The sequence below is a fragment of the Homo sapiens genome, chromosome 21 (assembly GCF_000001405.40).
Source record: "Homo sapiens chromosome 21, GRCh38.p14 Primary Assembly".
Taxonomy (NCBI): Eukaryota; Metazoa; Chordata; class Mammalia; order Primates; family Hominidae; genus Homo; species Homo sapiens.
Window position 1 is genome coordinate 9,779,493 of NC_000021.9, and position 72,089 is coordinate 9,851,581.

The 72,089-nt window shown below is 48.9% G+C and overlaps 1 long non-coding RNA gene across 1 annotated transcript; it reads right to left on the bottom strand.

The window, feature by feature from the left end:
- Positions 1-2,355: 2,355 nt before the first annotated feature.
- LINC01667 (long intergenic non-protein coding RNA 1667) lies at positions 2,356-41,569 on the bottom strand. The gene is made up of 6 exons (NR_038377.1): positions 41,394-41,569; positions 28,682-28,869; positions 28,243-28,482; positions 13,063-13,150; positions 3,756-3,813; positions 2,356-2,812 (listed from the first exon to the last, which is right to left on the bottom strand). It is a non-coding gene; the product is annotated as a long intergenic non-protein coding RNA 1667 (long non-coding RNA).
- Between the last annotated feature and the right edge of the window lie 30,520 nt (positions 41,570-72,089).

The following is a 72,089-nucleotide window of genomic DNA, read 5'->3' on the forward strand; positions in this document are numbered from 1 at the left end:
TACATTTCAATCCCATGTTCACATCCTTTCATCACCAGTGCCACTTCAGAGACTGATCTTAGGGGAAATCTCTTTGATATTTACAAAAGCGTATTCATGTAAGGGTGCTCATGGTGGTGCTATTTGTAATGGAGAAAAATTTGAAATTATATAAAAGATTAAACCTAAGGATGCAATAAGTAATTTGATATATCTGTTAGGCAACTTTAGACTTGTTATTTATACAAATATTTGATGTCATTGGAAGTGATCACAGTACAAAGGAGAGACTCTAAAGCAGTGTGCACAGTATGACCTCACACTGGTAGAAAGAATACTCCAATATTAATAGAGAACAATTCTGTATAATATGCTTTTAGGTAACCCACTCCCATGCATACCAAAAGTTTATCAAGTTACATATATATGTAAAATATTGTACAGAAATAATATATATTTGTTAATATATACGTGTGTAATGTATTTATGTAAATATATATATATTTATTTATTTATTTATAAGTACAGGCTAAGACTTTGCCCTCTCACCAACCCACACACCCCCAAAACCAGCCTTTCAGCCAAACTCAAGCTGATAAAAATTTCATTGATCTGAGCCCTTGCGGCAAACTAACCTTTAGCAAAAATGCCTTCTCTAGGCTCCAATTTGAGATCCAGGGAAAACAGGTTTGGAAGAGTTAACGATCTTGGGGAAATTACCATTGCTGTAGAATGAAGATTATTACTTGTTCTTTCTTCATAGGCTAGACACACTATTTTTTAAAGCTAGTTGTTTATACTGTTTATAAAGAAATAAATATTCCTCATAGGAAATTTAGAAAACAAAAGTTTTTAATGATAAAAAGAATATATGATCTCATCCCATCTCTTAGACAATAACACTTTTTAATCTTTTTTAAGACAAGATGTAGCTCTGTTGCCCAGGCTAGAGTGCACTGGCATTATCATAGCTCACTGTAACCTCCAACTTTTGGGCTCAAGCAATCCTCCCTCCTCAGCCTCCCAAGTCACTAGGACTGCAGGTGCACACCACTGTACCAGGCTAAATTTTTTATTTTTTATTTCTTGTAGAGACGAGGGCTTACTATTACTATGTTGCCCAGGCTGGTCTTGAACTCCTGCATAAGGGATTCTTCCACCTCAGCCTCACAAATTGCTGGGGTTACAGGCATGAGCCACTGTGACCTGCCTCTAACATCTGAATTGACATCCTGCATGTAGAGATATGCACATATAGATGACAGCTGTACACCCATGCATATCTATATCCATGCATGCATGCACATGCTTTATCAGGCCTTCCACTCCTTAACAGCCTACAGATAGAAAACTTAGAGGAGCAGCAGGGACGTACTTTCATGTACTAAGCTACCTAGCATACAACTTTTAATGGTTTTTGATTTTAAATGGAAAGAATCTTTCAGCGGGAGACATCAAAGGGCCTAAGAAAAAAATGGTTTTGGTATTAAGTGGCTAGTATGCTTGTCAAAAAATGACAAGAAATAATTAAAACTAAACTGAAACAACCACCACCCCTACAAAATCCAGAACAATGCACCTCATTTAAATGTTTGTGAGGAAGTAGAATTGAGTATCTTTCTCACAAGTAAGTTCTTCTTGAGGCAGAACAGACAAGAAACAAGAACTAGAAGTATTTACAAATCTATGTCAGTGGTAGAAATTTCTCCAGCAGGAAAACAGAGCCTCAGGCTGTGTAATGAAAGTTGTACTGTGAGAGCTAACATTTATTTAGTGGATATTATGTAAAGTCAGCATTCCCCTATGCAAAGCATATTTTGGGGCCATGTTGTAAACAGCAATTTCTGCATTGAGTTGGCCAAATGTGTTCACTAAGGTGCCCACAAGCATTGGATTGCTCCAGATCGGGTGTTTCTTCTCCTATTGAAAGGCTGTTTCCTACCTTAATGTCATCTGTTGAGCTCTTTCTGTTTTATAAACGTATGGCTTATTGGATGATCCTAAAGTCATTGAGCCCTTATTATTGTAATTAAGATGGTAATATTAAGATTATTTTTACCTCAGGACTGAAATTACTTTCAATGAACAATTTAGGTCACTGTTACATAGACAAGAATTTAACTTAAAGAGTGAATAGGTAATAAATGATCTCTAGAATGCTTACAAATATCTACTAACTTTTTAATACAATGCTAAAGCCAAATAACAAGGCAAGGTGCTTCTGTAAGTGTTCTCGGGACCAACCCATTTACCAGTCTGAGTGCAGGCAACCACCATCTCATTTAAATCACAGAAGTTTAGGGAAAATCTTATCCAGTATTATGGGGCTGTACTAGTAAACTGCACACAAAGGAGGCCACACGAATTTGACAAAGATTTAGAGATGGGATTCTGACAGTCACGTTTTATATTAACCAGAAAAAGAGCCACCAAATTCAACCAGAGATGCAATTTTTTTGTTCTTTTCAACAAAGTTGAATAAAAGTTGTTGATCAAAGAGTGAAGAAATTTGAAGATAGAATTTGCCTTAATTTACAGATGAGCCACCAGAGGCTCAGAGGGATGAAGTGTTTTGTTGAAATTACACAGTGGGTGCCATTCCAATGACTTGTGACTCCACACATTGCCTTCTGATATTCATTAGGAAGTCATTTGAAGGAGGAATTCTAAACTTTTTGGAAACATCACTGCTCTCTACTCTTCACCCTTATTGGAAATGCTTTTATTTGGAGAACCTTCACCACCTTCATGGAAACCAAAATGAGGGTCTTCAGAGTTCATGTTCCATGTAGCATTAACCCTACCATGTGCTTCCCTTGCACAGGGAACTCCTCTGTAAGGAAATGGGGAAAAAGAAAAGTATTAAGAAACAATCATTATTCTCAAGGGAAAATGAGAGGCTCTGTTTCTCTTGCCTGAAGTAAAATCGGTGTTATTAGTAGCTGCATTCACAGTGTGAAGAATCACACAGAAAGCCAGTCATTTTGTTTGCTGATGGAGAATTCATGTGGTCCTGCTTCTGACTGATCGTGTCACAGATAATCAATGTGCTGTATCTCCAGCCACCTCACTCTCTGAACTTAAGGAAAATGAAAGTCATGGTTTCAGACCACTTCAGTTTCTTTTCATTTTTCCTGTCTTTGACAATGAAAAAGTGGGCAACTTTATAAAAAATGTCCTAAGTGAGTAGTTGAAATCACTGATTATTTTTCAGGTATCTAGTTTCATTCTCTCAGTAAAGAACACATGAGTGATAGGAATGTGACTCATATATAATTCCCTCTTTTTTCTGTTATGTAAACATTCCAAAAAGAGAAACATTAAAAATTGAACCCAGGGAAGATGCATCTATCATTATGAATCATGATTTCGTGGCAGTCACTGCAGGAGAGAACCTGTCTCTCTTATCCTGATGGTACTTGCGATAAAATACAAGAATATGTGGCACCACTGTCCTTGATAAATTGAGCACTAGAAAAGCCATGAATGTGAAATTATCTAGCACATGATAAATCTGCTGTAATAAATAAAAAACGAATAGTCAGAAGAAGTAGGAACTGCGTGAAGTAAACTTTGCTTCAAATGCTGCCTATCTAACTTTGGGCAGGAATCCTGGCTCTCTGAAGACTGTAGAATTGGGCTCTTTAGGTCATGATTACCACCACAGAAGCCCTTGCCTAAAAAGAAAACGTTATGGAGTCACAAGTTTCACCTTAAAAATGTGCCAAAGGGATGTGTCAGGATGAATGTGGAGTTGGTTGAAAATTCGTTATTACCTTCTCATTGTCAGGAGTGGCATGATCTTCCAGTTGACATCCTGGGAGGCTGTTAAACCTAGGCACAAGATGAATCTTTTAAACGTGCTCTCAATTTGCCTCTGCAAAACCTACTTTGGTCTTCAGGCAGAAATGAATGTCATATTTTAAAGTATGTCGAAAATTTCTAGAAAGCATCATCAGAAAGCCCTAATGCTCCCCTTCATCATTAAGCTTATCAACAAAGATCTAGTAAACACCCCAAAACTAGCAGGTCTCTAAATGCTGTTATGGCAACAAATGGAAAATTTAAATTTATTTAAAATAATTATAATAATTCTCAGATAAACCACAGGATTCAGAAGTCTGTTCATAATATTTTCCAGTTGTTGAGAATGTAACCCTCTTGTAGATTGAGTAAGAGTTAAATTAAGTGATAGCCCATCCTGTTCTAACAGGACCTCCAGCGCCTCCATAGGCCATAACTGGGCAGATCAATACTGAGGTGCTTCCCGCTCAGCTTGGGCTTTTCAAAGGTTGAGCTGGCAGGAATGGCTAAGCCCTCAGGGAAGGCACACCAGACACAGGAATGGGGTGTGGAAGGTCAGCAAAGAAGAAGGAGAAATAAAATGATTCTCTGATATTAAAGGTAAGCTGCTTATATTTGTTTAAAATCTTGACTGGGCACAGTTCCTCACACCTATAATCCCAGCACTTTGGGAGGGTGACACAGGCAGATCACCTGAGGTCAGGAGTTTGAGACCAGCCTGGCCAACATGGCAAAACCCCGTCTCTACTAAAAATACAAAAATTAGCCAGGCACGGTGGCGGGCACCTGTAATCCCAGCTACTTGGGAGGCTGAGGCAGGATAATCGCTTGAACCCAGGAGGCCGAGGTTGCAGTGAGCCGAGATTGTGCCACTGCACTCCAGCCTGGGAGACAGAGCCAGACTCTGTCTCAAACAAAAACAAAAACAAAAACAAGAAAATCTTTCTCTCCATCATGTTATTCAATATGTTTTTAAAAGCACCATTTCTTATAGCCTGATACATTTCAAATGGCCCCCCTCCCCCAGGGATCTCTGTTGCTCTCTCCTCATTTTCCATTGGCTTTGGTGTTTGTGATAAACCACAGCAGAAGTGAGTACATGGAATCATTTATTTGTAGCCCTTCTGCTCCCCCCTAATCCAAGCCTGCTGAATCCAAGCCTGTGGACCATTCTGTGGTCCTTGCTTCAGTGGCAAGATACAACAGTGTGGAAAATCTAGAAAAGTCTGGCTTCCTTGAGTTTATTATAAACATCAATGCTGTTAGGGAATCAGAAGAGGACTCCAGGAAGCAAAGAGAAGAAAAGGGTTCCTTCTCTCCCGTTTCCAAGACTGGAAGAGCCCCTCTGTGTGGAGCAGGGCACGCTAGTGTTAGGTAGGGGTTCCTAGAGAGGAAAGGCCTGCTTTTTGTCTATCAGCCACAGCTCTGGGTTGTCTGCAAATCCTGAGAAAGCTTTGTGAGATCTGAGAGCAGAGATGACCTCTGTCTGGAAAGAGTGGTGAGGAGGTGGAGGGAGAGGGCTGCAGAGAGCCTGGGCATAAATGCCATAGAAACAGTCATGAAGTCTCCCATAATGTTGGGTGGCACAGAAATGTAAGGCCAGATCCTGTGTCTCCATCTATGGTATAGAAGCAGTCAAGATATCCACCAACCAGAAAGAGAACACATGTACAGAAGTGTGTGACCATAGGTGGCATGTGTGTGTGTGTGGATGAGGGAACACCCCAAGAGGATGGCAGCATCTCATTGGATGCTGAAGTGAACAGATGACATCTAGGACCAGGTGCTCCCCCAAACCATGGTGCCCTGGAACTTAGATACAACTTCTAGAAAGGTAGGGAGGAAATACTGACATTGATTTTTCTTTATTCCAATAGAATCACAAGCTAACTATTTAAAAAAAATAAGAAACACAACTTATTCACATTAATTTCTGGACTGAGGCTTATATCCACAAATGCATTTTAACTTTAAAGAGCTTAATGAAGAGCTTACTTTCTTAGGGTCTAGTGACGTACATATCTGATTGCTCATGTGGGAGGCTGCATGGTGCATTGGAAAGACGTTAAGTCAGAGAAGCACAAGAAGACATTGAGTTCTGTTCTGCTACTTATCTTCTCTTAGTCTCAGGTTTTTCCTTTTTTTTTTTTTTTTTTTTTTTTGAGATGGAGTCTTGCTCTTTCACTGGGCTGGAGTGCTGTGACGTGATCTCGGCTCACTGCAACATCTGCCTCCCGGGTTCAAAAGATTCTCCTGCCTCAGCCTCCTGAGTAGCTGGGATGCCCAGCTAATTTTTGTGTTTTTAGGAAAGATGGGGTTTCACCACATTGGTCAGGCTGGTCTCGAACTCCTGACCTCATGATCCGCCCTCCTTGCCTCCCAAAGTGCTGGGATTACAGGTGTGAGCCACTGTGTCCTGCCATGGTCTCAGGTTTTTCACATGCAAATGAACAGTTTGGACCTGATAATCTCTGAGGACCCTTCCAGCTCTGACAATGTGATTCCTTGAGCTGAATTGTTGGTAGTGTTACCAACAGATGAGATGAGATGTTGGATACAAAGCACATAGCTCGAAGCTTGGCACTTATGTGGTCAAAAAAATACTAATTCCTGATATCCTCCCAGTGGTATTATCTAGTGAGCCTTCTTTCAAATTCAAAGGTTTTATTTCTCAGATATAATTTACGTGAAAGGCTGTGATTTTCTCCTTTCTCTGAGTTCCAAGTGCAGGTTTTGTTCTGAAGAAGTCACACAATGGACTGATTTGTCAGTGTATTTGTTTCCAAGGATTTCCCTTCTACAGTTCTTTTCATAAAAGTGGCACTGGTTGACCTGAATTCATGACCAGGCTGAGACAGGGCTTTCTGCAACCCTGTTGAGGCCAATCTCGCTGTCTGCTTCTATTGCATTCTTCAATAGGACACTTAGTCCATTGGGCCAGTGCACCATGCCAAAAGGAGTTACTAAATTGTTAAAGGGGGCCTCAGCGAGTTCACGTAGATAGAGGGAAATGCCAGGTCATCCCAGAGGCTGAGGGTCTATCGAAGTTAGTGCTTGAAGGTGCTGTTGCATTGGCAGTGCATCACATGATACAGGGTTTTCACGTCTGCTTTGAATACAACTGTTTCCTGCAGGGCTGCTAGTGTCCGAGCCTTGTCTTTTTCTGTTAGAAACCTTCAACAAACTACTCTCTAAGGGGACAGCGTTTCTAATAGGGGATACTTTTGACAGAGCTGGCTGAAGAAAGCAAATCGTGTGATGGCTGAGAGAGGATCCTATCACCCTTTATTGCACCATGCTCTTTATCTCTTCATTTACAACCACCTTCTCATTGGCCTCTTCATCACTGTATTTTGAACACATAACTAGTCTTTTACCCACATACAGCGTCCTGCACCTGCTGGGGCTGAGCTGCAGTATGTAGGGGCTCACAACGATGGTGTTTTGCTTTGCTTTTCAGACTCAAAATACCTCAGCCAGGAGCCGCAGCTGGTTTCTTTCAAAGTGGTTTGCAGATCCCCTGCATCCTAATATGCCTGGGGTGCCCAGTGAATGCAGGTTTTGAAGATCCCATTCCAGATCCCCTGATTCTCCAGATCCCCTGATTCAGAATCTCTGCACTTTCACCTAACACCTTGATGCTGGAGACACCACTCACACATTCCCTTCTACACCTCTGTCTCACTGCTAGGAGCCACCTCAGCTAACTCATGCATCTCTTTGTAGATGGCTCTTTTAGTTGTTTTCTTTGCCAGCAGAAGCTGGGATAGATTTTCTGAGAAGTTCACACGTCTTATTTCAGTAGGCTCATACCTCTAGCACACTGTGGTTTTACCATAAGCACTTAGACAATGGCCACGGATTTAACATAACCGAGCGTGCAGTTCTAGTTCTCATCATACATACGCTTCCACCAAAGTTGTAATCTGTGTAACCATAGCGTTTCTTGTGCTTTTTCACCTGTTACTTTCTATTACTTAACAGCCCAATGTGAGGAAATGATTGTCAATGAGTGCTGGGAGTACCACACTGTTGTACTTTTTGACAGAGTAGGCGGCTCTGGAACCTGTATCGGTCTGGCTGCCTGGTGCATTTGCTGGCCGAGCATTTCTGTTTTTGTTTTCTTTTTTTCTTTCTTTTTTGTTTCTGAGATGGAGTCTCACTCTGTGGCCCAGGCTGGAGTGCAGTGGCATGATCTCAGCTCACTGCAACCTCTGCCTCCCGGGTTCAACTTTTGTATGTTTAGTAGAGATGGAGTTTGACCATATTGGCCAGGCTGGTCTTGAACTCCTGACCTCAAATGATCCACATGCCTCGACGTCCCAAAGTGCTGGGATTACAGGCATGAGCCACCACACCTGGCCCTGGCCAGGCATTTCTTACTGATGATCTGAGTTGTTCCATCTTACTCTGTTCCCTCTTAGTATTTCCTAGTTACTAACATGCCCTGAGGCTGCATTTGGATCAATTTAATACCACTGTTGTTTCCAGTTGTCACCTCCCACCATATGGCAGTTACTCCAGTCTCCTGCTCTTGCTTATCCTTGAAATGCATCCCAGCCAGTTAGGCATCTCTGCTTCTGAGACAGGAGGCTGAGAATTCCACCATGTTCAAGGAAATGGCCCTTAGGCACTGTCTAAGGGGACCATATAGGCAGTCTGATAAAGTCACATCTAAGAAAAACATTTCAGAAAGCGTCAGCTAGCACACCTTTGATTATAGAGGAAGCCAATTATGCTCAAACACTAATGAATTCATTTTTAAGGATGTTATGATGCAGTTATGCATGTGCTTCTTTCCCAATGCATTAAGTAAAGGGAAACAGCTGTGACTGAGATGATCTTTGTAAATTTGAAGAGCTAGTGATCATAAATGATATTTTGAGATAACTAAAAATTATATTAATGTGAAAATATCTGTAATTTGTATTGGAACAATATCACATGTACGGTTAGTAGTATTGTGGGTTATGACTTACATTCATAATTGGAGGAAGTGCTATACATTTTAGTTAAAGATTATAGGAAATAAAGATTCATTCTTTCATTAAGTTCACGGTCCCCTCAACTGATTTCTAAGAACCCCTGATCTAGCTCAGTCTCCCAGTTCTACCTGGGAACAAAGACTCTGAGATATAAACTGGATGCCAGGATCACACTCCTGTTTGCCAGGTAGGATTGACTCTCGGATCCCTTCACCCATGCTTCTTTCTGCTGTGCTCCCCTGCTCCTGCTGCTGAATCATGAGATGGACTTTAGTGGTGATTGTGCTTCGTGATCCTATTATAGTTCCGATGTTTTTGTGTTACATTTGATCCCAGCAATTCTATACAATTCCTTTTCTCTGACGTGCTTTCATTCTGATTGAAGGTCAGTGCTGGGTGCATGCCATACTCCATTTCTCCTGGAATATGATGGCAAGTTCCCTAATAATTTTTTTCATTCTTATTGATCAAAGTACCATGCTCCTACTTATTTAGAGGGAAATAAAAAAAAATGATAGCAGGAAGCGTGTTTTTCTTTTGGGTAGTGTGGATCTGAAGATTGTATTACAAAATTTGATCAATATATGAAATATAGAGAAAAACCAGAAGCGATCAACCAAATTAACAGAGCCTTCTGAGGCAAGAGTCACTGGGAGACTATGGAAGAGCTAGAATACACTTCGCAGAATGGATTTCAGTCTCTCAGAGGCTCCAATTAGGAAAAGTATTTCCTGAAGCAGACTGGATTCTGTGGGATCAACCACATTTTATAGCACTCCAATTGTTTGCATTTGGAATTCTCCCAAACATTTCACCATTTTTGGAATATTTTTAGATTGGAGTCAAAGATACTATATTAATCTTCAGATCTTGTGTTGTTACTTAATTTTTCTTATATGTAATTTTATCTCCTTAACTAGGCTACCTGCATTTTGAGATTAGGAAACTAATAAGAAGTGTTGCATTTCTCTGCATCTTTCACAGCCTTTATAATGGTGTTTGGCTGCAAGTTTACGTACACAGTGCACTGCGGAAAGAGCCTTTGCTTTCCACCCACACACACAAGGAGCAAATCCCATCTTCACTTCCTATTTCTTGCCAGGTATTAATCCAGCTAGCTATGCCCCAGTTTCCTTACTAAGTAATACCTACTTATGCAGGTGCTTTAGTAGAATGATACAGAGCAGAAGGTGGTTAAGACAATACATGGCTCACAGCAGGGGTTTGAAGAGACAACTATTATTAATTAGGTTTCCATAAATATGTGTGATTTGGTGCTCTTACTAGCTAGTGTCCAGGGGGCCTCTCTTGTACATTTTTTTGTAGTAGTCTTAGAAAATTGGAGCTAAATAAGGTGAAAGCCTGCAGAGAGGTGCAGCACGGAGCATTCCCATACATTTTAGCGACTGTTTATTGTGGATGTGTCATGTCTATTTGCCTCCTTCCTCTTTCAAAGAATTGATGCCATCCAGCATTGGCGTGTTTTCTCTTCAGTTCTTAGAGCCCTGCTTACTAAGTCAGTGAAATTGTTTATATTGCTTTCAAAGGGCCAAGAAGTGAAACCATTTGAAAAGAGATAGGATTATGTTGGGGTTTTAGAAAGCTGACATGTAACACTAATTTTTTCCATCTCGCATTCACAATATATTGAGAGAGTACCCAGAAGACAGATAAATGGAGATCAAAATTTTAAAATATTTGTTATGTATTTTGAAAATTCTAATCATGCCAAAGAAGATGACTTTAGCTCTATGGTCTAATACTTCCCCTAGGTCTATGCTAAGGCTTCTCAAAGCAAAGAAGAGCAAAGCAAAACAAAACAAAGGAAAACAGAACAAAATTGGAGGTTGTCCCCCCGCACATGCAGACAGAGCTTGCCCTGAAAAGCCATCCTCACAGTGGATAAAAAAGCATCCTCTCTCCAGGCTCACACATTGAAGAGAACTCTCTCCAGGCTCACACATTGAAGAGAACTCTCTCCAGGCTCACACATTGAAGAGAACTCTCTCCAGGCTCACACATTTGAAAAGAGAGAGGGGATGGCATTCTGCTAATCATGTTGTTTCTTCTCCCACACTCAATAGTAAGATCAGTCTCTCTTCCCAGAAGAAGGAATTTTAAAAAGAGGCAGAGAAGTGCTAAGCATCTTCTAGCTGAGTGGTCCTCGATGTGTGGTCCCAGGCCAGCAGCATCACCTCAGCTGGGGATTCATCTGTGGCCTCATCCTGGATCTGTGACTGCTATGATGGTCCAGAGTCCAGGGATCTGAGTTCCACCAAGCCTTCTGGGCATTCTCCCTCAGTGGCCCTTAACCCAGGGTCCAGGGATCTGAGTTCCGCCAAGCCTTCTGGGCATTCTCGCTCTGTGGTCCTTAACCCAGGGCCCAAGGATCTGAGTTCCGCCAAGCCTTCTGGGCATTCTCGCTCTGTGGTCCTTAACCCTGGTTGCACATCAGCATTTCTTAAGAAGATTTTAAAATTATCCATGTTCGAGACCCACAGGCAGAAATAATTTATAAATTGAAATTCCTTAGGCTAAGGGCAAGGGATTCACACATTTTGCAAGTGCTTTGGATAATTCTCAGGTGCAGGCAGCGCCCAGGGCTACAGCATGGTCCAGCCCAGTCCATGGAAACAGGAGTCCTGGGCACAGTGCAATGGGCAGACGCTGGCGGTGACTTCAAACTCACAGTCCTGCCTCTGGGGTGTGTCCTTTCCTCCTGCCTCAGCACCTGGCCTTGAGAACATTATGAAGTCACCTGAGACACAATTAGATCTGGTGACAATGAACAGTGTGAGATGGTGAGTTTTTGAGGCACAGAAAGCTCAAATACCACTGACACCTCTAAACTTGTCAGTTAAAATGTGGACTGCATTGTTTCAAGCCGTCACAAAATCCAAAGTAGGCAGACATTACCTAATGTATTTTGAAGAGATAATTTCACATCCTTGAAAGGAATCCAGACTGAAGACTGCCTTCGTTGGCACCTGAGATGACCCCTCAGAGAGCCAGTGAAAATGTAGAAAAGACACAGAAGCCTTAAAGTTTTTACATAAGTTATACTTAAAAAAAAAAAAGATGGAAAGATAAGCTGTGTAGCCAAAGAGAAGAATGTTCTTTAGAAAGAGTGAATTACAAAAGGGACATGAACGCATGGGGTATTAAAGTAAGTGCTGACAATATTCTGATGACGGGAAAATTGAGACTAAGATTAGTGATATGGTTTGGCTCTGTGTCCCCATCCAAATCTCATCTTGAATTGTAGTTCCCACAATCCCCAGGTGTTGTGGAAGTGACCTGGTTGGAGGTAATTGAATCATGGGCGTTGTTACCCCCATGCTACTCTTCTTGTGACAGTGAGTACGTTTTCATGAGATCTGATGGTTTTGTAAGGGGCTTTTCCCCTTTTGCTCAGCACTTCCCCTTCCTGCCACCATGTGAAGAAGGAAGTGTTTGCTTCCCCTTTTGTCATGATAGTAAGTTTCCAGAATCCTCCCCAGTCCTGAGGAACTATGAGTCTATTAAATCTCTTTACTTTCTAAATTACCCTGTCTCTAGTACATGTTTATTAGCAGCATGAGAATGGACTAATACAACTAGTCTTGACTTTCTTGGGGCCCTGAATGAAAAGCAGCTTTGTATTTGTGCTTCCTCATAAAGTGCCCATTGACTGTAAAGAAAAGCATCATGGGCCACATGAAAAACTGCTTAATTTTTCAGACATGGGCAAACCTTTTCGTTTGCTCCAATTTTCAGAAGAGTAGGACACTAAAACATGATGAATACAACATCTAGACTTAATTCTATATTATGTGAAAAGTAGTAAAAAGAATGAAGGATAGAAAAAAAGAAGTGCTAAGGGCCAAAGAAATGGAAGAAAAGAGAAAAGGAGAGAGAAAAAAGAATAGAGCATGATAACAGATCAATAGAGAAAAACACAAAGACAGAAGAAGAGAAAAAGGAAGGTACAAGACAGATGTGGGAATTGGTATAAGAAGATGATGAGTAGTCAATATGAGGTGTTAGGAAATGGCCTCTTGGGTTGACTTGGTCCCTGGCCTTCAGTCCATTACAAATCCTCCCAACAGACATTGAAATGAATAACTCTTTGGCTTGTATTCAGAGATATTTCACTCTTCTTCATTTTTAGCTTTCAGAGATGCTGCACTGAAAGGGATGTCATAATAACCCCACAGAGTATAAATTACTCCATGAACTGCAGTGTCAGTGATGAGAGCAATATTAATTTCAGGTCCAAATGAAATCAAACAAAGGGTTAGGTCTACCTATGTACTGAAAGTTTCCTTGTCTGACTCCAAGACTCTGGTGTTGAAATTCATTGATCATTTGGAAAAGAGGCCTTCTGCAAATTCAATACACATCTGAAAAGCAAAAATGACATGGTATTCCTGCAGACTGCTGCCAGTAAAATGCTGAGTGAACACTGATAAAATTAATGTGCCTTCAAACTTGCACAGTGCACCTCTCACTGTCTTGGGGATCAGCCCAAAATAGGGGTTATTTTAGCAGCATGTCTGCTGGTTGTGGAACTTGAGTCATGGCTCCTTGCTAAGCCCCTGCCACTGGAGATTATTCCAGCAGCATGCTTTGGAGTGGCAGGTGGAATCCAACCCATTCATCATGCAGCTAGGCCCAATTTTCTTTTCTGATTTCCTTGGCCGACTTTGGGGATTCCTTAAGGAAACTGTGTGGCACTTGCTATACTTGGGAGATTATTAGAGGCCGATTATCAATCTAGGTATCTCAGAGAAATCTGATTTATGTACTTGAAATTTTCTATTTCCTGGATTTGGTGAAATAAGATCAAAGTGACAAGTCAGTCGGGAGATAACTTTTAAATCAGTGGTAATTTTTAGTGTTCCTGTGTTTACTTTATGACATTAGGTAAATAAATTCTAAACATCCTTAGTTTACCATTTGAATCCCCTGTCGTATACTGTGCTTCCAGTAATCACAGGGTCATGTACTGGCCTTGGGGTTGCCTACATAAATAACAGAGCCTGGGCAACCTGTTCACAGGTGTAGTTCTCGGGAGCAACACAGCCGTGATTTTTAACCAGAGATGTCTGTGTTCAAAGCTGGTACTTTAAAACAATTTACCAGCTGGGCATGGTGGCTCACTCCTGTAATCCCAGCACTTTGGGAGGCCGATGCAGGTGGATCGCAAGGTCAAGAGATCAAGACCATCCTGGCCAACATGGTAAAACCCCGTCTCTACTAAAAATACAAAAATTAGCTGGGCATGGTGGTGTTCACCTGTAGTCCCAGCTACTTGGGAGGTTGAGGCAGGAGAATCGCTTGAACCAGGAAGGTGGAGGTTGCAGTGAGCTGAGATCATGCCGCTACACTCCAGCCTGGTGGCAGAGCGAGACTCCATCTCAAAAAACAAAAAAAGAAAAAAAAAGCACTTTATCATTCTGTCTCTTTATATACACATTATATACTCTGGAAGTAGAATCTAGAGTCCATAAAAAAGATTACAAATAATAAATAAAATATTTAGAATAACGACTAACACACAGTGGCCATTCAGTATGTAATAGTTTTCCTTATAATAATTGTTATATCATATTTTTCACAATATAGATTGGGAAAAAGCTTCTGAGTGACTAAGTATATCACACAAAATCTATGGTACAATTTATGGGGCTATTTTAACTTATTCGCATTTCGAATACATGTTCTTATCTGGTTTCTAGGGCCACTTATTAGAAGCAGCAAATTAGGACAGAAAAGAGGGACTGTTACAGAAAAGGAGAGTGGTAAGTGTGAGAAATGGTGGCTAAAGGCTATTAGTGGTTTTGTGAAAACTACAAAATTATAACATTGGGAACATAAACTGAAACATTAAGAAAAACAGCCCACTGGAACCACTTCGTTTAGGAGTAAGATAAACACTAGTTCAATAATCCCTGAGGACAATTCAGTCCTAACCGTGTTCCTGGATCCACCATCTGCAACATTTCTTGTGGTGTGTTCTGCTGGTAACGAATTATTTCTTCATTTATATGTCTGGAAAACTCGATTTTACCTTGATCTTTGAAAGATATTTTCTCTGGTAGAGAATTTTAGGTTGACTTTTTTCCTTTCAATCCTGGAGAGATTTTGCTCCTCTGTCTCTTCCCTTCCCTTGTTTGAGATGAGAGATAGACGGCCATTCTTATCTTCATTCCTCTGTGTAGAATCTGACTAGGCAGGTGCTGTGGCTCACACCTGTAATCCCAATACTTTGGGAGGCTGAGGAGGGCAGATCACAAGGTCAGGAGCTCAAGACTAGCCTGTCCAACATGATGAAACCCCGTCTCTACTAAAAATACAAAAAAAAAAAAATCAGCTGGGCGTGGTGGCGGGTGCCTGTAGTGCTAGCTACTTGGGAGGCTGAGGCAGGAGAATTGCTTCAACCTGGGAGGCAGAGGTTGCGGTGAGAGGAGATTGCACCACTGCACTCCCATCTTGGCGACAGAGCAAGACTCCTGGAAAAAAAAAATAAAAAAAAAAAAAATATATATATATATATATATACATATATACATGACTTCCCCTCTCCCACATCTCCTGGCTTTCAGCGTCTTCTTTTTATTTCTGGTTTGAGCAATTTGGTTTTCACATGTCTTGGTGTCGTTTTCTTCTTGGTTCTTGTGCTTGGGGCTAAACTTCTGGGATCTGTGGGTTTAATACTTCTGCTTTTTCCATCTTTGAGGATTTTAATTCCATGTATATTGGACTACTGGGAGTAGTCTCACATTCTGTGATTAGCCCCACTAATGCTCTCAGTTTTTTTAACTATTATTTTTTCTATGTTACATTATGGAGTTTTTATTGCCACACTTTCAAATTTACAATTTTTTTCCTGCAATGTCTAATCTGCTGTAATTTCCACTTTGTGTATTTTTTGACCTCAGGAAACTGTAGTTTTCTTCCCTAAAAGTTCAGTTTGGGCCTTTTTAATCTCTCATGCCTCTACTTAACCTTTTGAAGATGTGGGATATAGCAATAATTGCTTTGTAAATGTTCGTTTTTGACCATTCTGGCATCTGTGTCAGCTCTGCTGTTGGCTTGCACTGTGTGGCCCCTGCAGACTTCAGGCTGGTTTCCTTTGTGCCCTTTCTCACAAAGCTCATGCATGGATTTCCAGCAGGTGTGTGAGTAAAACCCAAATCAGAGGTAATTCTGATTAGCTCTGGAATCCTGTTAATGGATAAACCTGTGTCCGTATCAAATGGAGGGAGAGAAAATTATTTGTGCCTTCAGGGTCATCTCCTGGTGTTACTGAAAAATACTTCCAGAGAGTCTATGGGCCACTGTGAACCGCTGTAGCTACGTCCACCCAACTCCACCATCATCAACTAGATAGTGAATCATTCTGTTCTTTTCCATGATACAAAATGCCTGATATGACCTGAGTTTTAGACATCGTCCCAACCTCCACGCATTTAGAATAATAGGTACAATATGTCTGTTAGTGCATGAATAAAGTCATATAAAATTGTGACTTTGCATTCAGGAAGAGTATTCATGGCGAATATTTAGTGCATGCCATCTGATACAGAGACACTAAGTTCCTCCAATATGTTTGCAATGCTTTGGGGGCAAGGATTATATCTTTATTCCCTTCTTTAGTTCAGTGGTTGGCAATAACATAGGTACAAAGCAAAAATGCGTTAGTGCATTATGGCCACACCGAGCAGCGTATTCACACTGGTAATGTTTATTGAAAGAAACATTAAATATCACACCTCGATATTATCAAGGAAACTAACTGGATACACTGTTTACAAGGCTCGATGAAAATGTGAGGTACCTTGTTCAAAAATTATTAAGAATTCTAAGACTTTGAAGTAGAGCATAAAACCAAGTGCCTGTCTCTGCAGCCACACTGATCGTGTAGCCGTGGAGCTGGCCTTGCCCAGAAATAATAGTTTACAACAAGCTACTGTACAGTTCAGAATAGTTAGAAGATAATCATTCAGGTGTTTCTAGCATAAGAAACAGACAAATATTTAAGGTGTTGGATACTCAATTACATTAGTTTCATTTTTACAAATTATATGAATGCATTAAATTATCACATGTACTACCAAAATATGTACATCCATTATGTATCAGTAGAAAATTAAAATTTTTATTAATGGAGAAAAAAATGAAGTCCCTGATTAAAAGTGCTAGAAATGAGAATTTAGACCTTAAAAACAGCTAAAAATTTAAAAGGAAAGTTTTGGCAACAAGCCAACCTCAGAAAGTATGAGACCCAAATTCAAAGAATGAACTATGCAAATTTCTGGCTCACAGCAAAATTGCACATGTGCAAGGGAGATCTATGAAGCCTAGTGAAAAAGCAGAAAGAAAAAATAATTAAAAACTGTAGAAAGTAAAACCCAATTTCAAGTACAAAAAACAAAACAAAACAAAACAATACCTCACAGATTTCTAAGTTGCTGAAGACAACGTAATATTTCCTCCCAAGACCAAGAAGAAGTTGATTTGAAAAGAGCAATTACTATACAGACTAGTGTTATATACCATTGGTCTAGTTAGATTTGCTGCGCTTAATGTTACTATTACGTAAAGTTAGTAGTTAGGGTCTCGGACTTTTAAAATAAAAAAAATGTAGGTACTATGATGGCAAATATTGGGGTTCATATTGCAGAACAGTTGAAGTCATATTTCACTGTTGATTGAATATGCCATGGATATGTGAGCATCTTGAGTTGGTTGCACGACTTTTATACTTCCATTCTGAATGCAAAAAATTAAAGCTTTATGCTTAAATTAAATAATGTGGCTAAGATTGTTAACACGAGCATATGAAACTCAGCTCCTTGAAATAGCCCACCTAAAAAGATGCTTGCTTTGGGGGAGCTGAATAATTTTCTGGGGACACATCTTTTCTTTGTTTGATTTGTTTGGTTCAAAAAAAAAGCATTCATATTATGGCTTGATATGCCATAAAATTTTGATTTAAAATCTCGAAAAGCCAGAGAAAGACTATCTACAAAACTGTCAAGATGCATTTTGGATTGTCTCCCTACTTCCATTTTCTTCAAAAGATTTAAATGCAATTTGGATTATAAAAATCACATTAAGATAGAAAGACTGTGGGATGCATTTCACCTGGGGTGCTTGTTAAAAAACGCAATTTCTGGGATTTCATTCCAGATCTACTCAATGAGACTCTGCAGGTGTGCCCCTAGAATCTGCATTTTTTATGCTTTCCAGATGTTTCTTATGCACAGTCAAGTTTGCAAACCACTGCTCTCGAGTTTTAATTGACATTAAGTAGAACTTTTAATGGATGCACCCCTAATTTCTGAATTATTAATGATTAATAGAATCTGCTTTTACTATACACTCACTAAAATACATAGCTGCTTGGGCTGAAATATACAGATGTGTTGCCTTGCTGAAAAGGGAAGGAAAATCAAAGCTCAGACTGAGTCATGTTTGAAGTTTAGCCATGAAATTTGATGGCTTTTAGCTGAATTAAATGGCAGGCAAAATGTGTGTCTGTTCTCCACCTCTCTCCTCTAACAGCGTTTCCCTGTCTTGAGCTAATCCTTATGCAGGGATGTCTTATCACTGCTCACTGAATATCTATAGAAAGACACGAGTTACAAAGTCAAGAGCTGCAGACGTCTCTAGGTTTCTCCTCGGAACAGTCAGTGACACAGAGCTGTGTCAGGCAGAGCCTGCTGCTGATTTAATTTGATCTTTCTAGGGAGGATTAAGAATATTGTCCTCAACCCAGTTAGAATGTTGCTGCTAAGTTTCAATGTGTCAGAGGCTTTTTCATTTTCCCAGAGCCAGTGCTGGCTGGCGTGGCGAGTGACAACATTGCAGCATTTGCAAAGTGACTACGTCGTAGCATTTGCATTATCTTCCTTGGTGTGCATATCTTTCAACCATGTCAGGGAAGCGGTTGGAAGGAAAAATCACAGAGCACATAAGAAGGACTTCTGGGCCTGCTCCGGAGGCTTGCAGAGGACATGCCCGAAGGGGTGCATGAAGCCTTCTGTCCCATACCTGTCCCTTGCCTCGATGGGATTCTGTACACCACAGGTTTCTGTCACCACTTTGCCTTGAAATTGGAGGCCTCAGTTATGAATTTTATAACAACATCCTCAAATAAGGCCTCACTTTGCAGTGGGTGCCTAACTTAAGGATGATTTTTAAATGACTGTGTCATGTTTGTAAAGACACTTTGTACTTATCGAAGTGCTTGCATATATACCATCTCATTTAATGCTTGCCAAGATTCTGTTAGGTATGCGAGGCAGGTACTGTTATCTTCACTTTATGAATGAGGAAAAGGCACACAGAAGCTAATAACAAGTGAAGTCAACACTGGGTCTGAAATTTGTAAACTCTGATATAAAAAAGAAATCGTATCTCTGGAAAGAAAACTGTTGCAATCTATACACCTGCTTTCCAAAACATGTGTGGCTCTTCAGTAGCTATTTTGCTGCCTTCTACCTACTCCGGTGTGCTGTTGGCTATGTCCAGTGCTGAGGACTGGGGAGGAGGCTTTTCTTCCCGCTTTAGGATCATGGTGATGTCCTTGCTGACGACTGGGGAGGAGGTTTTTCCTCCCACTTTAGGATCATGGTGATGTCCTTCCAGAATTTGAACTGTGCTTTGGTCCTGAGCATGTCCTGGGGTGCAACATTCATTGTTCTCATTTGTTAGAGAATACAAGATCAGAATTTAAATAGTCACTGTTTTCCAAGATGCAAAGTGATACGCTCTTGGTGTTTTAAAATCCTATCTGTTGATCTGATTGGCTGGTATTCCAGTCTTCCCTGTTTATTGCTCTGTGACTGGTGGGATTTGCCAATAGGTCCAAGTACTTTCTCTTTCCAGAAGCATACCATAATATTGGTGTAGGATTTGTGGCCGGAACTTACTGGGCATCACCCCAGTTACTGTCCTAATACCTCATATTGTGTCAGAAGCTGACAATAGGAGTTGAAAATGCCATAATATGAATCTGTTCTCATAGTGAAGGTCGTAATGAGAACGGGAAAAGCTGCAGACCGAACCAGTTCTCATTATGTTCTGAAGCCACATTTCCTCCCCACAACATGAATTGTATGGTCCAGGCTCTTTAATCAAGAAATGTTCCATTTGAAAGCATTCCTCATCCCACAGAAAACACAAATTTCACTTTGGAGCACATATCTAGTAGGAGAATTTGTTTTCTCATTCAATTAACCAGATTGAAAATGTAAGAACACTATTATGGAAGCTTCAATGTCAATGTGTGTGTGTATGATGATTGTTGCTAATTAAAAATAAGCTGATTTAGGACATTTGAAGCAAAGAAGCACTCACATTCCCTTATCTCAGCATTTAAACAGTGCCTGGACTCTGTGCCCTCTGCCCACATTATCTGGCTGTGCGTGGCATAGCTTCTGGCTGCAATAGTGGGAAAGAATTTAGCAGATGTTCAAAAACAAATACATTGTTAGCTTATATTGTTGTTGTTGTTAAGGCTGCTTCACGTATTTTAAATTTTTCTTTTCCTTCTGGGAGAGGAGTTACTACTATTAACAATTCTGCACATTGCTTGAGGCAATGATAAACCATATTACCCTATTTATTTTACTCTCATTGCTATTTGAGAAAATGGTGGGCCATATATGCTTGTAGATTAGCTGGTGTCTTTTTGAAGCTACTGGCAAGGCTATGTTTAAAGTTTCAGTTCTAATAAAAATGTGTTTAAAGCAACCAATGGCACCGTACAGGGAATGGCAGAGGAAAGGTCATTCTGTGTGTCCTGCAGCCTCAGAAGTGGGATCTTCCCCACACTTTTCTGTGAAGACAATGCAATTCAGAGCAGAGACATCTTCAAAGCTGCTTTGCACATGATGGTAATGAAGGATTGCAATGTGAGATCACTGGGATTCCCAATACCACAAACACTGGTGTTATGAAAGGATGCTTAGTCCCAGCATGCCTAAGAAAAATAAATCTGATTCCTAGTCTTGGAAATCCCATCTCATGCATGATGCCATGTTTCCAAAACTGGAACATTTCTACTGACTTATTTCCATGACTTCCTTTGCTCCAGCCACTGAACACTCACTCCCGGTGTGTCCTTACTAAAATGTTAGTTAATGTGTTATCTGTTCATGATAGTGCAGCTGTCTGCATAACTTCTGTGTATTTGTTTATTTATTTAATTTATTTTTTTGAGATGGATTCTTGCTCTGTTGTCCAGGCTGAAGTGAATTGGCGCGATCTCGGCTCACTGCAACCTCCACCTCCTGGGTTCAAACGATTCTCATGTCAGCCTCCCGAGTAGCTGGGATTACAGGCACACACCACCATGCCCAGCTATTTTTTGTATTTTTAGTAGAGACAGGGTTTCACCGTGTTGGCCAGGCTGGTCTTGAGCTCCTGACCTCAAGTGATCTGCCTGCCTCTGCCTCCCAATGTGCTGGGATTACATGGGTGAGCTGCCACTCCTGGCCAACTTCTGTGTATTTATTGAGGGAGGTGATTTGTGTGGGGATGGTGGAAGGATTGGGGCATGTGAAAGAGAAGGAGTCCTGGTTTGTAAGTTAGATCATGTGAGGGATAGGGATAGGGAGTGGAGCACAGAGTGAATGAGACCACACACGTGTAAGAGGGAATGATGAGCAGGCAGGAAGAGAGGGTTGGTGTAGGAAAGGGTTGGTGCAGGAAAGGGGTGGTGTAGGAAAGGGTGGTATAGGAAAGGGGTGGTGTAGGAAAGGGTGGTGTAGGAAAGGGGTGGTGTAGGGAAGGGGTGGTGTAGGAAAGGGGTGGTGTAGGAAAGGGATGTTGTAGGAAAGGGTGTTGCAGGAAAGTGTTGGTGTAGGCAAGGGTTGGTGTAGGAAAGGTGTGGTGTAGGGAAGGGGTGATATAGGAAAACTTTGGTGTAGGAAAGGCTTGGTGTAGGAAAGGCTTGGTGTAGGAAAGATTTGGTGTAGGAAAGGGGTGTTGTAGGAAAGGGTTGATGTAGGAAAGATTTGGTGTACGAAGGGGTTGGTGTAGGAAAGGGGTTGTGTAGGAAAGTGTTGGTGTAGGAAAGGGGTGGTGTAGGGTGCTGACATTTGCATAAATTGCACTGGGGTAGGAGTGGATGATGATGGAAAGTTGGAAGAATGTGATATTTTGGTGGAAATAATAACTTAGAAACTGAGTCATCTTTTAGCTACAGAGAAGGGTATTCCCTTCACCATATAGTGAGCGGTTGCTGTATCCATGGCTCTTGACAAAGATGTTCACTTTGTGCCTTTTCCTGCATTATTGGCATCTGGAGTTCTAACAACCAAGAGAGACAGAGGTCATAGTGGAATCAATATTTCTATTACAGATAAGAAAATCCCAGAAGGAGGGCCTACATAGATTAACCTGTACACAACCAAACTAAGATTTAAGAATTTTTCTGAAGATAATCCTGGGATTATGTCTCACATTTCATTTTAAGCTTCTTTCTTCATTTCCCTTTGCTTTATATTTCTCTCTCCTATTTTATTCCTCCTTGAAATAAAATGGGACAATAATGTGTTTTAAATGTAGAATCAAGGAATAACAAGAAATCATCATTTCAACTGCTATCATGTCCAGTGAAATTAAATGCTTGGATAATTACTTTGTTAATTACTAACAACTCCAAAATTCTGATTCTCAATCCACAGTCTATTGAATCATATAAATGGCTTGCTTTTATTGAATGGAAAAAGACAAAGAAGAAAAAGAGTGTCCAGTAGAGAGGAGGAGAAAGCACTACAGGGAACACTAGGGTCCCCATGATAAGTTCACTTTATTCCACTCCATAGTTCCTGTTAATTAGGAGCTTCCAATCATTGCAGCAACATGGGTTCCTACACTTCAATCCAACCCCTCCTCTTCTACTATCCCTAACTTTGACTAGTATGAGATGAATACTTGAGCTCAGCAACTTCCCATGGCTTTCGAATCTCAGGAGTTGTTCTTACTCTTTTTGATATAACAACCCTCAATTAATGTTTGGTATTCTTATGCAACCAGTGGGAAAACAAGTATGCATCTGGAAAGCTTAGAAAATATAGAGATAGTCATATACCTAGGCTTGTTTTTATTTTAATTGAGTAATTTGCAAAGGTATCTTCTATATTAATAAATGCACATTCAATTCAAACAGATTGATATTGAATTAATAGGAAGTAATAAATTGGTTTATTTATGCTAGTGGAATTAAAAAATCTTGCTACTCTATACATTCAATTTCTAGTCCCTACTTTGAAAAGAGCATTTTCTTCCTTTTGAAATATATTTGAGCATAGTAACTTTCAAGGTCCTAAGTTTATTGGCATAATTTAATGGAAAAATTTATGCTCTAAAGCATTCATTTTTTTCCCCAAGCTTTGTGGTTTTCAATTTCTCATCTACTGGATGGCTTTTAGTTTACATGGCAGAACAGAATCTTCTCAACTTTTTGATTCCCCTGATAAAATATTCAATAGAGAATTAAGTCAAAATTTGCTTCACCCAAGGACATGATCTCATCCTTATTCTTGTCTTCATGCCTATTGAAATACAGCTATTCTTATATGTATTTAGCTAAGTGATAGGCTTAAGCATCAGTTATCTTTTTTGGCTAATTTGTTTCAAAAGTAATTGAGCCCATGTACACATGAAATAATATGTAAAACAGTAAAGATCCCTGTACACAACAGTATTGAAGCCACTGTAATATTTCAAGACTAAATTAGACACTCTCTTCCTAGCCCCCTTTCACTCCTCCACCCTCCACCACATAGGACACTTTCTGGAAAAGAAGTCCAGGCAAAGAGACGTTAGTTTAATTGTTGCTAACGTCATATAAAAATGATCACCAACTTGGAATTTCTGAATTCACATGAAAGGGTGATACTGAGTTTAAACGTAAAGTTTCATATCCCATTGGTGTCAAAATTGGTGGATAGAAAGAGTACAGGATTGTAAAGCAATTTCAGAGCAAGCTTCTAATGGCAACTTTAGTCCACAGTTTGGATCCTGTGCCCACCTGACATCTATTCTTTTTTTGAGTTGGAGTCTTGCTCTCTCTCCCAGTCTTGAGTGCAGTGGCGAGATCTGGGCTCACTGCAAGCTCCGCCTCCTGGGTTCACGCCATTCTCCTGCCTCAGCCTCCCTAGTAGCTGGGACTACAGGCGCCCACCACCAAGCCAGCTAATTTTTTGTATTTTTAGTAGAGACGGGGTTTCACGGTGTTAGCCAGGATGGTCTCGATCTCATGACCTCGTGATCCACCTGCCTCGGCCTCTGAAATCTATTCTTAGCTGTAGGTGGGGACCAGGACCAGAATCTTCAGAGCAGGCCCTAGAAAGCTGGGAAGTCAGGGGATTCCACTACAGGTTTCTCTATTCTGTCGGCATTTTAAGTGGTTCTGTTTAGATCTAGGCACATTAGAGCTACCCCTCAAACAGACGACGACTCTTAAGAGCCCCGGAATTTCTTTATTACCCAGGGAGTCACTGGGGACTGGCAGTAGGTGCCAGGTTTGGCGATGGCGTTTTGTGAATCACTGAGCTCATCTCAGGGCAGAGCAGCTTCCTAATGTGACTGTCATCTCCTCTTCCTTTCCCTCCAACACCAGCCACACTTCACCACACTGGCCAGGTGTTTACCAACCTACCCCTTCGTACAAAGTTCAACCTGACATTGTTTGGTAGTCAATGATATAAAGCTTGTTGTCTAAGTCAGCATCTGCAGTTTTACCGACTGATAGCAAGGTACAAGATAGAATATGATTCGGGACAGGAGTCATCAACGTGTTGCCTTTCTGTTGCATGGAATGAACGTTTTGAAGTTGGAAGTGTCCTGAAATTTCAGGACTTCATCTTAAAGATGAAAAAAAGATGAGGTGTCATGCACAGACAGCTATTTTGTGGCAGCATTTGAATTCAACCCCAAGTCAAGTTATGATATCTCCTGTGTCAGAGGAAAGTACTTTTGATAATCCTAGAAATATCAAGACTCCAGTGGCAGTGAATATTTGATTTCCACTTTGAAATGTAGATCACATTAGCAGGATATTCCCTAAAGGAGCTTTATACACAGTTGGTCCTCCCTCTGTCAACCTCATCTCCGACTCAAGTGGATCGAGTTCAAAACAGCCACACTTGTTCCAGAAGCCAATTTTGTTTGGGCCATAATATAGAGATGGTCCCATCCAGCCTTTAAGCATGCTAAGCACAGGTAGCTGTTTGTTACAATAGTTGAAAGGAGAAAGCCATAAAAACAAAGTCTCCCACTATTTCATCCAATTTAAAATTGCGGAAGGTGACAGAAAATATAACTGAAAGCTTTCCCTAACCTCTCTTTAAAGAAGTCCTAGAAAAAAAAAAGAAAGCATTTATTTCCTTGATGATTTCTAAGTAATAACTAAATATGGATGCAATTTTGAACCGTGTATGGATGTTCCCAGTATAATGTTCCTCTTTTGGAGACATCGCATCATATTTATTTATCTCACTCCCTGTCCTTTCCCCCATTAAAGTGGACCTGTGCATAGTTGATGCTTGTACCAAGATACACACCTTCTTCCTGTTTCCAGGACGGTACGATGGGAGGCAGGAGTGAGTGTCCGGAAAGAGGGAAGAAAAAAAAAAACAAATCTCATCATTGCTTATTTGTCTACTGCTTTTGGCTCTGCTGAGATGTGAAGTCATTCTCATTTCATTGTGTTCGGAAGTATAGCCTGCGACTTGTTGAAAGCTTAGCGCTAGACCTGCCTCTCAGAGACTTGCTCCCTCTGGAAATGCCCAGCTGAGGATGCGCGTGGTGCGTGTTGAAGAACACTGCCTTAGAGGTGGACACTTGGGGACAGGTGCGCTGCGGCCGGACTCGTGGACAGTTGCGCTGCGGCTGGAGCTGGCCCCGCATTTCTTCACTTTCTGAATCGTAATGCTCTCAGTGAGTTGCAATTTCATATTGCTACATTTGTTTTTACTGGTGTTAAATTCAGGCAGTTAAATCTTTCAAGGGTTACTAAAAAATGCGAATATTTGTGTATTTACATGTCTAAGGAGAAGACCCTTTGGCAATCCAGGAGGAGACAAGGACTCAGGCTTTTTCTTCCAGTTAACTGTGGAGGACACGCCATTGCTGCTGTGGCTGCTGAAGGAGGAGAAATCTCCTTGTTCTCCCGTCTTCCTGCTCTCCAGTCCCCTGTCTGGGCTTCCCATTTGCTGAACACAGCCAGATGCCAGCCGAGCTCAGGAAGCGTAGTTTGCAGGGGGTGTATCCAGAGACACAGCTCGGAGCAAGGGAAGCGAGAGGAAGAGATCCAACCTTAGGACAAAGGGCCAAGAACTTGGAGAGGACTTGGCCTAGGAGACAATCTAGGGCAAGCACGTTATCCAGGGTGACTGGGCAGGCAGAGAAACCCCAAGAGGCATAGAGCTCATGTCCGTTCAAAGTAGGAGAGTCTGGGCTCTGCTCTCGGAGTCGGAGCTGGGGGCCTTCAGGGTACTTCCTATGGAGACAGCCTAGTTTATCAGAAAAAAGGGAACTTTCTTTTTTACCATCTAGCCTTCACCTTGGCAGGGAGACAGGTGTTTTGAGTAGAAACACTTCAACTCGACATGTCAAACCAGTGCTTCAGCAGAGCTGTGCCTGGCCCGCCCACCTCTCCCCTGCCCTCGGTTTTGGTCCAGAGTCTATTCTGAATGTCTGATGTCTCTCTTGGTTAGTGTGATTGAAATACGGCAGAAAGCCGATTGCATCGTGTGGGGAAGTTGAAATCAATGCAACCAACAATTATATTAACGGTCTAGTTAAGAATAAAAAAGTAATAGAACAGACGTGCCTTGGTGAACATTTATTTTCTATGGAGAAATAAACATAGTTGCTGCTTTTGGACTCCACCCTGGGCAACAAGGTAATGAATGTGGAGTTAGGTGGTGACTAAAGAATTTGGATTCTTTCCTCCAGGTTACAATGCTCGTTAAGGGGCAGCCTGTAATGAAACCTGCGATATGTGCTAGAACCAACTAAATGATTATTTTAAAAGTCACAGTCTGCATGGGGCTTCATAAATTCACACCAGGGAGAGCTGTCTAATGGGATTGCCACCTTCCACCCCCAACGCAGACTTCAAAGCTCCTTGCTAGGTCTCCACTCAAAGGCTTATCCCATGGCCCGAGCAAGGAAGGCCTTTGTGTGTGAAAACACCTGCCACCCAGCTTCAGGAGCACTGAGCGCTTTCGGCATGGCCGTCCCCACTGGCCCACATGGCATTTCTTACAGTGAGCTTGGTTTTTGACTGCATTGTTTTGCTTAACAAGCTGTTTTTTTTCTACAGATGTAACCTTTTCCTGTGTTTCCTGACTGGGACATCAGCCAGGTATTCTAGCCAACTTTGGTAGATATATATCATTGTTTTTGTGCCAGGCTTGTTTTAAAAAATCTACCTATTGCTTGCCCTGATCAATCCATCACTACCCTTGAAAAGGTCATGGTTCTCTCATCAGGAAACTTTTCAAAAATCCTTGGCTGTGATTTATCTTATGTTATGGGCTCTGACAGTGATTCTCAGGAAGTGAGGCCCATTAGTTTCTTGTAAGGTCACTCCCCTGCTGTTGCATGCAGAGTGAGTATCAGTTGTGCTTGCCTGAGTTTGAAGCATCCTCTTGGGTGATTTCAAGGGGGGCAAAGGCAGGGCCATGACTGGTTTCTGTGTGGAGACTCACACGGGTGAGACAGGTGATCCATGGTGGAGAGGGAGGGTGTCTCTTGTAGGTGCTAGAGCCTCAAAGATAGCTCTTATTTTCAATCCTGCTTCTCCAAGATTCAGTTCACAAAGATAAGCATGCCTGGAAATATTTAATATTTTATCTTATTATATTCATATTCTGTGGTTGTTTAAAAATTCTTCAGTATGTTATAAACAAATGTTTCTGATTGCCCATAAGCTTCGTAGGGACATTAATTATTACTGACATGAGAAATTAAAGGCAGCCTAGATATTATTTTTAGGAATTACAGCATTTGAAAATCATATTCAGTGAATTTCAGAGAAATTATATCTATACTATTTAACACCGAGTAATGTTTAGTGAAAGGGTCAGACACTTTGGGGTAAAAAGCGGCATTATGAAGTCAAATAATTTGTTTTCATGTTTAGGAAGACATTTTTAGGGATATAGTTTTGGTTATATGAATTCTTTGTGATAAGGGCAAAATCAGATATTATACAGGAAGCATTTATGATACCCATTCAATTGTAAGATCTCACTATTTTCCCATTCAATAATCTCAGCCACCTAAAATACGTCCAGTGTATATTTTCTGTTCTTTCTAGATATATCGTCATTTCAAATGCTCATTTCAGCCATGATCATTTATTCCAGAAACACTTGTTAGGACATTATACTTATTTCCTTTAAGTATAAGGTCCTGTGTTGACTACTGAGAATGAAAAACTGAACAAGACAGAAAGTCCCACCTTGAAGAGCTTCCAAGTGTAGCGAGTCTCCTGGCATCAGGTATGGCTGGTATCATGGAAACACTCGGCTGACTGTCCAGGAGATGCTGGTTAAGAGGTGGAAGGTGATGGCGTGAAATCAAGTTCAGGTTCAGGGGACACTCCTGAGAGCATTCCTGCCCTGTCCCCGTGGCCTGAGCGGCCTTCTCAGTTGCACAGGTAGGTTTTCTCTGCTCTGCACTCCCTCTGTCCCAAGGTACCCTTTAGCAAAGTGTAAATTTGTAAGAGTGGTTAGCCCTGGACTTTATCTCAAGTCTGTAATAAGGGCACCTACACTAAGACTGAAACTGGAACATGCTATTGGTGATCAAACCATCAGTGTTAATAAGTCACTTAAGTTACATTTATGGACTGGAGAAAGAAATGGAAGAAAATCAGAGTACAAATAATAAATGGTTACCAGGTCCCTAGATCTGAAAGGGCGAATACATTCATGCAGTAGGTGTCCAGGATACTCATGTGGTCCTCCTTCATGCTTAGGAACACAGACGCTCATCTTCACTATGCAAACCAGAGCCTGCGTGCCTTTCGTGGTCCTTCATATTTGCAGTGTGTGGGTTGGAGTTGCTTTCTTAGCCATGACAGTGACTGAAGGGAATATCAGAGTCTGTTAATGAATGATGTTTAGAGATTTCATTTTCAAAATATATTTTTAAATTACCTAATTATATGATATTGTATTGGAAAGTTCTTAGATTAGGTTTCACTTTAGAAATGTGATTTGGCCCTAAGAGTGATAGGAAAGAAATATGTTCCTAATTATTCTCAGATAATTAAAATTCATCCTGTTCTTTATGCTTGTTGAATTAAACATAAAGGGAAGACATCTTATTGTTTAATAATTAAAATAATTTGAATTAGATTTTAAATTGGCCTCAGGAAGATCACCTTGGTTCATTTACTGATAATACATTCCAAAACTGATGATTCTAACTACTTACCTTTGAAGGAAAAAATTTGGATTTTTTTCCTCATTTCTTCTCTCCCTCCTCCTTGAGAGTAATGTGGTGTGGTGGAAGAAAGATTTGCTGAGTGTTTGGAAGCTTACGTTTTAGCTTGGCCTCCAATATTTCCTCATAGTAAATCTCTAAAGCCCTTTGAATTCTTTGAATTCAATTTCCTCTGTGGCAAAATGGAGCTAGTAATGCAACCTCATGCAAACAACAGAGACTCAGATGAGAGAACTGATATGAAGACATTAATACAGCTGCAAAACATTATATAAATGCAAGGTATTATAATTACTAGTTCTGGTTCAATACAAGGCACTCCATGCATGTGGAAAATAACTACCTATGGCCAAAAGGCGCATCATGAGTGTCTCCTCCTGCCACGGCTCCCCAGGTCTTCCGTCATCCCATTTCATTCCTAGAGGCAACCACTGTTCCTGGTGAGTGCTAAGGACCTTCTGGAAATAGCGACACAGCAAGAGATTTTGCTAAGTATGTTTAATAGACATAGGGCCCACTTCCCAGGAGAATACCTTTTAATTTTAGTAGGACACAGTTTTCTCAAGATTTGCTCAAGATTTAAGGAATCGTACTTGCTCAAGATTTAAGGAATACCACTTAGGAATTTTTTTGGTTAAAATAGAAAAGAGTAGGATCTGTATGCTGTTAGCTTGCTGAACCAGCCGTTTCTCAGATGTGGGGTGAAATTCATGGAGTACCACCGAAGGGGTGGAAATAACACAAGGAGCATGAGGTATCAGCCACATAGCTGCCTTCACTACCCAAAAGGTAGCATTTCTTTTCAAAGCTGTTTCTCCCCTTTCTCGTTTGTAGATCACTGGGTGACAGCTCTGACAGAAACGAATAGCAGGTGGGATGACATGCGTTCGTGGGATTTAGGTTATAGTTTGGCTGTAACATATTGCTGTGTCTCTTTTTCCAGACATGCCTTCATTTCGTAGGCTCAACACCTCTTTTCAACGTAATGATTAGATTCAAGGCCTGCATTTCAGTCAAGACGTAGTCACGAGTCACTGTGTTCTTATTGTCACAGCTGGGGCTTCAAGCCCACATCAGCTCTTCCAGAAGATCAAGGGAGTCAGGCCACCCAGAAGCAGAGGAGAGGATGTCCCTCAAGAATGAGACAGGAAATGCAGAGGAAATGGGACACCACCTGTCCTGGAAGACAAGGCCAGTCACAGTCTCGTAGCACTCATTCTAGGCAATCCACCCACCCATGAGGGAAAACGTGGGGAAGAAGAAAGCTTCCCTGCCTGAGACACGTATGGAAGCCAAGAGCTCCTGGGTCATGATACCTGCCCAATTAAGCAGAAACAGGTTTGGAGACAGAAACGATCATGACACGGACCTCCAGGAAGTGTCTCCTTGACGGACTGGGAAGTCATCTTTGTTGAAGGCATTCGGCCAGAGCGAAACACATCCAGGCCCCTGAGAAATAGGGGAGGCAGAGCCAGAGGGAGGAGAGAGCAGAGGCCAGAGCACAGGCAGGATACAGCACTGTGCCACGGCCACGGGTGTAAGGGGTGGGGTTCCAAAAGGGTGGCTTGTCCAGAGAGGCCAGCGTTCCAGTGACAGGGATTGTTGCCATCTTCCATTCCCGGTTTCCTCTTGCTGACTGTATCGTGGAGTGGCTTCATTTCTCAGAGAAGAGCCGTGAAGAGATACAAGCGTCTTCTCTAGCGTGGATCCGCTGCTCTCCTGTGGGACAAAGAGTTCCTCTGGGGCTCTTGTCCTCCGCTGCAGTATGTTCATCTTGATCCTAGAAAAGAGGCTGCACAGGATGGGGATGAGATTTCACTTGCTCCGGGAGCGACGCGTCTCCTCACGTGGGCCAGGCTTTCACACACCCAAAGCGGATCCGCCGCGGCAAAAATGATTGACAGCCGGCTTCATGACCCAGGCAGAGAAGCAGAAAGAGGCTCGCCAAAGACAGGCCACCATGCGACAAACCACTTTGTGCCGCACAGGGCACATTCGGCCAAAGACACACATGCACACCGGCATACACACACAAATCCATAGAGAGAGGGAAAGAAACACACAGAGACTGAGAGATAGAGAGAGAAGAGAGAATGGGAGACACACAAACAGACACACACACACACGCAGAGTCATACAACAGAGGCATTGAAACACACACCCTCTGGCAACCCCTGAGGCTGCGGGATTCTGCTCTGGAGGAGAACGACCCTCGGGTGAGAGAGCAGCCCAGGGGCACGCAGGCCGACCCGTCCTCGAGATCACGGACGGCGGCACGACTTTTGGTGAGACTCACCCCAACCAAAACCGTCGGTGCAGGCCTGAGGCTGGGATCCCGTGCTGCTTCCCCCGTCTCCGCCTGGGGTTTCATCATCATGGTCGGCCCTTTGCGACTGCTGTCATCAGGAGAGGTTCCCTTCGACCCCGTGGAAAGGTGAGGCCGGAGCCTCAGAGCCTGGATGCCCAAGCAGTGCCAAGGAGGGCTCCTGCTCTGCCAAGCCTCGGGAACTGGTGTCTAAGACAACCGTGGGAACCACTGTGACGGGAGAAACCGCTCGCGCCTAGCGCATGCGCATTGGCTGAGCCGACTCACGCTCCACTCCTGACAGATAGGCTGCGTCCCCTTTAAATATCGCCACCGCCGCGCGGCGGCCGCGATGCTCCTGCTGCCGCCCCGGCAGCGCCTGTGTCCTGGGTCCTGTTTCAGGCGGCGTGGGAGAGGGGGCGACGGGTGTCTGGTCCTGTCCCAGGCCCAAACCCCCAGGGCTCCTGTCCTCAGGACCTGCTTGAGCCGACTTCCACCAAGGGAGGGGGAGCTTCAGGACGCCTGCTGTGTTCTCTGGACTCCCGTTGAGATCCCATTCTGGCCCCCTCCGAGTGACATAGGATGGGCTCACCACATGTGGTCAGGCCGGCAGGGCCTCGCTGCAGCACACAATGACCCCATAGTTCTCAAGGCCTAGTGTCAGAGCAAACTCATTCATCCATCAGCCCTCTGCCTCCCTCCTCCTTTGAAAGAGCAGTGGCCTGCCCCGCTTGTAAAAGCCGAGGGGTTCCGGAAAGCCGACCATGCTTTACAGGACAACTGCAAAGAGGAACAGAGGCGAAATCCAGGGGGAGACCATGTGACCACGCGTGGCACTGGCCAATCCCACAGCAGTTGGTGTTAACGTGTGACACCGGAGGCAAACGGGGCGACGGCGAAACGAAGGGTGGGGTCCATGCACGTGCCGGTGGAAGGGGGAAACGGGTGACCTTTCCGTCAATGCCAAGGAAAATCAAACAACACCTGGGACCCGGAGGGTGTAGGGGACGTCTGTGCCTGACCCAAGCCACGTTTTCAAATGCCTACCAGAGGAACAAAGAGGTTTCTGCCAATTTCGCAACACCCCCAATCCTCCACCGAACTCGTAGCCCTGATGCAACTTCGGCTGGAACAAACCCACAAAGAGTGGGAAAGAAACACACAGAGACTGAGAGACAGAGGGAGAAGAGAGAATGGGAGACAAACACACAGACACACACACACACACGCAGAGTCATACAGCAGAGGCATTGAAACACACACCCCCAGGCAACCCCTGAGGCTCCGGGGTTCTGCTCTGGAGGAGAACGACCCTCGGGTGAGAGAGCAGCCCAGGGGCACGCAGGCCGACCCGTCCTCGAGATCACGGACAGCGGCAAGGCTTTTGGAGAGACTCACCCCAACCAACACCGTCCGTGCAGGCCTGAGGCTGGGATCCCGTGCTGCTTCCCCCGTCTCCGACTGGGGTTTCATCATCATGGTCGGCCCTTTGCGACTGCTGTCATCAGGAGAGGTTCCCTTCGACCCCGTGGAGAGGTGAGGCCGGAGTCTCAGAGCCTCGATACCCAAGCACTGCCACGGAGGGCTCCTGCTCTGCCAAGCCTCGGGGACTGGTGTCTAAGACAACCGTGGGAACCACTGTGACGCGAGAAACAGCTGACGGCTCACGCATGCGCATTGGCTGAGCCGACTCACGCTCCACTCCTGACAGATAGGCTGCGTCCCCTTTAAATATCGCCACCGCCGGGCGGCGGCCGCGATGCTCCTGCTGCCGCCCCGGCGTCGGCTGTGTCCTGGGTCCTGTTTGGGGCGGCGTGGGAGCGGGGGCCGCGGGTGTCTCGTCGTGTCACAGGCCCAAACCCCCAGGGCTCCTGTCCTCAGGACCTGCTTGAGCCGATTCCCAGCGAGGGAGGGGGAGTTTCAGGACGCCTGCTGTGTGGCTCCGGACTCCCGTTGAGATCCCATTCTGGCCCCCTCCGAGTGACATAGGATGGGCTCACCACATCTGGTCAGGCCGGCGGGGCCTCGCTGCAGCACACAATGACCCCATAGGTCTCAAGGCCTAGTGTCAGAGCAAATTCACCGATCCATCAGCCCTCTGCCTCCCTCCTCCTTTGAAAGAGCAGTGGCCTGCCCCGCTTGTAAAAGCCCAGGGGTTCCGGAAAGCCGAACGCGCTGTACAGGACAACTGCAAAGAGGAACAGAGGCGAAACCCAGGGGGAGACCATGTGACCACGCGTGGCACTGGCCAATCCCACAGCAGTTGGTGTTAATGTGTGTCACCGGAGGCATACGGGGCGACGGCAAAACGAAGGGTGGGGTCCAGGGATATGCCGGTGGAAGGGGGAAACAGGTGACATTTTCGTCAACGTCAAGGAAAAACAAACAACACCTGGGAACCGTGGGGTAGGGGGGCCTCCTGTGCCTGACCCAAGCCACGTTTTCAAATGCCTCCCAGAGGAGCAAAGAGGTTTCTGCCAATTTCGCAACACCCCCAATCCTCCACCGACCTGGTAGCCCTGACGCAACTTCGGCTGGTACAAACCCACAGAGAGTGGGAAAGAAACACACAGAGAGTGAGAGACAGAGAGAGAAGAGAGAATGGGAGACACACACACAGACACACACGCACACACACGCAGAGTCATACAGCAGAGGCATTGAAACACACAACACCAGGCAACCCCTGAGGATCCGGGGTTCTGCTCTGGAGGAGAATGACCCTCGGGTGAGAGAGCAGCCGAGGGGCACGCAGGCCGACCCGTCCTCGAGATCACGGACGCCGGCACGACTTTTGGTGAGACTCACCCCAACCAACACCGTCCGTGCAGGCCTGAGGCTGGGATCCCGTGCTGCTTCCCCCGTCTCCGCCTGGGGTATCATCATCATGGTCCGCCCTTTGCGACTGCTGTCATCAGGAGAGGTTCCCTTCGACCCCGTGGAAAGGTGAGGCCGGAGCCTCAGAGCCTGGATACCCAAGCACTGCCACGGAGGGCTCCTGCTCTGCCAAGCCTCGGGGACTAGTGTCTAAGACAACCGTGGGAATCACTGTGACGGGAGAAACCGCTGGCGCCTAGCGCATGCGCATTGGCTGAGCCGACTCACGCTCCACTCCTGACAGATAGGCTGCGTCCCCTTTAAATATCGCCACCGCCGCGCGGCGGCCGCGATGCTCCTGCTGCCGCCCCGGCAGCGCCTGTGTCTTGGGTCCTGTTTCAGGCGGCGTGGGAGAGAGGGCGACGGGTGTCTGGTCCTGTCCCAGGCCCAAACCCCCAGGGCTCCTGTCCTCAGGACCTGCTTGAGCTGACTTCCACCAAGGGAGGGGGAGCTTCAGGACGCCTGCTGTGTTCTCTGGACTCCCGTTGAGATCCCATTCTGGCCCCCTCCGAGTGACATAGGATGGGCTCACCACACGTGGTCAGGCCGGCAGGGCCTCGCTGCAGCACAAAATGATCCCATAGGTCTCAAGGCCTAGTGTCAGAGCAAATTCACTCATCCATCAGCCCTCTGCCTCCCTCCTCCTTTGAAAGAGCAGTGGCCTACCCCGCTTGTAAAAGCCCAGGGGTTCCGGAAAGCCGACCGTGCTTAACAGGACAACTGCAAAGAGGAAGAGAGGCGAAATCCAGGGGGAGACCACGTGACCACGCGTGGCACTGGCCAATCCCACAGCAGTTGGTGTTAACGTGTGACACCGGAGGCAAACGGGGCGACGGCGAAACGAAGGGTGGGGTCCAGGGATATGCCGGTGGAAGGGGGAAACGGGTGACATTTCCGTCAACGCCAAGGAAAAACAAACAACACCTGGGAACCGTGGGGTAGGGGGGCCTCCTGTGCCTGACCCAAGCCACATTTTCAAATGCCTACCAGAGGAGCAAAGAGGTTTCTGCCAATTTCGCAACACCCCCAATCCTCCACCGACCTGGTAGCCCTGACGCAACTTCGGCTGGTACAAACCCACAGAGAGTGGGAAAGAAACACACAGAGAGTGAGAGACAGAGAGAGAAGAGAGAATGGGAGACACACACACAGACACACACGCACACACACGCAGAGTCATACAGCAGAGGCATTGAAACACACACCCCCAGGCAACCCCTGAGGATCCGGGGTTCTGCTCTGGAGGAGAACGAACCTCGGGTGAGAGAGCAGCCGAGGGGAACGCAGGCCGACCCGTCCTCGAGATCACGGATGGCGGTAAGGCTTTTGGCGAGACTCACCCCAACCAACACCGTCCGTGCAGGCCTGAGGCTGGGATCCCGTGCTGCTTCCCCCGTCTACACCTGGGGTTTCATCTTCATAGTCGGCCCTTTGCGACTGCTGGCATCAGGAGAGTTTCCCTTCGAGTCCGTGGAGAGGTGAGACCGGAGCCTCAGAGCCTGGATACCCAAGCACTGCCACGGAGGGCTCCTGCTCTGCCAAGCCTCGGGGACTAGTGTCTAAGACAACCGTGGGAACCACTGTGACGGGAGAAACCGCTGGCGCCTAGCGCATGCGCATTGGCTGAGCCGACTCACGCTCCACTCCTGACAGATAGGCTGCGTCCCCTTTAAATATCGCCACTGCCGCGCGGCGGCCGCGATGCTCCTGCTGCCGCCGAAGCGGCGGCTGTGTCCTGGGTCCTGTTTGGGGTGGCATGGGAGAGGGGACCGCGGGTGTCTCGTCCTGTCCCAGGCCCAAACCCCCAGGGCTCCTGTCCTCAGGACCTGCTTGAGCCGACTTCCACCAAGGGAGGGAGAGCTTCAGGACGCCTGCTGTGTTCTCTGGACTCCCGTTGAGATCCCATTCTGGCCCCCTCCGAGTGACATAGGATGGGCTCACCACATGTGGTCAGGCCGGCAGGGCCTCGCTGCAGCACACAATGACCCCATAGGTCTCAAGGCCTAGTGTCAGAGCAAATTCACTCATCCATCAGCCCTCTGCCTCCCTCCTCCTTTGAAAGTGCAGTGGCCTGCCCCGCTTGTAAAAGCCCAGGGTTTCCGGAAAGCCGAACGCGCTGTACAGGACAACTGCAAAGAGGAACAGAGGCGAAACCCAGGGGGAGACCATGTGACCACGCGTGGCACTGGCCAATCCCACAGCAGTTGGTGTTAATGTGTGTCACCGGAGGCATACGGGGCGACGGCAAAACGAAGGGTGGGGTCCAGGGATATGCCGGTGGAAGGGGGAAACGGGTGACATTTCCGTCAACGCCAAGGAAAAACAAACAACACCTGGGAACCGTGGGGTAGGGGGGCCTCCTGTGCCTGACCCAAGCCACGTTTTCAAATGCCTACCAGAGGAGCAAAGAGGTTTCTGCCAATTTCGCAACACCCCCAATCCTCCACCGACCTGGTAGCCCTGACGCAACTTCGGCTGGTACAAACCCACAGAGAGTGGGAAAGAAACACACAGAGAGTGAGAGACAGAGAGAGAAGAGAGAATGGGAGACACACACACAGACACACACGCACACACACGCAGAGTCATACAGCACAGGCATTGAAACACACACCCCCAGGCAACCCCTGAGGATCCGGGGTTCTGCTCTGGAGGAGAACGAACCTCGGGTGAGAGAGCAGCCGAGGGGAACGCAGGCCGACCCGTCCTCGAGATCACGGACAGCGGCGCGACTTTTGGCGAGACTCACCCCAACAAACACCGTCCGTGCAGGCCTGAGGCTGGGATCCCGTGCTGCTTCCCCGGTCTCCACCTGGGGTTTCATCTTCATAGTCGGCCCTTTGCGACTGCTGGCATCAGGAGAGTTTCCCTTCGAGCCCGTGGAGAGGTGAGACCGGAGCCTCAGAGCCTCGATACCCAAGCACTGCCACGGAGGGCTCCTGCTCTGCAAAGCCTCGGGGACTGGTTTCTAAGACAACCGTGGGAACCACTGTGACTGGAGCAACCGCTGGGGCCTCGCGCATGCGCATTGGCTGAGCCGACTCACGCTCCACTCCTGACAGATAGGCTGCGTCCCCTTTAAATATCGCGACCGCCGCGCGGCGGCCGCGATGCTCCTGCTGCCGCCGCGAAGGCGGCTGTGTCCTGGGTCCTGTTTGGGGTGGCATGGGAGAGGGGACCGCGGGTGTCTCGTCCTGTCCCAGGCCCAAACCCCCAGGGCTCCTGTCCTCAGGACCTGCTTGAGCCGACTTCCACCAAGGGAGGGGGAGCTTCAGGACGCCTGCTGTGTTCTCTGGACTCCCGTTGAGATCCCATTCTGGCCCCCTCGGAGTGACATAGGATGGGCTCACCACATGTGGTCAGGCCGGCAGGGCCTCGCTGCAGCACACAATGACCCCATAGGTCTCAAGGCCTATTGTCAGAGCAAATTCACTCATCCATCAGCCCTCTGCCTCCCTCCTCCTTTGAAAGTGCAGTGGCCTGCCCCGCTTGTAAAAGCCCAGGGGTTCCGGAAAGCCGAACGCGCTTTACCGGACAACTGCAAAGAGGAACAGAGGCGAAACCCAGGGGGAGACCATGTGACCACGCGTGGCACCGGCTAATCCCACAGCAGTTGGTGTTAATGTGTGTCACCGGAGGCATACGGGGCGACGGCGAAACGAAGGGTGGGGTCCAGGCATATGCCGGTGGAAGGGGGAAACGGGTGACATTTCCGTCAGTGCCAAGGAAAATCAAACCACACCTGGGAACCGGGAGGTGGGGGTGCCGACTGTGCCTGACCCAAGCCACGTTTTCAAATGCCTACCAGAGGAGCAAAGAGGTTTCTGCCAATTTCGCAACACCCCCAATCCTCCACCGACCTGGTAGCCCTGACGCAACTTCGGCTGGTACAAACCCACAGAGAGTGGGAAAGAAACACACAGAGAGTGAGAGACAGAGAGAGAAGAGAGAATGGGAGACACACACACAGACACACACGCACACACACGCAGAGTCATACAGCAGAGACATTGAAACACACACCCCCAGGCAACCCCTGAGGATCCGGGGTTCTGCTCTGGAGGAGAACGACCCTCGGGTGAGAGAGCAGCCGAGGGGCACGCAGGCCTACCCGTCCTCGAGGGCACGGACGGCGGCACGACTTTTGGTGAGACTCACCCCAACCAACACCGTCCGTGCAGGCCTGAGGCTGGGATCCCGTGCTGCTTCCCCCGTCTCCGCCTGGGGTTTCATCATCATGGTCGGCCCTTTGCGACTGCTGTCATCAGGAGAGGTTCACTTCTACCCCGTGGAAAGGTGAGGCCGGAGCCTCAGAGCCTGGATACCCAAACACTGCCACGGAGGGCTCCTGCTCTGCCAAGCCTCGGGGACTAGTGTCTAAGACAACCGTGGGAACCACTGTGACGGGAGAAACCGCTGGCGCCTAGCGCATGCGCATTGGCTGAGCCGACTCACGCTCCACTCCTGACAGATAGGCTGCGTCCCTTTAAATATCGCCACCGCCGCGCGCGCCGCGATGCTCCTGCTGCCGTCCCGGCAGCGCCTGTGTCTTGGGTCCTGTTTCAGGCGGCGTGGGAGAGGGGGCCACGGGTGTCTGGTCCTGTCCAGGCCCAAACCCCCAGGGCTCCTGTCCTCAGGACCTGCTTGAGCCGACTTCCACCAAGGGAGGGGGAGCTTCAGGACGCCTGCTGTGTTCTCTGGACTCCCGTTGAGATCCCATTCTGGCCCCCTCCGAGTGACATAGGATGGGCTCACCACACGTGGTCAGGCCGGCAGGGCCTCGCTGCAGCACAAAATGATCCCATAGGTCTCAAGGCCTAGTGTCAGAGCAATTTCACTCATCCATCAGCCCTCTGCCTCCCTCCTCCTTTGAAAGAGCAGTGGCCTACCCCGCTTGTAAAAGCCCAGGGATTCCGGAAAGCCGACCGTGCTTAACAGGACAACTGCAAAGAGGAAGAGAGGCGAAATCCAGGGGGAGACCACGTGACCACGCGTGGCACTGGCCAATCCCACAGCAGTTGGTGTTAACGTGTGACACCGGAGGCAAACGGGGCGACGGCGAAACGAAGGGTGGGGTCCATGCACGTGCCGGTGGAAGGGGGAAACGGGTGACCTTTCCGTCAATGCCAAGGAAAATCAAACAACACCTGGGACCCGGAGGGTGTGGGGGACGTCTGTGCCTGACCCAAGCCACGTTTTCAAATGCCTACCAGAGGAACAAAGATGTTTCTGCCAATTTCGCAACACCCCCAATCCTCCACCGACCTCGTAGCCCTGAAGCAACTTCGGCTGGCACAAACCCACAAAGAGTGGGAAAGAAACACACAGAGACTGAGAGACAGAGGGAGAAGAGAGAATGGGAGAGAAACACACAGACACACACACACACACGCAGAGTCATACAGCACAGGCATTGAAACACACACCCCCAGGCAACCCCTGAGGCTCCGGGGTTCTGCTCTGGAGGAGAACGACCCTCGGGTGAGAGAGCAGCCCAGGGGCACGCAGGCCGACCCGTCCTCGAGATCACGGACAGCGGCGCGACTTTTGGCGAGACTCACCCCAACAAACACCGTCCGTGCAGGCCTGAGGCTGGGATCCCGTGCTGCTTCCCCGGTCTCCACCTGGGGTTTCATCTTCATAGTCGGCCCTTTGCGACTGCTGGCATCAGGAGAGTTTCCCTTCGAGCCCGTGGAGAGGTGAGACCGGAGCCTCAGAGCCTCGATACCCAAGCACTGCCACGGAGGGCTCCTGCTCTGCAAAGCCTCGGGGACTGGTTTCTAAGACAACCGTGGGAACCCCTGTGACCCGAGAAACCGCTGGGGCCTCGCGCATGCGCATTGGCTGAGCCGACTCACGCTCCACTCCTGACAGATAGGCTGCGTCCCCTTTAAATATCGCGACCGCCGCGCGGCAGCCGCGATGCTCCTGCTGCCGCCACGAAGGCGGCTGTGTCCTGGGTCCTGTTTGGGGTGGCATGGGAGAGGGGACCGCGGGTGTCTCGTCCTGTCCCAGGCCCAAACCCCCAGGGCTCCTGTCCTCAGGACCTGCTTGAGTCGACTTCCACCAAGGGAGGGGGAGCTTCAGGACGCCTGCTGTGTTCTCTGGACTCCCGTTGAGATCCCATTCTGGCCCCATCGGAGTGACATAGGATGGGCTCACCACATGTGGTCAGGCCGGCAGGGCCTCGCTGCAGCACACAATGACCCCATAGGTCTCAAGGCCTAGTGTCAGAGCAAATTCACTCATCCATCAGCCCTCTGCCTCCCTCCTCCTTTGAAAGTGCAGTGGCCTGCCCCGCTTGTAAAAGCCCAGGGGTTCTGGAAAGCCGAACGCGCTTTACAGGACAACTGCAAAGAGGAACAGAGGCGAAACCCAGGGGGAGACCATGTGACCACGCGTGGCACTGGCCAGTCCCACAGCAGTTGGTGTTAATGAGTGTCACCGGAGGGATATGGGGCGACGGCGAAACGAAGGGTGGGGTCCAGACATATGCCGGTGGAAGGGGGAAACGGGTGACATTTCCGTCAATGCCAAAGGAAAATCAAACAACACCTGGGAACCGTGGGGTAGGGGGGCCTCCTGTGCCTGACCCAAGCCACGTTTTCAAATGCCTACCAGAGGAGCAAAGAGGTTTCTGCCAATTTCGCAACACCCCCAATCCTCCACCGACCTGGTAGCCCTGACGCAACTTCGGCTGGTACAAACCCACAGAGAGTGGGAAAGAAACACACAGAGACTGAGAGACAGAGAGAGAAGAGAGAATGGGAGACACACACACAGACACACACACACACACACACACACACACGCAGAGTCATACAGCAGAGGCATTGAAACACACACCCCAGGCAGCCCCTGAGGCTCCGGGGTTCTGCTCTGGAGGAGAACGACCCTCGGGTGAGAGAGCAGCCGAGGGGCACGCAGCCCGATACGTCCTCGAGATCACGGACAGCGGCAAGGCTTTTGGCGAGACTAACCCCAACCAACACCGTCCGTGCAGGCCTGAGGCTGGGATCCCGTGCTGCTTCCCCCGTCTCCGCCTGGGGTTTCATCATCATGGTCGGCCCTTTGCGACTGCTGTCATCAGGAGAGGTTCCCTTCGACCCCGTGGAGAGGTGAGGCCGGAGTCTCAGAGCCTCGATACCCAAGCACTGCCACGGAGGGCTCCTGCTCTGCCAAGCCTCGGGGACTGGTGTCTAAGACAACAGTGGGAACCACTGTGACGGGAGAAACCGCTGGCACCTCACGCATGCGCTTTGGGTGAGCCGACTCACGCTCCACTAATGACAGATAGGCTGCATCCCCTTTAAATATCGCCACCGTCGCACGGCGGCCGCGATGCTCCTGCTGCCGCCCCGGCGTCGGCTGTGTCCTGGGTCCTGTTTGGGGCGGCGTGGGAGCGGGGGCCGCGGGTGTCTCGTCGTGTCACAGGCCCAAACCCCCAGGGCTCCTGTCCTCAGGACCTGCTTCAGCCGATTTCCAGCGAGGGAGGGGGAGCTTCAGGACGCCTGCTGTGTGCTCCGGACTCCCGTTGAGATCCCATTCTGGCCCCCTCCGAGTGACATAGGATGGGCTCACCACATCTGGTCAGGCCGGCAGGGCCTCGCTGCAGCACACAATGACCCCATAGGTCTCAAGGCCTAGTGTCAGAGCAAATTCACCGATCCATCAGCCCTCTGCCTCCCTCCTCCTTTGAAAGAGCAGTGGCCTGCCCCGCTTGTAAAAGCCCAGGGGTTCCGGAAAGCCGAACGCGCTTTACAGGACAACTGCAAAGAGGAACAGAGGCGAAACCCAGGGGGAGACCATGAGACCACGCGTGGCACTGGCTAATCCCACAGCAGTTGGTGTTAATGTGTGTCACCGGAGGCATACGGGGCGACGGCGAAACGAAGGGTGGGGTCCAGGCATGTGCCGGTGGAAGGGGGAAACGGGTGACATTTCCGTCAGTGCCAAGGAAAATCAAACCACACCTGGGAACCGGGAGGTGGGGGTGCCGACTGTGCCTGACCCAAGCCACGTTTTCAAATGCCTACCAGAGGAGCAAAGAGGTTTCTGCCAATTTCGCAACACCCCCAATCCTCCACCGACCTGGTAGCCCTGACGCAACTTCGGCTGGTACAAACCCACAGAGATTGGGAAAGAAACACACAGAGAGTGAGAGACAGAGAGAGAAGAGAGAATGGGAGACACACACACACACACACACGCACACACACGCAGAGTCATACAGCAGAGACATTGAAACACACACCCCCAGGCAACCCCTGAGGATCCGGGGTTCTGCTCTGGAGGAGAACGACCCTCGGGTGAGAGAGCAGCCGAGGGGCACGCAGGCCGACCCGTCCTCGAGGTCACGGACGGCGGCACGAATTTTGGTGAGACTCACCCCAACCAACACCGTCCGTGCAGGCCTGAGGCTGGGATCCCGTGCTGCTTCCCCCGTCTCCGCCTGGGATTTCATCATCATGGTCGGCCCTTTGCGACTGCTGTCATCAGGAGAGGTTCCCTTCTACCCCGTGGAAAGGTGAGGCCGGAGCCTCAGAGCCTGGATACCCAAACACTGCCACGGAGGGCTCCTGCTCTGCCAAGCCTCGGGGACTAGTGTCTAAGACAACCGTGGGAACCACTGTGACGGGAGAAACCGCTGGCGCCTCACGCATGCGCATTGGCTGAGCCGACTCACGCTCCACTCCTGACAGATAGGCTGCGTCCCCTTTAAATATTGCCACCGCCGCGCGGCGGCCGCGATGCTCCTGCTGCCGCCCCGGCAGCGCCTGTGTCTTGGGTCCTGTTTCGGGCGGCGTGGGAGAGGGGGCCACGGGTGACTGGTCCTGTCCCAGGCCCAAACACCCAGGGCTCCTGTCCTCAGGACCTGCTTGAGCCGACTTCCACCAAGGGAGGGGGAGCTTCAGGACGCCTGCTGTGTTCTCTGGACTCCCGTTGAGATCCCATTCTGGCCCCCTCGGAGTGACATAGGATGGGCTCACCACATGTGGTCAGGCCGGCAGGGCCTCGCTGCAGCACACAATGACCCCATAGGTCTCAAGGCCTAGTGTCAGAGCAAATTCACTCATCCATCAGCCCTCTGCCTCCCTCCTCCTTTGAAAGTGCAGTGGCCTGCCCCGCTTGTAAAAGCCCAGGGGTTCCGGAAAGCCGAACGCGCTTTACAGGACAACTGCAAAGAGGAACAGAGGCGAAACCCAAGGGGAGACCATGTGACCACGCGTGGCACTGGCTAATCCCACAGCAGTTGGTGTTAATGTGTGTCACCGGAGGCATACGGGGCGACGGCAAAACGAAGGGTGGGGTCCAGGCATGTGCCGGTGGAAGGGGGAAACGGGTGACATTTCCGTCAGTGCCAAGGAAAATCAAACCACACCTGGGAACCGGGAGGTGGGGGTGCAGACTGTGCCTGACCCAAGCCACGTTTTCAAATGCCTACCAGAGGAGCAAAGAGGTTTCTGCCAATTTCGCAACACCCCCAATCCTCCACCGACCTGCTAGCCCTGACGCAACTTCGGCTGGTACAAACCCACAGAGATTGGGAAAGAAACACACAGAGAGTGAGAGACAGAGAGAGAAGAGAGAATGGGAGACACACACACAGACACACACGCACACACACGCAGAGTCATACAGCAGAGGCATTGAAACACACACTCCCAGGCAACCCCTGAGGATCCGGGGTTCTGCTCTGGAGGAGAACGACCCTCGGGTGAGAGAGCGGCCCAGGAGCACGCAGGCCGACCAGTCCTCGAGATCACTGACCGCGGCGCGACTTTTGGCGAGACTCACCCAAACAAACACCGTCCGTGCAGGCCTGAGGCTGGGATCCCGTGCTGCTTCCCCGGTCTCCACCTGGGGTTTCATCTTCATAGTCGGCCCATTGCGACTGCTGGCATCAGGAGAGTTTCCCTTCGAGCCCGTGGAGAGGTGAGACCGGAGCCTCAGAGCCTCGATACCCAAGCACTGCCACGGAGGGCTCCTGCTCTGCAAAGCCTCGGGGACTGGTTTCTAAGACAACCGTGGGAACCACTGTGACGGGAGAAACCGCTGGCGCCTCACGCATGCGCATTGGCTGAGCCGACTCACGCTCCACTCCTGACAGATAGGCTGCGTCCCCTTTAAATATCGCCACCGCCGCGCGGCGGCCGCGATGCTCCTGCTGCCGCCCCGGCGTCGGCTGTGTCCTGGGTCCTGTTTGGGGCGGCGTGGGAGCGGGGGCCGCGGGTGTCTCGTCGTGTCACAGGCCCAAACCCCCAGGGCTCCTGTCCTCAGGACCTGCTTGAGCCGATTTCCACCGAGGGAGGTGGAGCTTCAGGACGCCTGCTGTGTTCTCCGGACTCCCGTTGAGATCCCATTCTGGCCCACTCCGAGTGACATAGGATGGGCTCACCACATCTGGTCAGGCCGGCAGGGCCTCGCTGCAGCACACAATGACCCCATAGGTCTCAAGGCCTAGTGTCAGAGCAAATTCACCGATCCATCAGCCCTCTGCCTCCCTCCTCCTTTGAAAGAGCAGTGGCCTGCCCCGCTTGTAAAAGCCCAGGGCTTCCGGAAAGCCGAACGCGCTTTACAGGACAACTGCAAAGAGGAAAAGAGGCGAAACCCAGGGGGAGACCATGTGACCACGCGTGGCACTGGCCAATCCCACAGCAGTTGGTGTTAATGTGTGTCACCGGAGGCATACGGGGCGACGGCGAAACGAAGGGTGGGGTCCAGGCATATGCCGGTGGAAGGGGGAAACGGGTGACATTTCCGTCAAAGCAAAGGAAAATCAAACAACACCTGGGAACCGTGGGGTAGGGGGGCCTCCTGTGCCTGACCCAAGCCACGTTTTCAAATGCCTACCAGAGGAGCAAAGAGGTTTCTGCCAATTTCGCAACACCCTCAATCCTCCACCGGCCTCGTAGCCCTGATGCAACTTCGCTGGCACAAACCCACAGAGAGTGGGAAAGAAACACACAGAGACTGAGAGACAGAGAGAGAAGAGAGAATGGGAGACACACACACACACACACACACACGCAGAGTCATACAGCAGAGGCATTGAAACACACACCCCCAGGCACCCCCTGAGGCTCCGGGGATCTGCTCTGGAGGAGAACGACCCTCGGGTGAGAGAGCAGCCCAGGGGCACGCAGCCCGACACGTCCTCGAGATCACGGACGGCGGCAAGGCTTTTGGCGAGACTCACCCCAACCAACACCGTCCGTGCAGGCCTGAGGCTGGGATCCCGTGCTGCTTCCAGGTCTCCGCCTGGGGTTTCATCATCATGGTCGGCCCTTTGCGAGTGCTGGCATCCGGAGACGTTGCCTTCGACCCTGTGGGGAGGTGAGGCCGGAGCCTCAGAGCCTCGATACCCAAGCACTGCCACGGAGGGCTCCTGCTCTGCCAAGCCTCAGGGACTGGTTTCTAAGACAACCGTGGGAACCACTGTGACGGGAGAATCCGCTCGCGCCCAGCGCATGCGCATTGGCTGAGCCGACTCACGCTCCACTCCTGACAGATAGGCTGCGTCCCCTTTAAATATCGCCACCGCTGCGCGTCGGCCGCGATGCTCCTGCTGCCGCCCCGGCGGCGCCTGTGTCCTGGGTCCTGTTTCGGGCGGCGTGGGAGAGGGGGCCACGGGTGTCTGGTCCTGTCCCAGGCCCAAACCCCCAGGGCTCCTGTCCTCAGGACCTGCTTGAGCCGACTTCCACCGAGGGAGGTGGAGCTTCAGGACGCCTGCTGTGTTCTCCGGACTCCCGTTGAAAATCCATTCTGGCCCACTCCGAGTGACATAGGATGGGCTCACCACATCTGCTCAGGCCGGCAGGGCCTCGCTGCAGCACAAAATGATCCCATAGGTCTCAAGGCCTAGTGTCAGAGCAAATTCACTCATCCATCAGCCCTCTGCCTCCCTCCTCCTTTGAAAGAGCAGTGGCCTGCCGCGCTTGTAAAAGCCCAGGGGGTTCCGGAAAGCCGACCGCGCTTAACAGGACACCTACCTGCAAAGAGGAAGAGAGGAGAAACCCAGGGGAAGTCCATGTGACCACGCGTGGCACTGGCCAATCCCACAGCAGTTGGTGATAATGTGTGTCACCGGAGGCATACGGGGCGACGGCGAAACAAAGGGTGCGGTCCAGGAATGAACACGTGGAAGGGGAAACAGGTGACCTTTCCGTGAATGCCAAGGAAAATCAAACAACACCTGGGACCCGGAGGGTGGGGGGGAGGTCTGTGCCTGACACAAGCCACGTTTTCAAATGCCTACCAGAGAAACAAAGAGGTTTCTGCCAATTTCGCAACACCCCCAATCCTCCACCGGCCTCGTAGCCCTGACGCAACTTCGCTGGCACAAACCCACAGAGAGTGGGAAAGAAACACACAGAGACTGAGAGACAGAGAGAGAAGAGAGAATGGGAGACACACACACACACACACACACACACACGCAGAGTCATACAGCAGAGGCATTGAAACACACACCCCCAGGCACCCCCTGAGGCTCCGGGGTTCTGCTCTGGAGGAGAACGACCCTCGGGTGAGAGAGCAGCCCAGGGGCACGCAGCCCGACACGTCCTCGAGATCACGGACGGCGGCAAGGCTTTTGGCGAGACTCACCCCAACCAACACCGTCCGTGCAGGCCTGAGGCTGGGCTCCCGTGCTGCTTCCAGGTCTCCGCCTGGGGTTTCATCATCATGGTCGGCCCTTTGCGAGTGCTGGCATCCGGAGACGTTGCCTTCGACCCTGTGGGGAGGTGAGGCCGGAGCCTCAGAGCCTCGATACCCAAGCACTGCCACGGAGGGCTCCTGCTCTGCCAAGCCTCAGGGACTGGTTTCTAAGACAACCGTGGGAACCACTGTGACGGGAGAATCCGCTCGCGCCCAGCGCATGCGCATTGGCTGAGCCGACTCACGCTCCACTCCTGACAGATAGGCTGCGTCCCCTTTAAATATCGCCACCGCTGCGCAGCGGCCGCGATGCTCCTGCTGCCGCCCCGGCGGCGCCTGTGTCCTGGGTCCTGTTTCGGGCGGCGTGGGAGAGGGGGCCACGGGTGTCTGGTCCTGTCCCAGGCCCAAACCCCCAGGGCTCCTGTCCTCAGGACCTGCTTGAGCCGACTTCCACCGAGGGAGGTGGAGCTTCAGGACGCCTGCTGTGTTCTCCGGACTCCCGTTGAGATCCCATTCTGGCCCACTCCGAGTGACATAGGATGGGCTCACCACATCTGCTCAGGCCGGCAGGGCCTCGCTGCAGCACAAAATGATCCCATAGGTCTCAAGGCCTTGTGTCAGAGCAAATTCACTCATCCATCAGCCCTCTGCCTCCCTCCTCCTTTGAAAGAGCAGTGGCCTGCCGCGCTTGTAAAAGCCCATGGGGTTCCGGAAAGCCGACCGCGCTTAACAGGACACCTACCTGCAAAGAGGAAGAGAGGAGAAACCCAGGGGAAGTCCATGTGACCACGCGTGGCACTGGCCAATCCCACAGCAGTTGGTGATAATGTGTGTCACCGGAGGCATACGGGGCGACGGCGAAACAAAGGGTGCGGTCCAGGAATGAACACGTGGAAGGGGAAACAGGTGACCTTTCCGTGAATGCCAAGGAAAATCAAACAACACCTGGGACCCGGAGGGTGGGGGGGAGGTCTGTGCCTGACACAAGTCACGTTTTCAAATGCCTACCAGAGAAACAAAGAGGTTTCTGCCAATTTCGCAACACCCCCAATCCTCCACCGGCCTCGTAGCCCTGACGCAACTTCGCTGGCACAAACCCACAGAGAGTGGGAAAGAAACACACAGAGACTGAGAGACAGAGAGAGAAGAGAGAATGGGAGACACACACACACACACACACACACACACACACACACACGCAGAGTCATACAGCAGAGGCATTGAAACACACACCCCCAGGCACCCCCTGAGGCTCCGGGGTTCTGCTCTGGAGGAGAACGACCCTCGGGTGAGAGAGCAGCCCAGGGGCACGCAGCCCGACACGTCCTCGAGATCACGGACGGCGGCAAGGCTTTTGGCGAGACTCACCCCAACCAACACCGTCCGTGCAGGCCTGAGGCTGGGATCCCGTGTTGCTTCCAGGTCTCCGCCTGGGGTTTCATCATCATGGTCGGCCCTTTGCGAGTGCTGGCATCCGGAGACGTTGCCTTCGACCCTGTGGGGAGGTGAGGCCGGAGCCTCAGAGCCTCGATACCCAAGCACTGCCACGGAGGGCTCCTGCTCTGCCAAGCCTCAGGGACTGGTTTCTAAGACAACCGTGGGAACCACTGTGACGGGAGAATCCGCTCGCGCCTAGCGCATGCGCATTGGCTGAGCCGACTCAGGCTCCACTCCTGACAGATAGGCTGCGTCCCCTTTAAATATCGCCACCGCTGCGCAGCGGCCGCGATGCTCCTGCTGCCGCCCCGGCGGCGCCTGTGTCCTGGGTCCTGTTTCGGGCGGCGTGGGAGAGGGGGCCACGGGTGTCTGGTCCTGTCCCAGGCCCAAACCCCCAGGGCTCCTGTCCTCAGGACCTGCTTGAGCCGACTTCCACCGAGGGAGGTGGAGCTTCAGGACGCCTGCTGTGTTCTCCGGACTCCCGTTGAGATCCCATTCTGGCCCACTCCGAGTGACATAGGATGGGCTCACCACATCTGGTCAGGCCGGCAGGGCCTCGCTGCAGCACAAAATGATCCCATAGGTCTCAAGGCCTAGTGTCAGAGCAAATTCACTCATCCATCAGCCCTCTGCCTCCCTCCTCCTTTGAAAGAGCAGTGGCCTGCCCCGCTTGTAAAAGCCGAGGGGTTCCGGAAAGGCGACCGTGCTTTACAGGACAACTGCAAAGAGGAAGAGAGGCGAAATCCAGGGGGAGACCATGTGACCACGCGTGGCACTGGCCAATCCCACAGCAGTTGGTGTTAACGTGTGACACCTGCGGTAAACGGGGCGACGGTGAAACGAAGGGTGGGGTCCATGCATGTGCCGGTGGAAGGGGGAAACGGGTGACCTTTCCGTCAATGCCAAGGAAAATCAAACAACACCTGGGACCTGGAGGGTGTGGGGGACGTCTGCGCCTGACCCAAGCCACGTTTTCAAATGCCTACCAGAGGAACAAAGAGGTTTCTGCCAATTTCGCAACACCCTCAATCCTCCACCGGCCTCGTAGCCCTGACGCAACTTCGCTGGCACAAACCCACAGAGAGTGGGAAAGAAACACACAGAGACTGAGAGACAGAGAGAGAAGAGAGAATGGGAGACACACACACACACACACACGCAGAGTCATACAGCAGAGGCATTGAAACACACACCCCCAGGCACCCCCTGAGGCTCCGGGGTTGTGCTCTGGAGGAGAACGACCCTCGGGTGAGAGAGCAGCCCAGGGGCACGCAGCCCGACACGTCCTCGAGATCACGGACGGCGGCAAGGCTTTTGGCGAGACTCACCCCAACCAACACCGTCCGTGCAGGCCTGAGGCTGGGATCCCGTGCTGCTTCCAGGTCTCCGCCTGGGGTTTCATCATCATGGTCGGCCCTTTGCGAGTGCTGGCATCCGGAGACGTTGCCTTCGACCCTGTGGGGAGGTGAGGCCGGAGCCTCAGAGCCTCGATACCCAAGCACTGCCACGGAGGGCTCCTGCTCTGCCAAGCCTCAGGGACTGGTTTCTAAGACAACCGTGGGAACCACTGTGACGGGAGAATCCGCTCGCGCCCAGCGCATGCGCATTGGCTGAGCCGACTCACGCTCCACTCCTGACAGATAGGCTGCGTCCCCTTTAAATATCGCCACCGCTGCGCGTCGGCCGCGATGCTCCTGCTGCCGCCCCGGCGGCGCCTGTGTCCTGGGTCCTGTTTCGGGCGGCGTGGGAGAGGGGGCCACGGGTGTCTGGTCCTGTCCCAGGCCCAAACCCCCAGGGCTCCTGTCCTCAGGACCTGCTTGAGCCGACTTCCACCGAGGGAGGTGGAGCTTCAGGACGCCTGCTGTGTTCTCCGGACTCCCGTTGAGATCCCATTCTGGCCCACTCCGAGTGACATAGGATGGGCTCACCACATCTGCTCAGGCCGGCAGGGCCTCGCTGCAGCACAAAATGATCCCATAGGTCTCAAGGCCTTGTGTCAGAGCAAATTCACTCATCCATCAGCCCTCTGCCTCCCTCCTCCTTTGAAAGAGCAGTGGCCTGCCGCGCTTGTAAAAGCCCAGGGGGTTCCGGAAAGCCGACCGCGCTTAACAGGACACCTACCTGCAAAGAGGAAGAGAGGAGAAACCCAGGGGAAGTCCATGTGACCACGCGTGGCACTGGCCAATCCCACAGCAGTTGGTGATAATGTGTGTCACCGGAGGCATACGGGGCGACGGCGAAACAAAGGGTGCGGTCCAGGAATGAACACGTGGAAGGGGAAACAGGTGACCTTTCCGTGAATGCCAAGGAAAATCAAACAACACCTGGGACCCGGAGGGTGGGGGGGAGGTCTGTGCCTGACACAAGCCACGTTTTCAAATGCCTACCAGAGAAACAAAGAGGTTTCTGCCAATATCGCAACACCCCCAATCCTCCACCGGCCTCGTAGCCCTGACGCAACTTCGCTGGCACAAACCCACAGAGAGTGGGAAAGAAACACACAGAGACTGAGAGACAGAGAGAGAAGAGAGAATGGGAGACACACACACACACACACACACACACACGCAGAGTCATACAGCAGAGGCATTGAAACACACAACCCCCAGGCACCCCCTGAGGCTCCGGGGTTCTGCTCTGGAGGAGAACGACCCTCGGGTGAGAGAGCACGCCAGGGGCACGCAGCCCGACACGTCCTCGAGATCACGGACGGCGGCAAGGCTTTTGGCGAGACTCACCCCAACCAACACCGTCCGTGCAGGCCTGAGGCTGGGCTCCCGTGCTGCTTCCAGGTCTCCGCCTGGGGTTTCATCATCATGGTCGGCCCTTTGCGAGTGCTGGCATCCGGAGACGTTGCCTTCGACCCTGTGGGGAGGTGAGGCCGGAGCCTCAGAGCCTCGACACCCAAGCACTGCCACGGAGGGCTCCTGCTCTGCCAAGCCTCAGGGACTGGTTTCTAAGACAACCGTGGGAACCACTGTGACGGGAGAATCCGCTCGTGCCCAGCGCATGCGCATTGGCTGAGCCGACTCACGCTCCACTCCTGACAGATAGGCTGCGTCCCCTTTAAATATCGCCACCGCTGCGCGTCGGCCGCGATGCTCCTGCTGCCGCCCCGGCGGCGCCTGTGTCCTGGGTCCTGTTTCGGGCGGCGTGGGAGAGGGGGCCACGGGTGTCTGGTCCTGTCCCAGGCCCAAACCCCCAGGGCTCCTGTCCTCAGGACCTGCTTGAGCCGACTTCCACCGAGGGAGGTGGAGCTTCAGGACGCCTGCTGTGTTCTCCGGACTCCCGTTGAGATCCCATTCTGGCCCACTCCGAGTGACATAGGATGGGCTCACCACATCTGCTCAGGCCGGCAGGGCCTCGCTGCAGCACAAAATGATCCCATAGGTCTCAAGGCCTTGTGTCAGAGCAAATTCACTCATCCATCAGCCCTCTGCCTCCCTCCTCCTTTGAAAGAGCAGTGGCCTGCCGCGCTTGTAAAAGCCCAGGGGGTTCCGGAAAGCCGACCGCGCTTAACAGGACACCTACCTGCAAAGAGGAAGAGAGGAGAAACCCAGGGGAAGTCCATGTGACCACGCGTGGCACTGGCCAATCCCACAGCAGTTGGTGATAATGTGTGTCACCGGAGGCATACGGGGCGACGGCGAAACAAAGGGTGCGGTCCAGGAATGAACACGTGGAAGGGGAAACAGGTGACCTTTCCGTGAATGCCAAGGAAAATCAAACAACACCTGGGACCCGGAGGGTGGGGGGGAGGTCTGTGCCTGACACAAGCCACGTTTTCAAATGCCTACCAGAGAAACAAAGAGGTTTCTGCCAATTTCGCAACACCCCCAATCCTCCACCGGCCTCGTAGCCCTGACGCAACTTCGCTGGCACAAACCCACAGAGAGTGGGAAAGAAACACACAGAGACTGAGAGACAGAGAGAGAAGAGAGAATGGGAGACACACACACACACACACACACACACACGCAGAGTCATACAGCAGAGGCATTGAAACACACACCCCCAGGCACCCCCTGAGGCTCCGGGGTTCTGCTCTGGAGGAGAACGACCCTCGGGTGAGAGAGCAGCCCAGGGGCACGCAGCCCGACACGTCCTCTAGATCACGGACGGCGGCAAGGCTTTTGGCGAGACTCACCCCAACCAACACCGTCCGTGCAGGCCTGAGGCTGGGATCCCGTGTTGCTTCCAGGTCTCCGCCTGGGGTTTCATCATCATGGTCGGCCCTTTGCGAGTGCTGGCATCCGGAGACGTTGCCTTCGACCCTGTGGGGAGGTGAGGCCGGAGCCTCAGAGCCTCGATACCCAAGCACTGCCACGGAGGGCTCCTGCTCTGCCAAGCCTCAGGGACTGGTTTCTAAGACAACCGTGGGAACCACTGTGACGGGAGAATCCGCTCGCGCCTAGCGCATGCGCATTGGCTGAGCCGACTCAGGCTCCACTCCTGACAGATAGGCTGCGTCCCCTTTAAATATCGCCACCGCTGCGCAGCGGCCGCGATGCTCCTGCTGCCGCCCCGGCGGCGCCTGTGTCCTGGGTCCTGTTTCGGGCGGCGTGGGAGAGGGGGCCACGGGTGTCTGGTCCTGTCCCAGGCCCAAACCCCCAGGGCTCCTGTCCTCAGGACCTGCTTGAGCCGACTTCCACCGAGGGAGGTGGAGCTTCAGGACGCCTGCTGTGTTCTCCGGACTCCCGTTGAGATCCCATTCTGGCCCACTCCGAGTGACATAGGATGGGCTCACCACATCTGGTCAGGCCGGCAGGGCCTCGCTGCAGCACAAAATGATCCCATAGGTCTCAAGGCCTAGTGTCAGAGCAAATTCACTCATCCATCAGCCCTCTGCCTCCCTCCTCCTTTGAAAGAGCAGTGGCCTGCCCCGCTTGTAAAAGCCGAGGGGTTCCGGAAAGCCGACCGTGCTTTACAGGACAACTGCAAAGAGGAAGAGAGGCGAAATCCAGGGGGAGACCATGTGACCACGCGTGGCACTGGCCAATCCCACAGCAGTTGGTGTTAACGTGTGACACCTGAGGTAAACGGGGCGACGGTGAAACGAAGGGTGGGGTCCATGCATGTGCCGGTGGAAGGGGGAAACGGGTGACCTTTCCGTCAATGCCAAGGAAAATCAAACAACACCTGGGACCTGGAGGGTGTGGGGGACGTCTGCGCCTGACCCAAGCCACGTTTTCAAATGCCTACCAGAGGAACAAAGAGGTTTCTGCCAATTTCGCAACACCCTCAATCCTCCACCGGCCTCGTAGCCCTGACGCAACTTCGCTGGCACAAACCCACAGAGAGTGGGAAAGAAACACACAGAGACTGAGAGACAGAGAGAGAAGAGAGAATGGGAGACACACACACACACACACACACACACGCAGAGTCATACAGCAGAGGCATTGAAACACACACCCCCAGGCACCCCCTGAGGCTCCGGGGTTCTGCTCTGGAGGAGAACGACCCTCGGGTGAGAGAGCAGCCCAGGGGCACGCAGCCCGACACGTCCTCGAGATCACGGACGGCGGCAAGGCTTTTGGCGAGACTCACCCCAACCAACACCGTCCGTGCAGGCCTGAGGCTGGGCTCCCGTGCTGCTTCCAGGTCTCCGCCTGGGGTTTCATCATCATGGTCGGCCCTTTGCGAGTGCTGGCATCCGGAGACGTTGCCTTCGACCCTGTGGGGAGGTGAGGCCGGAGCCTCAGAGCCTCGATACCCAAGCACTGCCACGGAGGGCTCCTGCTCTGCCAAGCCTCAGGGACTGGTTTCTAAGACAACCGTGGGAACCACTGTGACGGGAGAATCCGCTCGCGCCTAGCGCATGCGCATTGGCTGAGCCGACTCACGCTCCACTCCTGACAGATAGGCTGCGTCCCCTTTAAATATCGCCACCGCTGCGCAGCGGCCGCGATGCTCCTGCTGCCGCCCCGGCGGCGCCTGTGTCCTGGGTCCTGTTTCGGGCGGCGTGGGAGAGGGGGCCACGGGTGTCTGGTCCTGTCCCAGGCCCAAACCCCCAGGGCTCCTGTCCTCAGGACCTGCTTGAGCCGACTTCCACCGAGGGAGGTGGAGCTTCAGGACGCCTGCTGTGTTCTCCGGACTCCCGTTGAGATCCCATTCTGGCCCACTCCGAGTGACATAGGATGGGCTCACCACATCTGCTCAGGCCGGCAGGGCCTCGCTGCAGCACAAAATGATCCCATAGGTCTCAAGGCCTTGTGTCAGAGCAAATTCACTCATCCATCAGCCCTCTGCCTCCCTCCTCCTTTGAAAGAGCAGTGGCCTGCCGCGCTTGTAAAAGCCCAGGGGTTCCGGAAAGCCGACCGCGCTTAACAGGACACCTACCTGCAAAGAGGAAGAGAGGAGAAACCCAGGGGAAGTCCATGTGACCACGCGTGCACTGGCCAATCCCACAGCAGTTGGTGATAATGTGTGTCACCGGAGGCATACGGGGCGACGGCGAAACAAAGGGTGCGGTCCAGGAATGAACACGTGGAAGGGGAAACAGGTGACCTTTCCGTGAATGCCAAGGAAAATCAAACAACACCTGGGACCCGGAGGGTGGGGGGGAGGTCTGTGCCTGACACAAGCCACGTTTTCAAATGCCTACCAGAGAAACAAAGAGGTTTCTGCCAATTTCGCAACACCCCCAATCCTCCACCGGCCTCGTAGCCCTGACGCAACTTCGCTGGCACAAACCCACAGAGAGTGGGAAAGAAACACACAGAGACTGAGAGACAGAGAGAGAAGAGAGAATGGGAGACACACACACACACACACACACACACACACGCAGAGTCATACAGCAGAGGCATTGAAACACACACCCCCAGGCACCCCCTGAGGCTCCGGGGTTCTGCTCTGGAGGAGAACGACCCTCGGGTGAGAGAGCAGCCCAGGGGCACGCAGCCCGACACGTCCTCGAGATCACGGATGGCGGCAAGGCTTTTGGCGAGACTCACCCCAACCAACACCGTCCGTGCAGGCCTGAGGCTGGGATCCCGTGTTGCTTCCAGGTCTCCGCCTGGGGTTTCATCATCATGGTCGGCCCTTTGCGAGTGCTGGCATCCGGAGACGTTGCCTTCGACCCTGTGGGGAGGTGAGGCCGGAGCCTCAGAGCCTCGATACCCAAGCACTGCCACGGAGGGCTCCTGCTCTGCCAAGCCTCAGGGACTGGTTTCTAAGACAACCGTGGGAACCACTGTGACGGGAGAATCCGCTCGCGCCTAGCGCATGCGCATTGGCTGAGCCGACTCAGGCTCCACTCCTGACAGATAGGCTGCGTCCCCTTTAAATATCGCCACCGCTGCGCAGCGGCCGCGATGCTCCTGCTGCCGCCCCGGCGGCGCCTGTGTCCTGGGTCCTGTTTCGGGCGGCGTGGGAGAGGGGGCCACGGGTGTCTGGTCCTGTCCCAGGCCCAAACCCCCAGGGCTCCTGTCCTCAGGACCTGCTTGAGCCGACTTCCACCGAGGGAGGTGGAGCTTCAGGACGCCTGCTGTGTTCTCCGGACTCCCGTTGAGATCCCATTCTGGCCCACTCCGAGTGACATAGGATGGGCTCACCACATCTGGTCAGGCCGGCAGGGCCTCGCTGCAGCACAAAATGATCCCATAGGTCTCAAGGCCTAGTGTCAGAGCAAATTCACTCATCCATCAGCCCTCTGCCTCCCTCCTCCTTTGAAAGAGCAGTGGCCTGCCCCGCTTGTAAAAGCCGAGGGGTTCCGGAAAGGCGACCGTGCTTTACAGGACAACTGCAAAGAGGAAGAGAGGCGAAATCCAGGGGGAGACCATGTGACCACGCGTGGCACTGGCCAATCCCACAGCAGTTGGTGTTAACGTGTGACACCTGAGGTAAACGGGGCGACGGTGAAACGAAGGGTGGGGTCCATGCATGTGCTGGTGGAAGGGGGAAACGGGTGACCTTTCCGTCAATGCCAAGGAAAATCAAACAACACCTGGGACCTGGAGGGTGTGGGGGACGTCTGCGCCTGACCCAAGCCACGTTTTCAAATGCCTACCAGAGGAACAAAGAGGTTTCTGCCAATTTCGCAACACCCTCAATCCTCCACCGGCCTCGTAGCCCTGGCGCAACTTCGCTGGCACAAACCCACAGAGAGTGGGAAAGAAACACACAGAGACTGAGAGACAGAGAGAGAAGAGAGAATGGGAGACACACACACACACACACACACACGCAGAGTCATACAGCAGAGGCATTGAAACACACACCCCCAGGCACCCCCTGAGGCTCCGGGGTTCTGCTCTGGAGGAGAACGACCCTCGGGTGAGAGAGCAGCCCAGGGGCACGCAGCCCGACACGTCCTCGAGATCACGGACGGCGGCAAGGCTTTTGGCGAGACTCACCCCAACCAACACCGTCCGTGCAGGCCTGAGGCTGGGATCCCGTGCTGCTTCCAGGTCTCCGCCTGGGGTTTCATCATCATGGTCGGCCCTTTGCGAGTGCTGGCATCCGGAGACGTTGCCTTCGACCCTGTGGGGAGGTGAGGCCGGAGCCTCAGAGCCTCGATACCCAAGCACTGCCACGGAGGGCTCCTGCTCTGCCAAGCCTCAGGGACTGGTTTCTAAGACAACCGTGGGAACCACTGTGACGGGAGAATCCGCTGGCACCTCACGCATGCGCATTGGCTGAGCCAACTCACGCTCCACTCCTGACAGATAGGCTGCGTTCCCTTTAAATATCGTCACCGCCGCGCGGCGGCCGCGATGCTCCTGCTGCCGCCCCGGCGGCGCCTGTGTCCTGGGTCCTGTTTGGGGCGGCGTGGGAGAGGGGGCCGCGGGTGTCTCGTCGTGTCCCAGGCCCAAACCCCCAGGGCTCCTGTCCTCAGGACCTGCTTGAGCCGACTTCCACCGAGGGCGGCGGAGCTTCAGGACGCCTGCTGTGTTGTCCGGACTCCCGTTGAGATCCCATTCTCGCCCCCTCCAAGTGACATAGGATGGGCTCACCACATCTGGTCAGGCCGGCAGGGCTTCGCTGTAGCACAGAATGACCTCATAGGTCTCAAGGCCTAGTTTCAGAGCAAATTCACTGATCCATCAGCCCTCTGCCTCCCTCCGCCTTTGAAAGAGCAGTGGCCTGCCCCGCTTGTAAAAGCCCAGGTGTTCCGGAAAGCCGACTGCGCTTTACAGGACAACTGCAAAGATGAACAGAGGGGAAACCCAGGGGGAGACCATGTGACCACGCGTGGCACTGGCCAATCCCACAGCAGTTGGTGTTAATGTGTGTCACCGGAGGCATACGGGGCGACGGCGAAACGAAGGGTGGGATCCAGGCATGTGCCGGTGGAAGGGGGAAACGGGTGAGATTTCCGTCAATGCCAAGGAAAATCAAACAACACCTGGGAACCGGGGGGTGGGGGGGCCGACTGTGCCTGACCCAAGCCACGTTTTCAAATGCCTACCAGAGGAACAAAGAGGTTTCTGCCAATTTCGCAACACCCCCAATCCTCCACCGGCCTCGTGGCCCTGACGCAACTTCGCTGGCACAAACCCACAGAGAGTGGGAAGGAAACACACAGAGACTGAGAGACAGAGAGAGAAGAGAGAATGGGAGACACACACACACACACACACACACGCAGAGTCATACAGCAGAGGCATTGAAACACACACCCCCAGGCAACCCCTGAGGCTCCGGGGTTCTGCTCTGGAGGTGAACGACCCTCGGTTGAGAGAGCAGCCCAGGGGCACGCAGCCCGACCCGTCCTCGAGATCACGGACGGCGGCACGACTTTTGGCGAGACTCACCCCAACCAACACCGTCCGTGCAGGCCTGAGGCTGGGATCCCGTGCTGCTTTCCCCGTCTCCGTCTGTGGTTTCATCTTCATAGTCGGCCCTTTGCGACTGCTGGCATCAGGAGAGTTTCCCTTCCAGCCCATGGAGAGGTGAGACCGGAGCCTCAGAGCCTCGATACCCAAACACTGCCACGGAGGGCTCCTGCTCTTCCAAGCCTCGGGGACTGGTTTCTAAGACAACCGTGGGAACCACTGTGACCAGAGAAACCGCTCGGTCTTCGCGCATGCGCATTGGCTGAGCCGACTCAGGCTCCACTCCTGACAGATAGGCTGCGTCCCCTTTAAATATTGCCACCATCGCCCGGCGGCCGCGATGCTCCTGCTGCCGCCGAGTCGGCGGCTGGATCCTGGGTCTTCTTTGGAGCGGCGTGGGAGAGGGGGTCGCAGGTGTCTCCTCCTGTCCCAGTCCCAAACCCCCAGAGCTCCTGTCCTCAGGACCTGCTTGAGCCGACTTCCACAAAGGGAGGGGGAGCTTCAGGACGCCTGCTGTGTTCCCCGGGCTCCTGTTGCGATCCCATTCTGGCCCCCTCCGAGTGACTTAGGATGGGCTCACCACATCTGGTCAGGCCGGCAGGGCCTTGCTGCAGCACAGAATGATCCCGTAGGTCTCAAGGCCTAGTGTCAGCTGCAAATTCACTGATCCATCAGCCCTCTGCCTCCCTCCTCCTTTGAATGAGTAATGGCCTGCCCCGCTTGTGAAAGCCCAGGGGGTTCCGGAAAGCCGACCGCGCTTTACAGGACCCCTGCAAAGAGGAAGAGAGGGGAATCCCAGGGGGAGACCATGTGACCACGCGTGGCACTGGCCAATGCCACAACAGTTGGTGTTAATGTGTGTCATCGGAGGCATACGGGGCGACGGCGAAACGAAGGGTGGGGTCCAGGCATGTGCCGGTGGAAGGGGGAAACGGGTGACCTTTCCGTCAATGCCAAGGAAAATCAAACAACACCTGGGACCCCGGTGGTGGGGGGGCCGCCTGTGCCCGACCCAAGCCACGTTTTCTACTGCCTACGAGAGGAGTAAAGAGGTTTCTGCAAAATTCGCAACACCCCCATTCCTCCACCGACCTGGTAGCCCTGACGCAACTTCGGCTGGCACAAACCCACAAAGAGTGGGAAAGAAACACACAGAGACTGAGAGACAGAGAGAGAAGAGAGAATGGGAGACAGAGACACAGACACACTCACACACACACACACACACACACACAGAGTCATAGAGCAGAGGCATTGAAACACACACCCTCAGGCAACCCCTGAGGCTGTGGGGTTCTGCTCTGGAGGAGAACCACTCTCGGGTGAGAGAGCAGCCCAGGGGCACGCAGGCTGACCTGTGCTCGAGATCACGGATTGCGGCACGACTTTTGGGGGGAATCACCCCAACCAACAGCGTCCGGGCAGGCTTGAGGCTGGGATCCCGTGCTGCTTCCCCAATCCCCGCCTGAGGTTTCCTCATCGTGCTGGGCACTTTGGGACTCCTGGCATCCGGAGAGGTTCCCGCCAACCCCGTGGATAGTTCAGGGCAGAGCCTCAGAGCCCCGTCACCCAAGCACTGCCAGGGAGGGCTGCTGCTTTGCCAAGCCTCGGGGACTGGTTTCTAAGACAACCGTGGGAACCACTGTGACAGGGGTAGCCGTTCGCGCCTCCCGCATGCGTATTGGCTGAGCCGACTCGTGCTCTGCTCCGGGCAGTCAGGCTGTGTCCCCTTTAAATACCGCCACCGCCGCGCGGTGTCAGCGAGGTTCCTCCTGCTGCTGCGGCGGCGGCTGTATCCGGGGTCCAGTTTGGGGCGGAGTGGGAGAGGGGCCCGCGGGTGTCTTGTCCTGTCCCAGGGCCAAATCCCCAGGAGTCTTGTCCTCAGGACCTCCTTGAGCCGACTTCCTCCGAGGGAGGGGAACTTCAGGATGCCTGCTGTGTTCACCGGACTCCCGTTCAGATCCGATTTTGGACCCCTCTGAGTGAGATAGGATGGGCTCACCACATCTGGTGAGGCAGGCAGGGCCTCGCTGCAGCACAGAATGATCCCATAGGTCTCAGGGCCTACTTGTACTGTTGTACATAATGTATATAATTGACTTTTATTCACTCGACAAAATTTCCTAAAAATACATCCAAATGATTCCGTTAATTAATATTTTGTTCCTTTGATGACTGAATAGTATTTCATGGTTTCTTGTATAAATTCACCACAAATTAAACATTCACCTGGGCTTATTGACCTTTTCAACTGTAACAAATTAAGCTGTTGTAGACATTCATGAACAAGTTTTTGTGGGAACACAAGTTTCATTACTCCAAATTAAACACCCACAACTGCAATTGCTGGGATCTATGGTCTATGCACATCTGGTTTTTATTTTACTTTGAAAAATTTTTAATTATTTTCTTAAAATTTTGTGGGTACATTGAGTGCCCACAGAAGCTAGTAAGGATACTGGGGCATTGGAGAGGAGGTAGAGAAGGTTAATCAGCAGAAAAAAAAATGTGGAAAGAATGAATAACATGTCTGTATTTTTAAAAAACTGTCAACTATTTTTCAGAGTGGCTCTATTATTTTACTTTTCCACTAGCAACGTATGAGTGATCCTATTTTTTACATCCTGAATAACTTTTGCTATTGTCACAATTTTTAAAAGACATTTTGATAGGTGTGTAGAAATATTTCACTATGGTTTTATTTGACATGTCCATGATGATTAATAATATTGAACATGTTTCATGGATTATTTGACATCTGAATATTTTTCTTGTTAAAACGTCCATTGATGTCTTTTGTCCATTACCTAATTGGATCATTTGCATTTTTTTAAAAAAGTTGCTGTTGAGTTTTGTGTCATCTCTATTTATTTTTGTCGGTTTTGATAGATGTTTATCAATTGATTGATTTTTTCAATAAACCAGCTTTTTGTTTCACATTTTTTCTGTTTTCAATTTCATGAATTTTTGTTATTGTCATGATTATTTTTCTTCTTCTGCCTGCTTTCAGTTTACTCTGTTCTTTTTCTAGTTTTTTGAGATACAAGTGTATGTTATTGATTTGAGATCTTTTCTCATTTTTAATGAAGCATTTAGTACTATAAATTTCTTTCCCACCACAGCCTTAGCTGTATTTCCTATATTTTGATATGTTGTATTTTTCTTTCATTTGTTTAAATATATTTTTGGATTTTAATTTAAGACTTTATATTGTATCCATAGATCATTTGGAACTGTGTTGTATAGTTGAAATGCATTTCTATTAATATATTAATTATATTAATATATCTTCCTTCTTTGTTGATGTTCAAAATTCCTTTTTTTTCTTTATTTTGTTTGAATAACAGTTTTAGTAAACATTTAATGGTAAGCTTGCTAACAACAAATTTTTAAACAATTCAAAAAATATAATTTTCCTTTACTCCAGAAGCATAGTTACAACATCTGTAGCATTCAGAGTTGGCAGCTCTTTTCTTTCACTACCTGAAAAATATTATGTAACTTGTTTCTGACCTCCATTGTTTCAGATGAAAAAACGTATTTTCATTTACATTGGTTTTCCTCTATAGGTGATGTTTCACCTATAGGTGACTGTTTCTATCTGGCTGCTTTTAACACTTTGTCTTTAGTTTTGTCAACGACCTACACTGGGGAAAGGACACAATCTCCAATACATGCTTCTTGAAAAATTGGATATCCATATGCAGAAGAATGAAACTAAACTCCTATCACTCACCTTATACAAAAATAGACTCAAAATGGATTAAAAATTTAAGTGTAAGACATGAAAAATTAGACTACCATACACTGTTGGTGGTAAGTTAAATTATTTCACTTATTATGAAAAACTGTATGGTGGTTCCTCAAAACAAAAATAGAGACACCATATGATCTAGTGATCCCACTACTAGGTGTTTATCCAAAGGAAAGTAAATCATTACACTTAAGAGGCATCTGCACCTCCATATTTATTGCAGCTGTCTTCACAATAACAAAGATATGGAATTAAGCTAAATATCCATCAATGGATGGATAGATAAAACATGTGGTATATACACATACCAAATTTGTATATACATTCATATATATATATTATATATATGAATACTATTCTGCCATAAAAAGAATGAAATTCTGTCATTTGCAGAATCATGGATAAGACTAGTGAACATTACGTTAAGTGGAATAAGTCAGACACAGAAAAATTAATACTGTCTGTCCTTACCCATATGCAGGAGCTAAACAAATTTGAGCTCATTAAAGTAAATGGTAGAATTGTGGTTATTAGATGTTGGGAAGGATGTGGGAGGGGAGGTTGGTTAATGGACACAAAATTATAGCTATATGGGAGGAATAAGTTCTGTTGTAGTGCTCTATAGCTGGTCGCATGGAAATAACTATAATTTATGGTATATTTTCAAAAAGCTAGAAGAGAGGATTTTGAATGTTGTCAACACAAAAGTATGATAAATGTTTGAGGTGTTTGAAATGCTAATTACCCTGATTTGATCATTATGCATTGTACACCTGTATCAAAATATCACTCTGTTTCCATAAATATGTACAATTATTGCATGCCAACTAACAATAAAAGGACAAGATAAAGATTCAAAAAATAGGAAGAAATATCATTTTTCTGATACAATTTCTTCTCGGTGTGCCCATGTTGTTTCATGATTGCAAAGCGTTCTTTTAAGTGCTTGTAAAATATTGTTTTCATGCTTCTTAAAATTGCTTCCAGAAGTAATGTCAAACTCATTCACCTATAGTTTATGAGCTCTATCTTCCTTTAAAAAACTAGTACACTGCCCATTTCTTGTCTTCTAAAACTTTTACTATTCTCCATAATCCTCAAAGATATATAGAGAAACTTAAAAATCTCTTTCCTAAACTTTCTTATTGTTTTGGAGTGAGTTCTACTCCAATACTAGGGCCCAGAGCTCATAGTGCCTCTTCGTTCATCTTGAGATTTAATTAAAAGCAATGTTGAGTCTTCTCTTTTGGATCTAAAGATCTATTTGATGAGAAAGACTGAAGAAAAATAAGGATAAGGGTATTTCCTCCATGTTTTCATGGCACAAAATCTTTGTTTGCTAACTGTGATAAGCAGAATAATGCCCCCCCACCCCCCACAAGACTGTCTCTGTCCTATTCTCCATGTCAGGAAGGATATGCTATGTTATATAAGAATATATGATGTTACAATGCAAGAAAGTATTAAGGTTGCACATGACATTAAGCTTACTAAACAGCAGAACTTAAAATAAGAGATCATACTTGATTATCTAGGGGGGGCCAATTTAATCACAAGGATCCTTTAAATGTGGAAGAGTGTGGTAGAAAATATTTAAAGATACTACATTGTTAATTGTACTGGAGGAAAGAACCAAGAGACAAGGAATGGGGAAAGCAGACAAGAGACAAGAAATGAAGACAGCCCCTAGAAGCTGGAAAAGGCAAGAACATGTATTCTCCTTTAGAGTCCCCAGAAGGAAAGCAGCGCTGCTGACACCTTGATTTTAGCCTAATGAAAACCATTTAAGACTTCTGACCTTTATAATTTTAAAATGATAGATTTATGTTTCTAAACTACCAAATAAAAATATTTTGTCTTTAGTTTTTAAAAGTTTAATCAAAATGTTTCTTGAAATGTGTTTATTCCGTGTAGGGTATCTTAGGCTTCTTGAATCTATACATTTGTGTCTTCTGCAAATTTGAGGTTTTTTTGAAGCACTATTTCTTCAAGTATTCTTTCAGCCTCATTTTACTTCTTTTCTGGTACACGTAATAAAAATGTTGGATCTTTGTTGTTGCCTCACACATACCTACATCTGTGTTCATTTTATGTATCAGTCTATTTTATTTATGTTGTTCAAATTGGTTAAATTCTACTATTCTGCCCTCACATTCACTGATTTTACCTTCTCGCATCTCAATGGCGCTATTGACTCCATCCAACACATTTTTCATTTCTGTTACCGTGTTTGTTTGCTTTTATAATTTACATTTAGTTCTTTTTGTTGTTGTTTTTTTACAACTCAAGTTTGGTTAATATTTTGTGATTTTGTTATATATTTTAAGATAATTTCTATTTGATGTTGAAACATTTTTGCTAGATATTTTAAAATCATATTCAGATGATTCCAACATCTGATGCGTTTTGGTGTTGGTGTCAGTTAACTGTCTTTTTTCACTCAAATTGTTATTTTCTTGGTTCTTTGTATGATTGGTGATTTGTAATTATATTCTGGACATTTTGTCTATCATGGCAGACAATTGTGAGCTCTATTTAAACTGTTCCTTTTGGCAGGCAGTCACACTGTTTAGCTTTAGCATGTACATCCTGGGTGTGGGGCAGGTACACTGTGTACTATTTACTAGCTTGTCTGAGTTCAGTTAAACAGAACACACTCATATGCAACAAATTACATAAGGCAGATGTATCATTTACAGACAAACAGCAAGAGACAACAGGTACCTATGTGAGCCGGTCCATTATGAGCCAGTAGCCCAAGGCTCAACAAAGTTGTCTGAAGTGGATGGAGTGCATGTGAAGTGCCTGAGGTGGATGCAGTGATTGTGCATGCCCCACTTGTACCACAGTTGAGGGACCCCACAAGACAGCTTGCCCTAGGTTACACACCTCAGGACCAATGGGAAACTATGGCCTAAAGTTTTGAAGAACATTCTCTGTCAAGGGAGAGAGTAACAAGGCCTAGGCTGTTTCAGGCCATTCTTCCCTGTCTCAGGATATTGCATTCTCAGCATATACTACAGTTGCTCTTGACAACTGCAAGCAAGAAAGAGGGGATAATTGGGTCAGTCCAAGGACACCTGGAAAGTTGACCTGCAGTCTCCTGCTCCAACCAAGATATTTCCCTTAGAAAAGGTGGTGTATTTCATATGCCCATTGACCTCTCCAGATCTGGAGGTGGAGGTTTGTCTTGTCAGATCAATGTAACACCTTGGCTGACTCTGTCTCAGTGAAACATCATTGAGTCATAGCCAGAATACATTTTACTAGTCCCAGGAGGACTACTACCACTAGCAGCACAGCCAGACCTCTCTGCAGTAGTAATGTAGCTCTGGGTCTCAAAGATCTAGGTAAGAGGTTGCCATAGAGGTTAAAGAAGGATTCTTCAGGTGGCCCCACTGTCTACAACCAATGGGTCAGCTTCTGGATCTCCTCTACCTATGTTTCTACAATACCTAAGATGTTTATCCCAATACAGTAAGAGGTGTTGGCAATTGTATACACTTCTCCCAGTTGAGCTAAAAGAAAGTCGGGAGGGCCGAGTGTGGTGGCTCATGCCTGTAATCCCAGCACTTTGGGAGGCCAAGATAGGTGGATCACCTGAAGTCAGGAGTTTGAGACCAGCCAGACAAACATGCAGAAACCCTGTCTCTACAAAAAACAAATACAAAATTAGCCAGGAGTGGTGGTGCACGCCTATAATCCCAACTACTCTGGAGTCTGAGGCAAGAGAATCACTTAGACCCGGGAGGCAGAGGTTGCAGTGAGCTGAGATCATACCACTGCACTCCAGCATGGGCAACGAGAGCGAAACTCCATCTCAAACAAAAAAAGTCTGGAACAATTCTGTTGGTTAAAATAACTTTCTGGGTGGATCTGGGAGATGTTTCCTTGGCTTCTAAGACAGTGGCAATGGAGGAGGCAATATTTGCCATGGTTTGGGGCAGGTTTCTTTTCATTTTTTATGAGCAATAACTCCTATGAATGGTACCAAAGATCTCATAAAAGACATAAACCCAAAGTCAGTTACACATCCAGTCAGGTCTTTGGTAAGTCTGGTATACAGCATTAGGCTCCTGAGTCAATGGAGCACTTCATTTTGGGGGTGAATTCTAGGAGCATCCCTAGCACACTCAATGGGGCAGGACCTGTAAGTTTTCCAGGCATGACTTTGCCCACCCCGTATTTGAGTCACCCCAGATTGCCCACAGATAAAGATGTAGCCCTCTGGCACACACAGACCCCCTGTGCTAGTATTATTTATGAGGATGAAGGTATTGGCACTCACTAGCTAAGTCTCATTGATGGCAGTAGTTGCCTGAGTTTTCCTCATACAGTTTACCCCATACAATCCTAAAGCCTCTACGCAGAGGGCTAGCACTCTCCGATACTTGTTATCTTCATCATCATGAACACACATCTTTGTAATTAAAGGAGCCTGGTGCATCAAAGCACCTGCCCACCAAAGATTCGTTAGTTGTGGTCATGACATTTTTCCACAAAGTTATTTAAGTTAAAAGATAGCACCTTTGAATTCTTCCTATGTGGCATGTGCTAGGTCCTCACTCAGTAAGCTAGGACTTAAGGTCCATTACTGTACTCTGTGGCATTAGGAGTGCTAGAGTAGTTAACCACTGGCAAGATGAAAGGATCATTCTAGTCAATGAGAGAACAAGGTCGTGGATGGAGCATCCAGCACTTTGTCAGGTTACCCATGGTGTAACCATGGCACTTTGGAAGAGGCCACTAAGGCATTATGCTCACAGGCCTATAATGCCCCATCCTTGTGGAAAAGCAGACTGACAGTTTAATGCCCACCTCTCACCCTTTCCAGGGTCTCAGATGTTCTCTACCTATTGGATAAGAATTAGGCTGAGTTGGTATAGCAACCCGGTCTCTCTGTTTTAGTCCCAAGCTACTTCTGCAGACACCCATTGCCCTTGTTGCTTGACTCAAACCTTTCTGCCTCAATCATCCACTCCAGTACAAAGTTGGCATATCTCATAACATCATCCACCCAAATGGAAGGATCAGAGGTATCCAGCATCATTAGAGGGATTCTAGCAGTCTGTCATTCCTTAGTCCTGTACTCCACCCCTGTGGAATCCCCTTATAGGGGAGGTACCCAAGGGAAGTATAAACTCCAGATTAGAGACAGCGTGGCCTCTCTGGAGTACTATGGCACCCTGAACTGCAATTCATCCCCAGGACATGTACTCTATAGGGGAAAAGGAAAAAGAATTGTTGAGAAAGACTGAGACTTTACAGGCACAGACAGCCTAGTCAGGTGGGTTTCTCATCCACCTCCACCCCAACCAAGCTCAGTGTCCCTCAATATGCACTGCAGTGCTGTTTCCTTTGCATTGGTGCATAGTGTTTAGTGTTCCTATTGCCCTAGTCAGATGGGCTACCCCCTCACTAGCAGGACATCTTGATGTTCTTTCTTCAGTTGTTTTGTGAGTTCCATTATTCAATAACTCTATTAGCCTGAGGATGACAATGTATTTAAAAAGCCCATCTTTTTTCACTAATGTGTACCCATTATCTAGTTGCTTGAATAGCAAAAAATATTCCTTGGTCCAAGTAAAATCCCATGGGCTATGTAAAAGGATGGCAGAAATTCCTCTCAAGTGTGGCTATAGTTACCTCAGCACCCATATGATTGACATATATTTGTCTTTTTCAGACAACAAGCTGTTTTTCTTAGTCCTTGTCCTCACATGGATATCCTCTAACAGTCCAATCCTTCCATTGCCACTGTCCTGATCAGATGGCTAGGCTTTTGGCAATGGCCCATAAGTCACTGAAAATATAGCAAGATATGCGACAGAGGTAGCCTGCATGGCCATCACCACTGCATTTAGTTTGGCCCATTGGGTAGAATGCCCATGTCCAGTCTCAGTCAAAAGATAGCCATCCAGTGGCTGAATGGTGGTCCAGTGCATGTTGTCTGGCAGAGCTATCAGTAAACCATGCCTGTCAGGCTTCTGAGCCCAAGCTAAACCATCATATCCCCTGTGACCTGCACGTATACATCCAGGTGGCCTGAAGCAAGTGAAGAATCACAAAAGAAGTGAAAATGGCTGGTTCCTGCCTTAACTGATGACATTACTTTGTGAAATTCCTTCTCCTGGCTCAGAAGCTCCCCCACTGAGCACCTTGTGACCCCCGCCCCTGCCCGCCGGAGAACAATCCTCTTTGACTATAATTTTCCACTACCTACCCAAATCCTATAAAACGGCCCCACCCCATCTCCCTTCACTGACTCTCTTTTCAGACTCAGCCCGCCTGCACCCAGGTGAAATAAGCAGCCTTATTGCTCATGCAGTGTCTGTTTGGTGGTCTCTTCACATGGACGTGTGTGACATTTGGTGCCTGTTATCACCCCCCTGCTACAGCATGGGCTTGTAAAACCTATAAACTCTCCTTACAATTCTCCCATTTTACCTATTCAAACACCAGACAAGTCTTACAGGTTAGTTCAGGATCTGCTCTGGCCATCATGTCTCCGTGCAGCAGTTGCCATCACCCTAATGCTTTTAGAGGCCCTAAAAATCACAAACTGTGCTCAACTCACTCTCTACAGTTCTCATAACTTCCAAAATCTATTTTCTTCCTCACACCTGATGCATATACTTTCTGCTCCCCGGCTCCTTCAATTGTACTCACTCTTTGTTGAGTCTCCCACAATTACCGTTGTTCCTGGCCCGGACTTCAATCTGGCCTCCCACATTATTCCGGATATCACACCTGACCCCCATGGCTGTATCTCTCTGATCCACCTGACATTCACTCCGTTTCCCCATATTTCATTCTTTCCTGTTCCTCACCCTGATCACACTTGGTTTATCAATGACAGTTCCACCAGGCCTAATTGCCACTCACCAGCAAAGGCAGGCTATGCTATAGTGTCTTCCACATCTATCATTGAGGCTACCGCTCTGCCCCACTCCTCTACATCTCAGCAAGCCAAATTCATTGCCTTAACTCGAGCGTCACTCTTGCAAAGGGACTACACATCAATATTTAAACTGACTCTAAATATGCCTTCCATATCCTATGCCACCATACCATTATATGGGCAGAAAGAGGTTTCCTCACTGCGCAAGGGTCCTCCATCATTAATGCCTCTTTAATAAAAGCTCTTCTCAAGGCCACTTTACTTCCAAAGGAAGCTGGAGTCATTCACTGCAAAGGCCATCAAAAGGCATCAGATCCCATTGCTCAGGGCAATGCTTATGCTGATAAAATAGCTAAAGAAGCAGCTAGCATTCCAACTTCTGTCCCTCACGGCCAGTTTTTCTCCTTCTAATTGGTCACTCCCACCTACTCACCGACTGAAACTTCCACCTATCAATCTCTTCCCACACAAGGCAAATGGTTCTTTGACCAAGGAAAATATCTCCTTCCAGCCTCACAGGCCCATTCTATTCTGTCGTCATTGCATAACCTCTTCCATGTAGGTTACAAGCTGCTAGCCCACCTCTTAGAACCTCTCATTTCCTTTCCATTGTGGAAATCTATCCTCAAAAAATCACTTCTCAGTGTTCCATCTGCTATTCTACTACTCCTCAGGGATTATTCAGGCCCCCTCCCTTCCCTACACATCAAGCTCAGGGATTTGCCCCCACCCAGGACTGGCAAATTGACTTCACTCACATGCTCTGAGTCAGGAAACTAAAATACCTCTTGGTCTGGGTAGACACTTTCACTGGATGGGTAGAGGCCTTTCCCGCAGGGTCTGAGAAGGCCACCACGATGATTTCTTCCCTTCTGTCAGACACAATTCTTTGGTTTGGACTTCCCTCCTCTATACAGTCTGATAACGGACCAGCCTTTATTAGTCAAATCCCCCAAGCATTTTCTTAGGCTCTTGGTATTCAGTAAAACCTTTATACCCCTCACCATCCTGAATCTTCAGGAATGGTAGAACGGACTAATTGTCTTTTAAAAATACACCTCACCAAGCTCAGCCTCCAACTTAAAACAAAAAAGAGGACTCTGTCAAGGATAGAGCCCCAAAACTCACCAACCAAACAAGTAATTATGCTGAACCCCCTTGAGCACTCTCTAATTGGATGTCCTGGGTCCTCCCAATTCTTAGTCATTTAATACCTGTTTTTCTCCTTCACTTATTCACACCTTGTGTCTTCCGTTTAGTTTCTCAATTCATACAAAACCGCATCCAGGCCATTACCAATCATTCCATATGACAAATGCTCCTCTTAACAACCCCGCAATTCTTACCACAAAATCTTCCTTCAGCTTAATCTCTCCCACTCTAGGTTCCCATGCCTCCCCTAATCCCACTCGAAGCAGCCCTGAGAAACATCACCCATTATCTCTCCATAGCACCCCCCAAAATTTTCACCACCCCAACACTTCAACACTATTTTGTTTTATTTTTCTTATTAATATAAGAAGACAGGAATGTCAGGCCTCTGAGCCCAAGCTAAGCCATCGTATCTCCTGTGACCTGCACGTATACATCCAGATGGCCTGAAACAAGTGAAGAATCAAAAGAAGTGAAAATGGCTGGCTCCTGCCTTAACTGATGACATTACTTTGTGAAATTCCTTCTCCTGGCTCAGAAGCTCCCCCACTGAGCACCTTGTGACCCCCGCCCCTGCCTGCCAGAGAATAACCCCCTTTGACTGTAATTTTCCACTACCTACCCAAATCCTATAAAACGGCCCCACCCCATCTTCCTTCACTGACTCTCTTTTTGGATTCAGCCTGCCTGCACCCAGGTGAAATAAACAGTCTTGTTGCTCACAAAAAGCCTGTTTGGTGGTCTCTTCACACTGATGCACTGATGCATGACAATGCCATGCTATCAGTAAGCATGTCTCTGAGTCCTGGGCCCCAGGTCACCACAGGAGAATCCAATGGATCCTTACAGGTTGCTTAAAAGGGATAGTTTGTTGTAGTCCTGAAATAATAAAGTAATGTCCTATTCTCCACTTACCATGTAGTATTGCTTTTGTTAAATAATCCATTGGGGCTTGGGTAGTTTAGGTGGGTCCTTTAGGCAGGATATGCCCCACTGTTATGGCTTGAATTCTGAGTTGTCAAAGAGTATGTCCCCTTAGGCAATGGTGATTTTTGTGTTACAAGAAGTCGGGGGGTCAATGCCAATAATGCACTCACAAGTGAGAACCATGGTCACTAACATCCAATATGGACCAAAGCCACATCACAGGTAGATAAGCACTACTGGTCAATGCATTCATTCTAAAACCTTCCAGTGTCACCAGTTTTTCTCCCTAAGAGGACCTGGAAATATTATGTGGACTCATGTATCAAAAAAAAAAGTCTGAATTTCTTTCTTTTCTCCTCTTACCTTGACAGAAATATAAGGCCTTTGGCCTCCATTTGGGGACCCTGAGACCTTGGTCCCATTTCTGACTCTGCCATTCAGCCCAAGACATTGGATTTGCAATGTCCTTTCATCAAAGAAATATACCTGGCCTTTCTCTATATCTGTCCTTTAGATAATGAGTCTCCCTTTCTGTGAAGGCCTTTATCACATGTATTGATTCCTTCTCAGATGCCTCAAGGAAGATCTGAGGACCCCTTTCTTCTTTCTCTCTCAGGTGCCTTAGTGTCTGGTTGAGTACACACTTCCCTCACTCTCTGCCCCCATGAATGACAGGGTAATTAAATAAATATCCCCAACCAAGGAACCTATGCTCCTCTATTTCCTCTTTGCCTTTTGTTTGCCTTGATCCATGCAGCCATCTCATTCACATCTGTGGGAAGTGGCAGACCTACATCCCACTTATCACCCTTCCTTCTTCTGAAAATATTCAATCCCCATGCCCCCAGGCTGCCGTCTTTCCCCTGGGCTGGGTACTAGGAAGTATCACCCCTCCTGCTTCTCAAATAAGCTATGATTACATTAGATGGGGCCCTGCTTGCTGGACGCATTTTGTGGATTAGGTTTACTGTGTGCTGCTTACCAGCTTGTCTGAGTGCAGGAGACAGAATACACTCATATGCAACAAGTTACACAAAGCAGATTTGTGACTTACAGGTAGGCA